Below are 72,089 nucleotides of genomic sequence, written 5' to 3'. Positions count from 1 at the left end.
AATTTATGAAGAAATCTACTTATTTGAAATATTTCATCTACAGAGGATAAATATGTAATTTTTTTTTGGTGACAAAGATTATTCATTGAACTTTCTATTACTGAACAGAGTCATAGGTATAAGTTATTAGAATCAAACAAAATGTGTTTAAAACAAGGAAGAAAAAAGTAAAAGGAATAAATGCATATATGGGGAAAGGAGGATGGGAAGGATTACTGAGATACTTAATGATTCTTGACTTGAGGTTCTAGGGAATAAAAAGGAAGAGAAATCAAATTCATCAACATACCTTAGTCCTTTTTTTAACTTACAGAATTTATCCTCATCCTCCTTTTAATTGTGTAGCTCAACTCTCCTCTACTCCTTCCATAAGTCTCATCCTTTAAATGTGTCCTTCCTTCTATGTTAGAAAATGAATATGAATGGGAAAATGTAGCCTGACATGTTCCATTGTTGAATTAAAGAAAGTAGACTTTCTGTTGTCACCTCGAATTCGGAAAAGGATTAAAATTATGCTGTCATAGAGGATATAAATGTCATACTGTAGGTAAGAGGAAAACAAGTGGCAAGAATTTAGATTCCACAGTTAAATTGCTTGAATTTTAAAAGATACAGTGCAAATCAGAAAAGAGAGAAAAGCTGCCACCTAGAAGTAGAAAATAAACTTGATATTTTTCCTTTTTTCTTCCATCATTTAGACATGAATTTTCTCTCCTTTCTCAAAGCAACAATGAAAACAGTTGGAGGTTATCATGGGTGTGCCATTTAAAAAATTATCCAAAACCTGGAAGGAAAGCAAAAATATTACACTTGTGCCTTCTTTATTTTTTTTATTTTCAGCGTAACAGTATTCATTGTTTTTTGCACCACACCCAGTGCTCCATGCAATCCGTGCCCTCTCCAATACCCACCACCTGGTTCCCACAACCTCCCACTCCCTGCCCCCTCAGAACCCTCAGATTTCAGAGTCCATAGTCTCTCATGGTTCACCTCCTCTTCCAATTTCCCTCAACTCCTTTCTCCTCTCCATCTCCCCTTGTCCTCCATGCTATTTGTTATGCTCCACAAATAAGTGAAACCATACGATACTTGACTCTCTCTGCTTGACTTATTTCACTCAGCATAATCTCTTCCAGCCCCGTCCATGTTGCTATAAAAGTTGGATATTCATCCTTTCTGATGGAGGCATAATACTCCATAGTGTATATGGACCACATCTTCCTTATCCATTCATCCGTTGAAGGGCATCTTTGTTCTTTCCACAGTTTGGTGACCATGGCCATTGCTGCTATAAACATTGGGGTACAGATGGCCCTTCTTTTCACTACATCTGTATCTTTATACTTGTGCCTTCTTGATGTCATACTGCATCACTGTCTAAAAAACCTACCAAGGATCATAGCACATTACAGAAAAAGGTAACTTTACATGATTTACTCTTTACTCTTTATCAAGGCCCACATACTATAGAATGTTAACTTTCAGAAGACTGATAAATTCTAGATAATTTTTATTTGATACAGATAAAAATGATTTTTGTCTAATATAAAGATAACCCCAAATTTTTAATTTGTTTTTCTGGAGGATATTGACAAGCCTTAGATTTAACATTCTCATATTGGAAATGTCTTCACCTTTCTTCACCAGAAGGACCACCTTCTTCTGGACACTTAAATGAAAAAAATTCAAAACCCTATCTTATTTCAGTCAGAATGTTTTGAATGTTTTCATTATGAAGAAATACAATCTACAACTTACAGATGATGGGCTCTGGCAAGATGACAGAATTATGAATATGTGCTGAGCTTTCAGACTCCACAATTTCTCAGTCAAATAACAAAGAGAGATAGAGCAATGCACAACTACAGCATGGGAAGGACTGAGAAACAAGCACTGAGAAGGACACAGAAGCAAGGAATCAAGGAAGCATTTCCCAAAGCAGTGACAATTGACTGGTCTGTTGAAGGAGTTAAGAATTAGCCAAGCCAGCAGAATTCCAGGGCTGTAAAGAAAGTGTGGAGACAAATATAGTACCAGAACTACTTGTTTGGAGAAATGAAGGTGGATCAGGACATCATGAAAATGTTTGGAGTACTTGTGGTCAGAAAGACAATCCAGGGCCAAGTTCTATAAGGTCCTAAATGTTATGGTGAAGAACTGGCATAATGAAGCTCATAAAGGCTATTACACCACCACAAGCTGAGAACAGATCTTTCTTTCAGAATGTTCACTCTGACAGGCCAGATATGAGGATGAAGTATTAGAGGGAAGCAAGAAAAGGGAGACTGAGGAGGAGACGACCACAGATATTCAAGAGAAGCAAAGAGCCTGATCTGGAAGACTGGGGACAGTTGCTTTAGAGATACTGAGGATTAAAGACATCAGTTCTCACTGATGAGTAGAGATTGAAAGGGACTAAGAGCTGACCCATGGACTTATGTGGATAGATGAACCCTATCAGATTAGAAAGAGTACAAGTTGGAGAATACTTGGTGTATTAGTTTTCTATGGCTGTGTCACAAATTGAACACAATTAAACACCTCACTCAACACAAATGCATTCTCTCACAGTTTCCATGGGTCAGGAGTCATCTATTTTAGCTGGGTGGTCTGCTCAGGATCTCACAAGGCTGAAATTCAAGTGCCTGCTAGCTGTATCCTCTTCTTGAGGTTTGTCTAGGAAAAAATCCACTTGCAAGCTCCCTCAGGTTATTGGCACAATTCGTTTTCTTGTGTCATCTGCCTGAGGTCCCCATGTTCTTGCTAGCTGTAAGTTAGAGGATGCTCTCAGCTTCTAGAGCAGTGTATGCCTTCCAAGCCAGCCGTAGGGTCTCTGCTGCTGCTTTGAATTTCTCACTTCTTTTAACATACGATTATGTCAGGCTCATCCAGAATAATCTCCTTTTGATTAACTCAACTGATTAGGGAACTTAATTATATCAGCAAAATCCCTTCTACCACACAAAGTAACATGATTACAGGATTGATATTTTATAATATTCACATGTGCTTCTGACCTTGAAGAGGAGAGGATCATAGACAGTGTGTACACCAGTAGGCAGGAATCTTGGAAGGCATCACACTGGGAAGGAGGATTATGAATGGGAATCAAAGCCTTATGAGAAGATGAAATCGCCCAGGAAGAATGGAAATAAGATGCATAGACAGGATTGAAAATAGGGATAGAAAAACTGAATAGTCAGAGAAACAATTTAATCAGTCTTAAGGTACTTAGAATTTTGAGCATTTATTATCTAAGATTTACACTCATAGGTAACTCCGAAAAATTTTAAATTTTATAAAAATATGCAAGTAGCAAGGAAGGTATCTAATAAAGACTATATAAAGATAATCAAGTGATTTTGCCACTTCAAATTGCACTGCCCCATGTTCTCTTCTCTTTTAAGAAGCTCTTTGCTAACACTCGTATCATTGTTTCTACATTCTGCTGGAGCTGTTCCAAACTTCCCACATTTAGCTTAAGTTGTGAGACCCTCAACTGTCATAACAGTACAATAAAAGCCTGATGGCTGCTAAGTGTAGAGAATTGTCTCACAGTTTTTACAGACGGTTCTCCTATTTATACAGCCTGGCATCTCAGCCTCATTTTAAACAGAACCAAACTGCATTTTTTAACCTGCCCCAACTGCTTTTCTAAACATTCTTTCACCGTTATTTTTATAATAATGTCTTTATTTCAATCAGCATTTCAAACACTTAAAACATTTACTGAAGCAATGGGTCTCTGAAGTTATACCTCATAGAGATCAATTCAGTAAGGGATCATCAGAATAAATAGATCTCAAAAAGGTCATATACATCATCCCCCTGTTTCTGAGAAACTCCAAAAAAGAAACTTTCTGCTTCAGAAATGTCTCCCCAAAAGGAAATCCTACTGTCATTCCCTCATCAACTTATACCTGTGTCTAATTACCCTTGGGGTTAGGGATGACTTCTAGTCTCTCTGGACACGTGTAACAGCTGGTAACCACAATCCTTACAATAACTATTAATAAATCCTCAAATTTTCCCTAAGTCATCTTCATTAACTCTCTTCCAGACCAACTGCATTCTGTGCTTAGTCAATTCACACCATGCACATCAAGTGTTTGGCTAGTTATCTGTCATTCTAGTAGCTCAAGTAGAAAAGGTCATCATATTCACAAACAATAAAAAAGAAAACAATAACTGTGTTACTTTACTGTTCTCATGTTCTCCTCATCTTGTCTGATAATTATATTCCTTCTTTTTTAGAATCATCCTCTCCTTCTGCAAAGGATCTGGTTTGCAGATAATATGGTCAGTGTGACAGTGGGACTTAATAATCCTCTGCTGCTCCTTTTAGTTCTCTGAATAAGTAATCAATAAGTTGAAATGCAGTGCTTTTGTTCCAATATTATCTCAAGTTGGTCTTGAAAATATATTTAAGAATCCCTATACTTTCATATCACTTCTCTATATAACCAATTTCCATCATTTTTTATGCTCTTTATTTCTGTCAATATTACAACTTTTTCCATACAATATCCATTATAGCTTATTTTACCTGCTCTTCATAGACACTGTTAAATAGATAGCCACATCTGAGTCTGACTTCTTAAATACTATTTTTTGGCTTGGTATCAACATTGTCCAATTGATTTTTTTTCTTTATGCTACTTCTGAACCAGACAATGAACTATAAGAATTCAGTCTTCTTCTTGTAATCAGGCAGTGACTATTCTCATCAATATTGAGAAAAAAAAACTTACTGAAAATAATATTGTGTTTTGGTACAACTGCTGGATTGGGCTCAGGATTGTAAGTTTCAAGTCCTCCTCCCAAAATAGATGTTACATATTTTGAAGAAATACATAAATATTAGAAAAATATTATTTTATTTGCCCTCTTCTTTTTTACATTAATTTGCATGTCCCTGAATATTAGTGTGTGTGAGCAGCGAGTATATTATACATATTCATCTAATTTTACTCTCCATTTAATTTTATTCCACTTTGAATTGTTTATTAAAACCTTAGTCAATGGCAAATTCATTCTTTGAGGCCAGCATTACCCAGATACCAAAAGTAGACAAAGACACTCCTAAAGCTAATATCCCTGAAGAACATGGATGCAAAACTTCTCAATAAAAACTAGCAAACTGAATTCAACAATACATTAAAAAAAAAGTTCATAGGACGCCTGGGTGCCTCAGTTGGCTGGGGCATCTGAGTCTTGGTTTCAGCTGGGGTGGGGACCTCAGGATGATGGTATTGAGCCCTGTGTAAGGCTCCATGTTCAGCAGGGAATCTGCTTCGGATTCTATCTCCCTCACCCTCCCCTCCAGCCCTCTTCTCTCTCTCTCTCTCTCTAATAAATAAATAAATAAAGTCTTTTAAAAATTAACAAAAAATAAAAATGAATCATTCATCATGATCAAAAGGGATTTATTTCTGTGTTGCAAGGGTGGTTCAATACTCACAAATCAATCAATGTCATATACAACATCAATAACAGAAAGGATAAGAATCATATGATCATTTCAATAGAGGCAAAAACACATTGGACAAAGTACAAGATCCATTCATGATAAATATCCTTACAAAAAAGGTTTAGATGGACTATACTTCAATATAATAAAGGCCATTCATGAAAAACCCACAGCTAACATCATACTCTATGGTGAAAAACTGACACATTTTCTCATAAGGTCAAGAAGAGACAAGGATGTCACTCTCACTTTGATACAACAAAGTACTATTAGTCCTCGCAACAGCAATCAGGTCACAAAAAGAAAGAAAAGGCACCCAAGTTGGTACGGAAGTAAAACTTTACTACTTGCAGAAGACATGATACCATACATAGAAAACCCTGAGGACTCCATTAAAACAAAACAAAACAAAAACCACTATTAACATGTATAAATGAATTCAGTGAAGTCACAGGTTAGAAAATCAATGTACAGGATTCTGTTACATTTATATTCACTCTTAACAAAGTAGCAGAAAGAGAAATTAAGACAAAAATCTTATTTACAACTGCACTGAAAATAATAAGATACCAATTACTATACCTAGCCAAAGAAGTGAAAGACCTGTACTTTGAAAACTATAAAACACTGGTGAGAGAAATTGAAGACAACACAAAAAAATAGAAAGACATACTGTGCTCATGGGTTGCAAGAACAAATATTGTTAAAGTATCTGTACTTCCCAAAGCAGTCTACACATTTAATGCAATTCCTATCAAAATACCAACAGCATTGTTTACAGAACTAGAACAAACAATCCTAAAATTTGTGTGGAACTACAAAGACCCAAAATAGGCACAGCAATATTGAAAAAGAAAAATAGAACTGGAAGTATCACAATTCCAGACTTCAAGTTATATTACAAAGCTGTAGTAATCAAAACAGTATGGTATTGGCATAAAATAGGTAGAAAATCAATGAAACAGAGTTGAAAGACCATAAATAAATCCACAATTATATCACCAATCTTTGATAAAGGAGGCACAAATATGCAATGAGAAAAAGACAGTTTTTTCAACAAATAGTGTTGAGAAATCTAGACAGTTACATGCAAAAAAATGAAACTGAACCACTTTCTTACACCATACACAAAAATAAACTAAAAATAGATTAAGGACCTAAATGTGAAATCTTAAACTAAAAAATCCTGCAAGAGAGCACAGGCAGTGATTTCTTTGACACTCTCTATAACATATTTCTAGATATGTCTCCTGAGGCAAATGAAACTAAAGCAAAAATAAATCATTGGGACCACATCAAAATAGAAGGCTTCTGCACAAAGAAAGAATCACCAAAACTAAAAATCAACCTACAGAATGGGAGAAGATATGTGTAAATGGCAATCCTATAAAGGGTTTTGACCCAAAATTTATAAAGAACTTATAAAACTCAACACCAAAAAGCCCATAAATATTCCTATTTAAAAATGGACAAAAGACATGAACAGACATTTCTCCAAAGAAGACAACCAGATGGCCAGCTGACACATGAAAAGATGCTCAAAATCATTCAACATCAATAAAATACAAATCAAAACTACAATGAGACATCACCTCAAATTTGTCAGAATGGCCAAAATAAAAAAGTGTTGGCAAAAATATAGAGAAAAAGTAATCTTCTGCCCTGTTGGTGGGAACAGAAACTGGAGCAGTCACTTTGGAATACAGCATGGAGGATCCTAAAGAAGTTAAAAATAAAACTACTCCATGAGCCAGTAGTCCCTACTTCTTAATATTTAGCCAAACAATAAAAAACATTAATTCAAAGGGTACACACACCTCCAAGTTTACCACAGCATTACTTACCATAGCCAAATTATGAAAGCAACCTACATGTACATTGATAATAGATATGGATAAAGAAGATGTGTGTGTGTGTGTATGAATATTATTTAGCCATAAAAAGAATAAAATCTTACCATTTGCAACAACATGGATGTATCTTCAGAGTACAATGCTAAGCAACCTAAGTGAATTACAGGGGTTCCTGAGTGGCTCAGCTGGCTAAGGGTCTGCCTTCAGCTTAGGTCCTGATCCCAGAGTCCTGGGATCAAGCCCTTTATCAGACTCCCTGCTCAGTGGACAACCTGCTTCTCCCTCTGCCTCTGCCCTTCCTAACCCTGGTGCTTGTGCTCTTGTGCTTGCCCATGCTCTCTGTCTCTCTCTCTCTCAATCTCTCAAATAAATAAATAAAAGCCTTAAAAAAAAAAAAGAAGTAAATCAGAGAAATGTAAATACCATATGATTTCACTCATATGTAGAATTTTAGAAACAGAAGAAAAGAACAAAGGAAAAAGAGAGAGAAAGCAAAAAACAGACTTCTAACAATAGAAAACAAACCGATGGTTACCAGTGGGGCAGTGAGTGGGAGGATGGCTGAAACAGGTGAAGGGGATTAAGAGTACACTTATTTTGAGCACTGAGGAATATATGAAATTGTTGAATCACTATATTTCACACCTGAATATATATTATGTTAATAATATACAGTGTATATTAGGTAATAATAATAATATAATAATAATATAATAATATACAGTGTGTATTAGGTACAGTGGAATTAACACAAAACAAAAAACTTTAGTCCATTTTCTTGTCATTGCTCATCTTAGGAATTTATTAGAGCTTTATGTGCCATCTATTATTATCAACCTGTTTTCTAAATTCTTTCAGTTTCCTACTGATTTTGTTAATGGTATCTTTGGCCATCTAAACTTTAAGTTTTATATTATCAAATATGAAAATTTTTATTACAGATTTTTGAATGTGTTATGTGATGAGGAAAAACATTGCCATCAATAAGTGGTACATGAAGTCTCTCAGATTTTCTTCTACCTTAGTCATTATGTATATGGTATACACATACTATATAAACCCTATATGCATATACTATGTATACAAAACGACTATGTTAGAAGAAAATATATCATCTACTTATAGTTTAGGTTTCTGCATGGAAAGCATGGGATGTAATATTATTATGTAATATTATTTTTACAATTGAAAATCATTTTCAAATGATCAATCATTTTCCTATTGAGTTATCTCAGTCAACTACTAAAAACTCAAATATATCAGATACATTTCTGGAATCTATTGTGTTGCATTATTACATATATGTTTTTTGTATTGCATCTATATATGTATATGTACATATATACACATATATATATATTTGTATTGCTGCTGTTGTTGCTTTGCCAATTCTCATAACAATATATTATTCATTTGACTATACTATACAGTTAAAATTTATAAAATTTTCCTGTATCAGGCAAAACAAATCCCCTCATATTCTCCTTTCTTTTTGTAATTTTCCTTATTGTTCTGAAACATTTGTTTTTTCCATAAAATTTAAAATCACTTTATCCATTTCAAAAATAATGCATCTCCCCCAGAAAATCTGCTATTTACTAATTGGCAGATTACTAAATTCATATATTAATTTTTGAAATAATCGGCTTTTAAATATTCCCATTCAAAAACATACAGCATTGTTTAAAACTATTTAACTTTTTTCCTGTGTCTTTCTTGTTTCATTTATTTTTAAAATTTTTAAAGTCTTTGGTACTATTGTGAATAGATGTTTTTACTATGTTCTTTTTTGTTTGTTGGTTTTACCTAATTGAAAAACCACTTTGATTTTTGAATATTTCTTGTGTGTCCAGTCACATTGGAAATGTCTTTATTAATTCAAAGAAATTTATACTAGAATCTTTTGGAATTCCTAGGTAAAAAATAATCAGTAAAAATAGATCACTTTTTACTTTGTTTCAGATTTTTCTTCTTTAAAATGCTTATATAGTATCCACTTTCTAAGGTCCCTATGAGTAATAAATGAATTAAAATGCATATTTTTTAAACTTAATTATTTACTTACTTATTTTTTTTCTAAACATGGAATGTATTTTTAACCACAGGGGTACAGGTCTGTGAATCGCCAGGTTTACACACTTTGCAGCACTCACCATACCACATACCCTCCCCCATGTCCATAACCCCACCACCCTCTCCCAACGCCCCTAAACCCAGCAACCCTCAGTTTGTTTTGTGAGATTAAGAGTCACTTACGGTTTGTCTTCCTCCTGATCCCATCTTGTTTCACTTATTCTTCTCCTAACCCCTAAACCCCCATGGTGCATCTCAACTTCCTCATATCAGGGAGATCATATGATAGTTGTCTTCCTTTGATTGGCTTATTTCGCTAAGAATGATACCCTCTAATTCCATCCACGTCGTCACAAATGGCAAGATTTCATTTCTTTTGATGGCTGCATAGTATTCCATTGTGTATATAGACCACCTCTTCTTGATCCATTCATCTGTTGATGGACATCTAGGTTCTTACCATAGTGTGCTACTGTAGACATTGCTGCTATAAACATTCAGGTGCATATGCCCCTTTGAATCACTACGTTTGTATCTTTAGGATAAATACCCAATAGTGCAATTGGCTGGGTCATAGGGTAGTTCTATTTTCAACATTTTGAGGAACCCCCATGATGTTTTCCAGAGTGGTTGCACCAGCTTGCATTCCCACCAAGAGCGTAGGAGGGTTCCCCTTTCTCTACATCCTTGCCAGCATCTGTCATTTCCTGACTTGTTAATTTTAGCCATTCTGACTGGTGTGAGGTGATATCTCATTGTGGTTTTGATTTGTATTTCCCTGATGCCGAGTGATGTGGAGCACTTTTTCATGTGTCTGTTGGCCATCTGGATGTCTTCTTTGCAGAAATGTCTCTTCATGTCTTCTGCCCCTTTCTTGATTGGATTATTCATTCCTTGGGTATTGAGTTTGCAAAGTTCTTTATAGATTTTGGACACTAGCCCTTTATCTGATATGTTGTCCCCAAATATCTTCTCCCATTCTGTGAGTTGTCTTTGGTTTTGTTAATTGTTTCCTTTGCTGTGCAAAGGAAAGCTTTTGATCTTGATGAAATCCCAATAGTTCATTTTTGCCCTAGCTTCCCTTGCCTTTGGCAATGTTCCTAGGAAGACATTGCTGCGGCTGGGGTCGAAGAGGTTGCTTCCTGTGTTCTCCTCAAGGATTGTGGTGGATTCCTTTCTCACATGGAGGTCCTTCATCCATTTTGAGTCTATTTTCATGTGTGGTGTAAGGAAATGGTCCAATTTCATTTTTCTGCATGTGGCCTTCCAATCTTCCCAACACCATTTATTGAAGAGGCTGTCTTTTTTCCATTGGACATTCTTTCCTGCTTTGTCGAATATTAGTTGACAATAGAGTTGAGGGTCTATTTCTGGGCTCTCTACTCTGTTCCATTGATTGATGTGTCTGTTTTTGTGCCAGGACCATACTGTCTTGATGATGACAGCTTTGTAATAGAGCTTGAAGTCCGGAATTGTGATGCCACCAACTTTGGCTTTCTTTTTCAATATTCCCTTGGCTATTCGAGGTCTTTTCTGGTTCCATATAAATTTTAGAATTATTTGTTCCATTTCTTTGAAAAAAGTGGGTGAGATTTTGACAGGGATTGCATTAAATGTGTAGATTGCTTTAGGTAGCATAGACATTTTCACAATATTTGTTCTTCCAATCCAGGAGCATGGAACATTTTTCCATTTCTTTGTGTCTTCCTCAATTTCTTTCATGAGTACTTTAGAGTTTTCTGAGTATAGATTCTTAGCCTCTTTGGTGAGGTTTATTCCTAGGTATCTTATAGTTTTTGGGTGCAATTGTAAATGGGATTGACTCCTTAATTTCTCTTTCTTCTATCTTGTTGTTGGTGTAGAGAAATGCAACTGATTTCTGTGCATTGATTTTATATCCCCACACTTTACTGAATTCCTGTACAAGATCTAGCAGTTTTGGAGTGGAGTCTTTTGGGTTTTTCGCATATAGTATCATATCATCTGTGAAGAGTGATAGTTTTCCTTCTTGCTGATTTGGATGCCTTTAATTTCTTTTTGTTGTCTGATTGCTGAGGCTATGACTTCCAGTACTATGTTGAATTGCAGTGGTGATAATGGACATCCCTCTCATGTTCCTGACCTTAGTGGAAAAGCTTTCAGTTTTTCTCCATTGAGAATATTTGCGATGAGTTTTTCATAGATGGCTTTGATAATATTGAGGTATGTGCCCTCTATCCCTACACTTTGAAGAGTTTTGATCAGAAAGGGGTGCTGTACTTTGTCAAATGCTTTTTCAGCATCTATTGAGAGTATCAAATGGTTCTTGTTCTTTCTTTTATTAATGTGTTGTATCACACTGATTTGCGGAAGTTGAACAAACCTTGCAGCCCTGGAATAAATCCCACTTGGTCATGGTGATTAATCCTTTTAATGTACTGTTGAATCCTATTGGCTAGTATTTTGGTGAGAATTTTTGCATATGTATTCATAAAGGATTTTGGTCTGTAATTCTCTTTTTTGATGGGATCCTTGTCTGGTTTGGGGAACAAGGTGATGCTGGCCTCATAAAATGAGTTTAGAAGTTTTCCTTCCATTTCTATTTTTTTGGAATAGTTTCAGGAGAATAAGAATTAGTTCTTCTTTAAATGTTTGGTAGAATTCCCCCGGGAAGCTGTCTGGCCCTGGGCTTTTGTTTGTTTGGAGATTTTTGATGACTATTTCAATCTCCTTACTGGTTATGGGTCTGTTCAGGTTTTCTATTTCTTCCTGGATGAGTTGTGGTAGTTTATATATTTCTAGAAATGTATCCATATCTTCCAGATTGTCAAATTTGTTGATGTAAAGTTGCTCATAGTATGTTCTTATAATTGTTTGTATTTCTTTGGTGTTAGTTGTGATCTCCCCTCTTTCATTCATGATTTTATTTATTTAGGTCCTTTCTCTTTTCTTTTTGATAAGTCTGGCCAGGGGTTTATCAATCTTATTAATTCTTTCAAAGAACCAACTCCTAGTTTCATTGATTTGCTCTATTGTTTTTTTGGTTTCTATTTCATTGATTTCTGCTCTGATCTTTATTATTTCTCATCTCCTGCTGGGTTTAGGCTTTATTTCTTGTTCTTTCTTCAACTCCTTTAGGTGTACAGTTAGGTTGTGTAACTGAGACCTTTCTTGTTTCTTGAGAAAGGCTTGTACCGCTATATATTTTCCTCTCAGGACTGCCTTTGCTGTATCCCACAGATTCTGAACCGTTGTGTTTTTATTATCATTTTTTTCCATGAATTTTTTCAATTTGTCTTTAATTTCCTTGTTGACCCATTCATTCTTTAGAAAGATGCTGTTTAGTCTCCATGTATTTGTGTTCTTTCCAAATTTCCTCTTGTGATTGAGTTCTAGCTTCAGAGCATTGTGGTCTGAAAATATGCAGGGAATGATCTCAATCTTTTGAGACTGATTGAGACCTGATTTAGGAGCAAGGATGTGGTCTGTTCTCGAGAATGTTCCATGTGCACTACAGAAGAATGTGTATTCTCTTCCCTTGGGATGGAATGTTCTGAATATATCTGTGATGTCCATCTGGTCCAGTGTGTCATTTAAGGCCTTTATTTCCTTGTTGATCTTTTGCTTGGATGATTTGTCCATTTCAGTGAGGGGAGTGTTAAAGTCCTTTAGTATTATTGTATTATTGTTGATATGTTTCTTTGATTTTGTTATTATTTGGTTTATATAGTTGGCTGCTCCCATGTTAGGAGCATAAATATTTAAAATTATTAGATCTTCTTGTTGGGAAGACCCTTTGAGTATGATATAATGTCCTTCTTCATCTCTTATTATAGTCTTTGGCTTAAAATCTAATTGATCTGATATGAGCATTGCCACCCCAGCTTTCTTCTGATGTCCATTAGGATGGTAAATTATTTTCCACCCCTCACTTTAAATCTGGAGTTGTCTTCAGGTCTAAAATGAGTTTCTTGCAGGCAACATATAGATGGGTTTTGTTTATCCATTCTGATGCCGTGTGTCTTTTGATTGGAGCATTTAGCCCATTAACATTGAGGGTAGCTATTGAGAGATATTTATTTAGTGCCATTGTATTGCCTGTAAGGTGACTGTTACTGTATATTGTCTCTGTTCCTTTCTGATCTACTACTTTTGGGCTCTCTCTTTGCTTAGAGGACTCCTTTCAATATTTCCCGTAGAGCTGTTTTGTTGTTTGCAAATTCTTTCAGTTTTTGTTTGTCCTGGAAGCTTTTAATCTCTCCTTCTATTTTCAATGATAACCTAGCCGGATATAGTATTCTTGGCTGCATGTTTTTCTCGTTTAGTGCTCTGAATATATCACGTCAATTCTTTCTGGCCTGCCAGGTCTCTGTGGATAAGTCTGCTGCAATCTAATATTTTTACAATTGTATGTTACAGACTTCTTTTTCTGGGCTGCTTTCAGGGTTTTCTCTTTGTCACTAAGACTTGTAAATTTTACTATTAGGTGACGGGGTGTGGACCTATTCTTGTTGATTTTGAGGGGGTTTCTCTGCACCTCCTGGATTTTGATGCTTATTCCCTTTGCCATATTAGGGAAATTCTCTCCAATAATTCTCTCCAATACGCCTTCTGCTCCCCTCTCTCTTTCTTGTTTTTCTGGAATCCCAATTATTCTAATGTTTTGTCTTATAGTGTCACTTATCTTTCGAATTCTCCCTTTGTGGTCCAGTAGCTGTTTGTCTCTCTTTTGCTCAGCTTCTTTATTCTGTCATTTGGTCTTCTATATCACTAATTCTTTCTTCTGCCTCATTTATCCTAGCAGTAAGCGCCTCCATTTTTTATTGCACCTTATTAATAGCTTTTTTGATCAATTTGGTTAGATTTTAGTTCCTTTATTTCTACAGAAAGAGCTTTTATATCTCCAGAGAGAGTTTTTCTCTAGCATCTTCCATGCCTTTTTTGAGCCCAGCTAGAACCTTGAGAATCGTCATTCTGAACTCTACATCTGACATATTACCAATGTTCGTATTGATTAGGTCCCTAGCCTTCAGTACTATCTCTTGTTCTTTTTTTTTTTTTTTGTAGTGAGTTTTTCCGTCTTGCCATTCTGTCTGGATAAGAGTATATGAAGGAGCAAACAATATACTAAAAGGGTAAAAGGGTGGTAAAGACCCCAGGAAAATGCACTTTAACCAAATCAGAAGAGACCCCAAATTATGGGGGGAGATATGGGATAAAAAGAAGTTCAGAAAAAAAAAATTAAAAAAATAAAATAAAGAAAAAATATAAAAAAGAAATATATATACCTATTATATGTATATAATAGATATATATATCTTAGATAAACTAGTTTAAAAACGTTAAAAAAGAAAAGGGTAAAAGTTAAAAAAAATTAGCAGAAGAAAAAAAATTAAAAATAAATTAAATTAACCACAAGACCTAAAAATCATGGGGAGAAAGCCATGAGTTCTGTGCTTTGCTTTCTCCTCCTCTGGAATTCCGCTGCTCTTCTTGGTAGGTGAACTTGGTCTTGGCTGGATTTCTTGTTGATCTTCTGGGAGTGGAGCCTGTTGAAATGATTCTCAAGTGTCTTTGCCGGAGGCGGAATTGTACTGCCCTTACCAGGGGCCTGCATAAGTATTCCGCTCGGGTTCCCTTTTGGGAGCTTTTGTTCTCTGAATTCTTTCCATAGAGTTCCAAGGATGGGAATGAAAATGGTGGCTGCCCAATCTCTATCCTAGAGGAGCTGAGAGCTCAGGGCCCCATTCCTCAGTTCTCTCTCAGAGAAAAGAACCCAATAACTCCTGTCTCCCTGCCCTCTGGCCACACTCCGAGTTCAACTAGCCTGCAACCAGTTCAAGGTAACCCCGAGCTGAGAGCTCACTCCTCAGCTCTGTCTCTGTAGCTGGCTTCCCCAGTCTAATACCTGCAGGCTCTGCGAAACTCAGACACCCCCAATCCTTCTGTGACTCTGTGGGACCTGGGGCCACGCTGACCCCACGTGGGCTTCACCCCGGTTTAGCCTCTGCAGCGATATCCCTCAGTGGAGCAGACTTTTAAAAGTCCTGATTTAGTGCTCCACTGCTCCGCCACTTGCCGGGAGCCAGCCCCTCCCCCCACGGTCTATCTTCCCACCGCTTTGGATTCACTTCTCTGCTGGTCCTACCTTTCAGAAAGTGGTCAATTTTCTGTTTCTGGAATTGCTGTTCTTTTCTTTGATCTCCTGTTGCATTTGTAGGTGTTTGCAATGGTTTGATAAACTATCTAGCTGATCTCCTGCTGCCTGAAGTAGTCTCAGCCTGCTACTTCTCCACCATCTTGACTCCTTCCCCCTACAAAATCATTTTAAAAAGGTATCTAACATACTATAGTGTCTCTAATAGATGTTAGCAATTAATAATAATAGGTATTCCTGTCTAGTTCTTCATTTTAGTTAAAATGACTTATATGAATTTCTATATACAAGAATATTTCTAATGCCAGTTGCTTTTCTCTTTGGTTAAATGCAGAAAGCCTGTACCCTTTGTTTTTAAGCTTGTTTCAAATGTCAATGACTTAAAAACAAACAAACAAACAAACAAAAAAAAAGAGGTCATCCAGAGTCAATAAGGTATAATTTCAAATCATAATTTAATATCAATAGAGTTTTGGGCATGTTATTCAAGCCCTAAACTTGAAGCTTTTCTTCCATATATACAAAATGGTGCTAATTACACCTCTTAATCCTGGATCTTGGGAGGATTAAATGAGATCATGATCACAAAGTGCTAAGTGCCATTCCTGGTAGAAAGTAGATGTTCAGTGCATGCCAATACTTCATTTCTTCAGCATTTCCACATTTTCACCATCTCAGGAAGGCCTTTAACACATGACCTTCAAATGACCAACAGAAACACTATATTGACTTTTCTTACCAGGACTTAACTATCACTATCAATCTGACTGATTAAAAGCAAACAAGACCTTATGTTTTATTACCTAAATATCCCTATTACCTAAATATCCCAATGCATAGTCCCTACAATAGACCATTGATCAAATACACTTGTAAGATCCTGTGCTTAACAAAAGGCAGTCCACAGAAATATAAACAGAGCTTTGGACAGATCATATAGAATAAGAAATATCCATTCAAAAATATATTAGAATCTAGCATTGATGGTAGAACCAATTTCTTAGTAATCAAATTATTCTAGCTTTTATAATTAAATTTTCCAAAATTCCATGTTTGTGCATATAGTATGAATGCTTACAAAATTCATTATTTTAAAATTATGTGTATATATGCAAAATTGCTCATTCATCACAAGCACAAAGGCAATTCAAAATCAGAGTGGCAGAGTTAGCATTTTTAAGTAAGCATCTCTATCCTATACATTGAAGGTAGGATTATAATCACTAAATCATCCTGTCCCTGGGAACACATATGAACTGCAAATTAATGAGGTAAGCAATTTTGGTTAATTAGAATCAATAGTATCATCCTTTAATTAAACAATATTGATTGCATTATACTTAGGGCAGCCTTTTGAAATAATATGCTCTTATGTAATAAGTCTTTGTCTTACAAAAAATATGTCCAGGGGCAAGTTTGCTTTGACATGGGCTATCCCCTTTGTACTCTTGCCAATATAATAGCATTTCACATTATAAAGTCAGAACTGGAGAGATATCCAAACACTAATTATATGACTTCTGGTACCACAATATGTGTGGTTGAAGCTCCTTTTGAACTGACACTGAAACCTCTTTCAGGAAAGAGATAGATAAAATTGGCTACTTTTGAAAAGCTTAATATTTTCTGGTTATAACTGTAAAAAATATAATAAGGATATAATCAATCATTACATAATTTAATATTTTTAAAATCGTTTTCTTTCAATTATCTCAAATTTTATGAAAATGTATTATTTCCATAAATGTCTCACTACCCTATAAGCTCTATGAAGGCAGAAATTGTGTCTACTTGGTCACAGTGGTTTACCTTTTGCTGAACACATGCTTGATAACAAAGTAAACAGGCAACAAGTACTAGTGAGTTCTCAAGTTATTTTCTCCAAAATCCTGTCTGATGTGTGTAGACAGCCATAGGAACTAAGAATCATGGGGCCAAGAGAAATGTTTAACAAAATGTTGCCCATGCCCTCCCCTTGCTTGACTACATGGAATTTATGAGAGTAACTCATGGGCGCCTGGGTGGCTCAGTCAGTTAAGCATCTTCCTTAAGATCATCATGGCTCAAGCCATGGTCCTGGGGTCCTGGGATCAAGCCCTGGGTCAGGCTCCCTTCTCCTTCCCCTACCCCGCTTGTGCGCAAGCGCATTCTCTGTTAAACAAATAAATAAAATCTTTTTTAAAAAGTGACTCATGTTGTGAAAGATCCACTGCACCATCACCCTAACCCTACCAACTTACCTTTTTAGCATTCTCACTTTCAGAAAATCTTTTCTTATATGTAATCTAAATGTCTCATGGTATAGTTTTAAATCTATTTCCTTTTGTTCTGTCAGTAATGGAAAGAGAAGATAGCTGGGCACTAAACATATCTATTTGAAGACTATTAACATAAAACCATCTTCTAAGTTATGACAAGATCCTAATGTTATATTTTTTGAAGCAAATGAGAAATTGTGGTTATATAAAAAGAACTGCATAAATATAAGCATATTTAAAGAGCATACATTCTTTTCAGTGAATGGAATTATTCCAGATCCTTTGTTATTTTTCCATAGGCTTTCTGTTGCAATTATTTGAAATCAGTCTTCAATAAATGAAATGTAATTGACTGTAATTGAATGCCAGCTTTGAATGGGTTCATGTACAGTGAGAAAATCCAAAGAAATAGAAGTACAGAGGATCATAAGGGAAGAGAGGGAAAAATGAATGGGAAGTCATCAAAGAGGACGAAAAACCATGAGAGACACTTAACTATAGGAAATAAACTAAGGGCTGCCAGAGGTAGGGGTGGATCAGTGGCTAGGGTAACCAGCTGATGGGTATTAAGGAGGGCATGTGATGTGATTAGTGCTGGGTGTTATATGCAACTGATAAATTGTTGAACACTACACCTGAGACTAATGATGTACTATATGTTGGTTAATTGAACTTCAATTAAAACAAAAACAAACAAACAAAAAAACAATAGTAGCAAAGTCTAGCAGTTATAGGCAGGGGTTTCAGAGTCAGAGACCAACACCAAAGTCCTAGCAAGTTTGCTACTTGCAAAGCATATGACTTGGGGCAAGATATTTGACTTTGCCAAGATTCAAGTATTTCATTTATAAAGTAAAGATAATGGCAGCATATACTTCATTGCTCTATTGTAAGGATTAATTGGGATATTGGATCAAACATGCTTAGCACAATGGCTAGTGTGTTGTAAATCTTAGCTAATTTTATTAACCATACTTCTCCTCGAGAAGCTTATTCAAGGGTAAAACCACCCATCTACTGCTCCTCAGATCACCAATGTTCCTATTATACCTCTCAGGGTGTTATGGAGCCACTCATTCCATCCCATTTCATAAACCTCTGTATCAACAATTCTTTTGGATGGCAGCTTATCACATTATTACCAGGGAAACATATGGGAATGTGATTTGTGCCACAATAAGATAAAGTGAGCATATTATTACCATAGTCAGTAACACGTAGCCGGGCATTTTGACTGGTCAGCACCTGGAGCTTTGGATTACAGGTAAGGGCCTGATGAATGAGCGCAGCATGAGCAAAACTCCCAGCCAGTGGATGCGGACCCTCATTTGGCTTCAGAAAGTAAGAGGCACAGGTGGCCATATAACATAAGATCTCCTTTACCCTCAAATTTTACAAATGAGGCACCACTGCTTAGAAACAGTTACTTGAACAGTGAAGTGATTCAGTAAGAAAACATGACAAGGCATGGAAAGTGAAGAAATGGTAGCTCCTTTCAATGTATAACAAAGCACCCTGCGAAGTAAGACCTTTGTTGGAGTGAGGCCTACAGGCCAAATTATTTCATTTGAGCTACTGAACCAAGTTCTCCCATTCTGAGAGATTCATTGTATCTGCTACTTAGAATAAAGGAGATTGTCTCTTGGTACTCTCTTGATAGAGGCTACCCAACATCAAGATTGGAGGAAAAAAAAAAAAATCTACGCTTAGTGTGTTTTTTTGTAAATGAGGTACATTGTCTTATCTGACTGAAACATCTGCAATGTCCTTGTGGATCAAGGAAATGATAAAATAATACATTTTATGATTAGATTATAAGTATTCCATTCAGAGACTAGGAAACGTATATATGCATCTATATGTGGAGCCACATGAAGCATTACTATGTAATTATAGCATTTTTTATCTTGGAATAAAACATGCCATTTGTTCACTAGCCATCTTCTCTAAGCTTTAATTCCTTTCTCTCTATAGCTCGTTAAAGGATTCCTGCAAACATGCTATTTATCTCTCTTGACTCCAAACCAACTTGTCTCACATTGCAAATTCATCTTAATAGGAGACTGACTGTCATTATCATTCACCATCTTTTGAGCATCAACGAACAGGCTTGTAGGCTAAGAACAATATACAGATATTCAGTTCCTTAACATTTTGGAAATTGCATTATAGTATTAAAAACACATGCAAAAGAAGCTGGAGGTTTAATGAAGATCTCTCACTCATTATATTTGTCATGATTATATGGTAATTTTCATGATGTCGTTATGTTCATATTCCAAACTACACTGTAAGGCTCTTCAAGGAAGGAAGTACTTCCATATTTATGTTCCAGGTCCAGCACGTGTAGAGTGTGCACACACAGCAGGTGCTCTAAAATGCCTCCCTAATAAGTGTCCAGAACCTTTGGAGGGTTTTGAAGTTCATTTTAGACCATAATAATTTAGATTTCAATCTAATTAAGATTAAAATAAATGCCTGAAGACAGATATATTAACACTGTACATTACGTGTGCATTTAATTATAAGTCAATTTTAAAGTCCAATATTCCTGGCACATAAGAACCACTAAGAACTCTTTCTATTAATTGCATGGGTACCCTTACTTTCATTAAGAGTGCATGTATTGGTTAAATCTGGGGGTGGCTAACAGCACATTAAAAGGTTTGGATTTCTGTAAGTTTATTTGTATTTCATTCAGCACAAACCCGACCATGTAGCTTAGCTTGCTTGCTTGCTTTTTTTTTTTTCTTCTTTCTTTTTCTTTTTCTTTTTCTTTTTTTTTTTGGTCTTGAACATATACCTGAAGCATAAGGCCCTTTACAATAAATGTATGATCACAATCATGCTTAAACTATTCATCATTCTTTCTTGAAACGAACAACTGGAATTCAGTATTCGTGTTCGTCTAGACTCTTCTAGATGTACAATCGTTGGAAGTTACGATGGGCACATCACTACCACCAGAGATGTGGGAGATTAAACACTGCATGACAGAGGCACAATCCCCAACTTCTGGGATTCTGACCATCGCATAAATTACAACACACACATGCACAGATGAATGAAGACATGTCGTTTGGTCAGGGGTAAAACTTAAGGTTTGACCATTGTTCTAAAAGTGAAGAAGAGGAGCTCATCAATTTATATCTGACATCCAGTTCATGACATTTTTGGTTGTCTCATAGATAAACTGTTTAAAATATGCTATTTACCGTAAAATTAAATCCATTACCCTCTTCCAGTTTTGTCCTCTTTTGCTCTTGCTCTCAATGTTACTCCCTTTTTTCCTCCAGATTTGACTGTCATTCACACAATAGCAAGACTAAGAAGACACTCACAGAGTATGAATATTAATAGAGAGAGGCAGTGCCACCAGTTAAGATGCCTCAGGGGAAAGTGATTGAAGAGGTGAATAAAACAATAGAGATGCGTGTGATATGGAAGTGTTTTGTCTAACTCTTCACTTTCTGTTACTTTCTTTGTTTCTGAGTAGTCTTTTACTGAGAGTGATTTTTTCTTTCTCATTGTGCTAACCTGAAGGAATTTTCTGAGCAAGTCAAGTAATGGTTTTACCGAAATGTATGCAACTTTCATTAAAATGTTTAGGTTACGGGCGCCTGGGTGGCTCAGTGGGTTAAAGCCTCTGCTTTCGGCTCAGGTCATGATCCCAGGGTCCTGGGATCGAGGCCCGCATCGGGCTCTCTGCTCTGCAGGGAGCCTGCTTCCTCCTCTCTCTCTGCCTGCCTCTCTGCTACTTGTGATCTCTGTCTGTCAAATAAATAAATAAAAATCTTTAAAAAAATTAAAAAAAATTAAAAAAAATGTTTAGGTTACTTCTTAATTTCAGAAAATGAGTCAATTTTACAGTTTTAAGAAAGAATTTGGTAAATGAATTAACATATATTCAGTTTCACAATTATGTCCATGAAAAAATTACTTATAAATTAGATGATTTTTCTTTGGCTTCATTTTGTGATTGGTCTCATGAAAACAAAGCCTTTTTTAGTGTTACTCTATACCATCACTGTACATGTCTCTGCCTCACTTTCCCCCATCTCTACCATAAAAAGAATTTTTAGCATTAGAGAAACTATGGATATCATCCAGTCTCAAAATTTATAGTTCTTTACACCAAGAACTCATTTCAATATTTTCATTTATGAATGTCACTTCTGTTTTTGTTTTGTTTGGTTTGGTTTTTTAATTTATTTATTTGTCAGAGAGAGTGAGAGAGAGCACAGGCAGACAGAATGGCAGGCAGAGGTAGAGGGAGAAGCAGGCTCCCTGCTGAACAAGGAGCCTAATGTGGGACTCGATCCTGGACGCTGGGCTCTTGACCTGAGCCCAAGGCAGCCGCTTAGCCAACTGAGCCACCCAGGCATCCCTGATTGTCACTTCTGAAAGAATTCTGCCTACCAAACAATGATTAATAATAATATTCAGATCTGTATTAAAGACATCTGGAATTAATTACAAATATAATTAGTCAAGAATAAATAAATTAAATCTTTTGGGGATAGCTTATATAGCATCAAAAGGATTGACCTATTAGGTTTCCAAAATACTGTTGGTATTTTGTATTCCTTCATTAATTCTTCCAAGTTGAAATCTTGGTTTATAAACATCTTAGCTGTGGAACTCCCAATCTAGCTAGCTAGCTCATCTGTCTATAAATTAGAATTTATATGTAATCTGGTAATTCAAATAAATGGCACACATTAGAGAATGCTCTTGAAACGCAAAGCATTGTTATATTTTAAAATTATTTTACACATATTTAGAAAATTACACAAAACGAAAAGATATAGTGAATTGAGACAGAATGAACATCTTTGTAACACTAATTATTGTCAAGAAAGAATATTTCTAGTATTCCAGTTGTCCCCCCTCTAATCACTCTTCTACCCAAGAGCAAAAGACATATATAATGTCAACTTCAGTAGTTAGGCTAAACTCTTTTCAAATGTATCACACCCACTGAAACTCCCACAAACAAAATATGACAGTTATCTTTGCATTATATTTCTCATGAATGGCATTGTGGGTCTTTCAATTTTAGTGCTGAGAGATCAGTGTGATTTAATTTTTATTTTCCTCATTACAAATAAAACTTGTAACTTCACACTTTCAGTGGATTTTTTTTGAAGTTCTACTACTAGGTATATACCCTGTAAAAATACATTTACCTATGCAAAAAAAGGACATACACAAGAACATTAATAGGCATATTATTAGCCAAATACTGGAAATTACACAAATATTCATCAGAATTAGAACAGATAAATTATGGAGAATTCATATAAGAGAACATTATGGAAAGATGAGATGAATGAACTTCATTTAGCAAAAGGAGACAGTCTGTTGCCCATTTTGTATTGGGTTAGCTCTTTTCCTTATTGACGTATGAGTATTCTTATGTATTCTGAATGTGACCCTTTGTCAATTTACATTTTGTAAATATTTTTTCCTATTGTGTGGCTTTCCATTGTATTTACTAATGACATCTTTTGATGGACATCAACTCCTAATCTTAACGCAGTCCGGTTGATAGATCTTTTTCTTTGCGGCTATGGCATTTTAGGTCTAATTTTAAAACTCTCCCTATTCCCAGATTTCCTATGCTGTCTCAGAATTTTATTATTTTGTCCCATTCTACCACCCTGTTATCCTTAGCTTCCTACAGCAAAGTTACTCACAGCTCCCACCTTCAAGGTCAAAGCTACCATTCTGCTACTCTAGTGCTGACAAATGCAAGAAATACATTAAGAGCCTTTGCCTTATCATTCAGATGATTTGGAATTGTCACCTGATAAACTAGAAACAGAGGCATCTGTTATAAGTCTTCTCATCACATTGTACCCTATTCCTTGGAAGCAGCACCGGACTGATGCCATTTTTCCTTATGCCTTTGCACATGCTATTTCCTCTACTTAGAATTCTTTGTTCTTTATTATCCAATTAAAAATACTAATAATTCTTAATGGCAGCTCCTTCCAAGTTGCAAGTCTAGTGGTCAGATCCCATCCTAAACAAACAGATTTCTGCTCAGTTGGCCATCAAATATTGTGCCAGCATATTCTACACTTTACAGACAAGGTGGTACTTTAAAATCATGTCCTCTGCTCAAAACCACTCAATAATTTCCTATCACCAATAAGGAAAACTCTAAAATACTTAATACAATTCGCAGTGCTCTTCACTGATCTCATCCATGACTACTTTGCCAGCTTAAAATTTTGCTATTCTTCCCTTTGTTATTTCTACTATGGCTACACTCAGCTTTCTTCTGTTCTCTAAACATGTCAAATGTACTCTCAAATCCTAAGTGTAGAACATACACTTTCTTCCATCTGGAATGTTTCCCCAATCCACCCTGACCCCATTTGCTTAACTACAAATCCTCTTGAAATCAATTCCTTCTGGGATCCTCCATGACTAAGTCAGCCTGTCTTCCAAAGACTACAATAGATCCCCCATTATGCCTTCTCACAATATCCTGTGCTTCCACTTCTATTATATTCTTTGTTTCTATTAAGAGTTATTAAATATCTATGGTCCCTGATTATCTGAACCTTACTGAATTGTGGTAGTCATTTCTTTTTAATAATATAATGTTATAATTATTTTATAATTAAACAAAGGTTATGAGAATATTCTCTTTGCTGGCTACAACAAATTCTCAGGAAAGGAATATCTTATGTCTTCATTTTATCCCTTTCAGTGCTTAACCTGGTTAATATTGAGTAAGATATTATTAATGGACTGAGTGATTTTTCAAATGGCAAATTTATAACAATTAGCTGTCTGGAAACTCTCAAAATGGAATAAACACCCTGTATTCTATTCTATACTATCCCCTGGAAGGAAAGATGGAAGGGAGTAAGAAAGGAAGGGGAGAGAGGGAAGGAAACACTGAGACCACCGACTGCTAGCATTTTTAGTCACTTGTTGCAGATTTCACTAGAGCCAGGCAAAAACAGAAAACAGCCTTCTGAATAAGCATGCATTCTATTTTCTAGTTCACCTTTATTAAAATAGATGACCTAATTTTAATATGCCTGTGCCTCCATTAACACTCAAGAAGTCCATGTATTTCAGTGGTAATTTAATATATGTATATATTCTGTGATCATAATTTTGGGTTTCAACTCTTTTATCCCTCACTGATTTGTCTTAATACTATTCAATTATTTCTCCAAAAGCATGAAAACTAGCTGTCCTAAATTCAATAGATACTACCAAAAGCTTAGAAAATAAGTTAAAGAAATAAGTATCTTTCAGGCAGTCATCAAAAAAAACAAAGATTGGTAATAATATAGATAATGCTCATTGAGTACCTGGTTATTTTTCTAAGTACCTGAAGTGTATTGCCTCCTGGAATCCTCTTAAACCTCCGATAGGTTAATATCACATGCCCCACTGTGTAGATGAGAAAACTTAGGCACTAAAATTTAGTAACTTCATCTAAGTCACAATGAACAAGTGATAGAACCAGAATACAAACCTCCTTCCCCTTCTTACCCTTTCCCTGAGTAAGCTTCTACACAACCCAAATGAGACTTCTATCTGACTCTAGATACACAACTGGCATGGAGTTCATGGCCATATGAAGGATTCTTTTTTAACAGCTTAGTAAGTTGTGATATTTCATTTTTTTTTCTTTAAAGATTTTATTTATTTATTTGATGGAGAGAGAGAGCACAAGCAGACAGAGCATCAGGCAGAGGGAGAAGCAGACTTTCAGCTGAGCGGGCAGCCTGATGTGGGGCTAGAACTCAGAACCTGGGATCAAGATCTGAGCCAAAGGCAGATGTTTAACTGACTGAGACACCCAGGTGTCCCAAGCTGTAACATTTCTAAAGCCTCCAAGACTATGCCTCACAGAGCTTCAGCATAAGGTCAGCCCTTTGTCACTTCAGTTTTATCAGACTTATTCATGGTTCTTTTTCTTCAAGGCTCACAAGTCTCCTAATGAAAAAGATAGGCAAGAAAATAAAATCGTGGGCTCCATACCAGAAGAAAAATTGTTTTGAAATAAGTAAGTTTAAAGAGGTACTTTTGGTTCACTTTAGCCCCTGCAAAAGCACATCAAGACCAATGATATCTATATCCTAAGGTTATGAGTATTCAGGCTCAGCCCTCAAAGTAAAGAAAGCCATGTAAACAACAGTCCTGTTGACAACAAGCAGCAGACAACAACACAGAGAAAAAGAACAAGCATGGATGAGATGATAAAACTGTTGGAAAACTCTTTGAACTTCTCATCAAGCTAAACATACATTTACCTAACCTATGACCTGCCAATTCAACTCCTTCATATTTATGAAAGAAATAAATAAAAATACTACTAAAAAAAAAAAAAACAAGCATTGGGCATTGAGTATATGGCACCAGTTAAATGCATCTCAATTTCTCATCATGAAAAATGGAGATAAAGTCTACCCAGTTGTTGTGAAAATCAAATTAATTAAAGTACTACATAAGTAGAGCATAGGTCAAAACTATAGGCAAAGGAAAAATGAGACCAGATTCATCTGAAACAATTATGGCCAAAATAAGATCACAATATATTCAGATTGTTGATGTAAACTAAGCCAACTGATCTCAGAGAAGTGTTTCATACAGCAGTGCTGAGTAGAGGATGAGATGCACCTTTGTACCTCGAAAACCACATCCCCACCAACAATTTCTTTATTTCCCTTGCACATACACCATTAGCGGTTACAGCTGAACAGCGTCAGAGATAGGGATGAGGAAAGCTGCCAAAATAAGGCAGAAATTAATACTCCAGAAGTAAAAATTAAATGGGTGGTGAAGAGAAATAAGATGCCTAAAATCTGAACATTTAATTCCAAGTGAATTCCATTTATATTACAGAATCAAAGTCTAGCTCTCTGATATCTACCTCTCCTCTGTTCTCCTGGCTTGAAGTCTCTCTGGAAAAACAAATTGCACCAAATGCAATGTTTAAGCTTCCTTATCTCCAGCAGGGATAAAGGATGGTGGTAGTGATGGCAGCAGCAGGAAAAAAAAAAACTCATTCATTCTGGATAAAGAAAGAAGTGCCATGCCCACATTTTAATTTCACCAATGTTTGTTGGCTGCCAATTTATTTCCTTGCCTAGGAGAAAATTAGCTAAACTAAGATCTTGAAATTGTTTTTACCATCCCAAAGATGCAAGTGCTACTAAATGTTTTCATGCCATCTTTAGGAACTCCCAGAGTTCCAAGAGTCACCCAAGATTTGTACCCTCTTTTTTAGAAACCAGGCTGGTGGGTCCCTAGGAAAACAAATCATTTTCACGAGATTAACTCTCCTTCTAGCCAATAAAATCCCTTTATAAAGGGGAAATATTTCTCTTAGCAATTGCCATTTCCCTTAGACTTGTAAAACTGGTTTACTTTGTGTCTTCTTCAGTATTTCTTGCTTTCATTGGCATTTCTAACCTTAGAAAGGCTAGGTATTGTTTATTTGGGAAGACAACACCCCTGCATGAAATTTGAGATGACCCAACCTCTGCAGCATGGAGCAATGGTATTAAACACTCCCCATTCAACACCAGATTGTGGGACCTACTGCGTTTCTCCCTCCACTTGTAACTAGAAGATTGTCAGTGCTCTCTACTGGGTAAGGATATCCAGAGGAATACAGAATTTAAGGACAAGACATCAAAGAACTCCGTGTACTGCTGAAGGAAAGCTCAGAAGAGAGTAAACCCAAAAGTGTGGGTGCAAAGAAAATTCTCATTTTAGAATTAGAACATCATTTCCTATTCTAACCATTCTGAAAGGCATATTGTGATACTTCATTGTGCTTATAATTTGCATTTTTTTAATGGCTGTTGATGTTTAGCACATTTTCATGTGTTTAGTTGTCATTGTATATCCTCTTTGACAAAATGTCATTTTATGCCTTGCCTATTTTCCAAATGGATACTCGGGGTTTTTTTACTTGTTCAGTTTTGAAAATACTTTATATATTCTAGGTATGAAATCTTTGTTAGATACGTAGTTTGAAAATATTTTCTGCCCCTCTTTAGCTTGTCTACTTTAATGTAATAATTTTTCCTTTTGTGACTCATACTTTTGGTGTCAAGTCTAAGTACTCCTTGCCTACTCCTAGATTCCCCAAATTTTCTTCTTTTTCTAAGGACTTATATTTTTATATTTTACATTTAAGTCCATAAGCCATTTTGAGTTAATTTTTGTAAAAGACATGAAAATTAGATCAAATTTGATTTTTCTCCCTTGGATGCCCAGTTGCTCTAGTATCACTTGTTGAAAAGATTATCTTTCCTTCATTGAGTTACTTTTGCATCTTTGTCAATAATCCATTGGCACATTTGTATGAATTCTCTATCCTGTTCTATTGATCTATGCGTGGATCCCCCCCACTAAGACCACAGACTTAATTTTGCAACTATATAATATATATTGGAATTAGGTAGATTGATTCTCTACGTTATTCTTCTTTTCCAAACTTGTTTTGATTCTAGTTCCTCTGCCTTTCTATATAAAACTTAGATTAATTTTATGTATATCTATAAAAATATTTCAGAGTTTAGATATGAATTGTGCTAAACTTGCATATGAATTTGGGGAGAATAAATATCTTTCTTACTTTTCCAATCCACACTCATAGAATTTCCATTTATATCTTATTTGATTTCTTTCATCAGAATTTGTCCTGTATACTCAAATCCTAAAAATACATTTTCAGATTTATACCTAAGTATCCTCTAGCAACTTTAAATGATACTGCATTTCTAAAATTGGTGTTCACATATTCATTGGAAGTATATGGATATACAATTGATTTTTGTGTGTTTATCTTGTATCCTCCAACCTTACTAATCCCACTTGGTAGTTTTAGAAGGGTTTTTCTTTTTCTGGTAGTTTCTTTGGGATTTTTCTACATAAACAATCATATGATCTGTAAGTAGGGAAATTTTTCTTTCTTCCTTTTCTGTCAACATTCCTTTTATTTTGTCTTTATTATTATACCACCTGGAATGTCCAGCGCTATGTTGAATAAGAATAATGAAAGTAAACATTCTTTCTTGCTCCCAGTCTTAGGCAAGAACATTCAGTGTTTAACAACCAAGCATAGTATTAGTTAGATACATATTTTTTTAAGATGTTATTGATAGGGTGCCTGGGTGGCTCAACGGATTAAGCCTCTGCCTTCAGCTCAGGTCATGATCTAGTGTCCTGGGATGGAGTGCCCCATTGGGCTTTCTGCTCAGCAGGGGGCCTGCTTCTCCCCTATCTTTCTCTGCCTGCCTCTCTGCCTACTTGTGATCTCTCTCTGTCTACTTGTGATCTCTCTGTCAAATAAATAAATAAAATCTCAAAAAAAAATTTAAAGATGTTATTGATAAAGTCAAGAAAGTTACCAATCTATTCCTATTTTTCTAAGAGTTATCATAAGTGAATGATAAACTTTATATGATTTGATGATTAACATAATCATATTTTTATTTTTCTTCATCCTATTAATACAGTGAATAACATTGACTGACTTTGAATACTAAACCAGATTTACATCAGTGGAATAAATTTCACTTGGACATTTTATATAATTCCTTTTATGTATTTCTAAATTCCATCTGCTAATATTTTGTTACGAATTTTATATCTATATTCACGAGTAATAGTTTACTATAGTCTATAGACTAGTTTTTTTTAATTTATTTTGTGCTGTCTTTGTCTGGTTGTTTTACCAAGTTAATACTAATTTCATAAAATCAACTGGGCACCATCTCTTCTATGTTCTGGAAGAAATTTTATAAAATTCCTGTTCATTCTTTGTTAAGTATATGACAGACTTCTTCAAAGAGGCCATCTACACCTGGAGATTTTTTTTTTGGAAATGTTATAGCTATGAATTCAATGCCTTTAATAGATATAAGCCAATTTAAATGATCTATTGGTTGATTTCTGATAGTTTCTGATTTTTTTTGAAGAATTAGGCCATTTTCTATAAATTGTCAAATTTATTTGTATAGTTTTTCATAGTATTACCTAACTATCCTTTTGATGTCTGCAGTAAATGTAGTGACTTCCATATTTTTTTTACTGATACTGTTAATTTGAGTCTTCTCTCTTTTATAGTTGGGCCATTTTTAAAAATCCACTCTTCAATTCTTTATCTTATAATTAGTCTTTTTAGAAAACTTACATTTAACATAATTATTCTTGTGTTTGGGCTTAAGTCTGTCATTTTAATGTTTTTTGCTTTCCAATCCTTCTCTCTGTTTTTTGTGCCTCTGTTTTCTTTTTCCTGCCTTCCTCTGGGATATCTGAATATATTTTACAATTTGATTTTGATTTGTCAATAGTATTTTGAGTGTAACACACTGTATAATGTCTCTAGCAGTTGCTCTGGGTATTACATTATACATTATATATAATATATGTATTACCAGTCTACTGGTGTCAGTATTTTGCCTGTTTCAACTGAAATATAGAAACTCTACATCCCTTTCCATTCCATTAGTCTCTCCCATTTATATTACAATTTTATTAGATATTTCTTCTACATAAATAGGCCCCATCATTCTGTGTGACAATTTTTGCTTCAACTGTCAAACAAAATTTGGAAAACTCGAGGAGAAGAAAAGCCTATATAATTCACCCATATTTTTGAGTATCATGCTCTATTCTTTTCTGATATTCTAAAGTTCATACTTCTTTTGTTTCCCTTTTGTTTAGAGAATGTCTTTTAGCCATTCTTTTATAGTAGGGCTTTCAGAAACAAATTCCTCATCTGCAAATGTCTTGGTTTCCCTTCATTCCTGAAAGATCTTTCCAGTGTGTATAAAAATTGGGTTGACAGTTCTTTTCTTTTAATACTTGAAAAATATTATTCCACTTCTTTCTGGCCTCCAGTTTTTGATGAGAAATCCAGTGTCACTTGAATGTTTTTCCTTATAAACAGGATGTATTTTTCTCTGGTTGGTCTCAAAGTTTTATTTCTGTTTTCAGTTTTTATAAGTTTAATTATGATATATCTTGGCATGGATATCTTTACATTTACACTATTTGGAATTCACTTGGTTCATATTTATTTTTTAATGTATACAACATAACTTAATATATATATAGGTTATGGAATTATTACCATAATCAAGCAAATTAACACATTCCTCACGTCACATAGCTATCACTTTCCGTGTGTGTGTGTGGGTGATGAGAATATTTAAGATGTACTCTCTTAGAAAATTTCAAATATATAATGTAGCATTATTAACTAGAATCAACATGCTATACATTAGAATTTATTCATCTTATAACTGACAGTTTGTACCTTTTTTTTTGCCTTGTCTTAGAGAAATTTTTTTCATTTTATTTTATTTATTTTCAGTGTTCCAGAATTCATTGTTTATTCACCACACCCAGTGTTCCATGTAATACATGCCCTCCATAAGGCCCATCATGAGGTACACCCAACCTTCCTAATCCCCTCCCCTCTAAAACCCTCAGTTTGTTTTCAGAGTCTACAGTCTCTCATGGTTTGTCTCCTCCTCCGATTCCCCCCAACTCACTTCTCTCCTTCTCCCAGTGTCCTCCGTGTCATTCCTTATGCTCCACAAGTAAGTGAAACCATATGATAATTGACTCTCTCTGCTTGACTTATTTCACTCAGCATAATCTCTTCCAGTCCCGTCCATGTTGATACAAAAGTTGGGTATTCATCCTTTCTGATGGAGGCATAATACTCCATTGTATATATGGACCACATCTTCTTTATCCACTCATCCATTGAAGGGCATCCTTGTTGATTCCACAGTTTGGCGACAGTGGCCATTGCTGCTATGAACATTGGGGTACCCTTTGACCAACAACTCTCCATTTCTGTCCCCTATCAAATCTCTGGCACCCACCATTCTACTCTCTGTTTCCATGACTTCCATAACATTCTTAGATTCTACATTTAAGCAAGAGGATACAGTATTTATGTTTCTCTGTCTGGCTTACTTTACTCAGCTTCTTGAATCTGTAGGTTTGCATGTCTTGCCAAATTTGGTTTTGTGATTCCTGGCCACCCTCTTTTTCAAACCTATCCTCCTTCTTTTCTCTTTCCAGGATTCTGATGACATGGATATTAGATTTTTTGTTCCAGCCTCACTGGTTCCTAAGGATTTGCTCATTTTTCCTCTTCTATTGTCTTTCTTGTTCAGACTATACTACCTTCTAATTCATTGATTCTTTCCTCTGTCTCTTCCATTATGTCGTGAACCCATCCACCGAGCTTTATATTTTGGTCATTATATTTTCTGGTTCTAAAATGTCCACTTTCTATTTCTTTCTATTTCTATTATTTCTATTTTTTTCCTATTTCTTTCCTAAGACTTTCCAGTCTTTCATTTGTTTTATTTTGTTCATAATTTTTCATTGACACTTTCTTGTCATGAATGCCTTAAGTTACTTGCCAGGTAATTCTAAATTTTCTACCCTTTTGGCATTGACATCTATTATCTTTTTTCATTCAGTTGGAGATCTTCCTGTTCTTGATATAAGTGGGTTTTAATTGAAATCTGAACACTTCCATATTATGTTAAGAAACTCTAGATCTTATTTAAACTCTGTGCTTTAATTGGCATTCTCTGATACTGTTCAATCAGGAGAAAGGTGAGTGCAGTCTTTTTACTGCCAGATGGAAGTAGAAATGCAGGCTCCCCAATCAGTTTCCATTGACACTGGTGTGTATGTGTGTGTATGCATGTGTGCGGTGAGGGGGACAGGTCAGTGGCTGGTCCTTGTTACTTCTCAGCTGGGTGGAAATTCTGGTTCCCCTTGTGATCTCCAATAACATTGCACTGGAAGTGGCCTCATTATTTCTAGGCAATGTTGAAAATTCTGACTCCTGCTGGACCTCCTCTGACACCACCCCAGCTGGGACGAGGATAGAGGCCTCATTACTGCAAGGTAGGGGTTAAAATCCACCACGTGAACTCCGCAAACACTGTGAGTGCTACTGGCTGGCAGGGATGAGAGTCCAGTGTCTTTCTTTGGTTTTCTCTCATGACATCTGGCAAGGTTGATTAGCATCTTCCAACCTCATGAGGGTGGATATCTAGGTTACTTATTGCCTTTGCTGACATAGGCAAACTGTGGGGCCACAGTTTTTCTGTGGTGTTTGGCTAGAATAGGGCAATTGTTACCTCCATGTTTTCTATCTTGCTAAATTGTTCCTTTCCTGATCATTTCACTAAAAAAGCGGAAGCTTTAGTTTGGGCTTTTTAAATTTGCACTTTTAGTATTTTTCAGGTTCCTGGCTTCTTCAGTTCTGAGCATGGGACACAGAACAGAAAAAGAAAACCAAGGAACACCACATGTCATTCTCTGGGCTCTGGACTGGGGAGTCTGCCTTCTTTTCTCCACTTTTCAGATACTTCTCATGTTTGTTTTATGAATAAATGTCCAAGGTTTTTAGTTGTACTTAATGGGAGGAATAGGAAAAAGTACATCTACTCCATCTTTCCAGAGGCAAAATTTCTCTTTTTTATTTAGAATGACATTTTATAAATACTTAAACTTATTAGTATTTGAATTTCTTTATTCATCTTTGTTTCAATTTGTACTTTAATAATATTATTTAATAATACAGCTTAATATAGTTAATATAGTTTAATATAATAATATTGCTTGATCTTCATTATATGTCCTTGTATTCCTCTATATGGATACCATCTCTTTCCAGAAAAAATAGTAATGAGAGTATTGTAATGGGAGTATTGGTTAATTCAAAAACAATAAGAAGGGGGAAATTATTTTTAGGAAAAATATTAGATATAAAACACCGTATGAGGGGCGCCTGGGTGGCTCGGTGGGTTGAGCCGCTGCCTTCGGCTCAGGTCATGATCTCGGAGTCCTGGGATCGAGTCCCGCATCGGGCTCTCTGCTCGGCGGGGAGCCTGCTTCTCTCTCTCTCTCTGCCTGCCTCTCTGTCTACTTGTGATTTCTCTCTGTCAGATAAATAAATAAAATCTTTAAAAAAAAAAAAAAAACACCGTATGAGGATATAGCAAAAATTATGAAATTTTATAACTATAACACAAAGTATATATTTTAAAAACACTGGACTCTTTGAAGGTCCCTTCTTCTCCCTGTATGTAACAGTGGTGTAGGCGGGGTGTCAGAAGATATATGTGTGACTTGAGCTTTTCTCCCCATCCTAGGTCTCAGCCTGTTAATTCTTTGCTCTGCCACTTCAGCCTTAACATGCAGAGACCTAACATGCCAGAATCTCTGTAGCGGCTAAATAGCCCAGGATCAATGGAAAGATGCTTTTCATTTCATTGTCAGACATGCTAGGACATGCTGTGTCCTCTGATAATATTTTGTGCACAGTTGTGCACAGTTTCTGATTTTCACTCTCTGAGAGTGTCTGTAGTTCTGAAACAATTAAGTGCAGCCTGGCACATAAACTGAAACATGCCTTGCAAACATGAAGCACATGTGGTGATCCCAGTAAAACTACACATTGATTTCTGACCTAAGGCTCTCCAAGGAGTGTCCCTAATCTCCCAAGGGGAAAGTTCTGCAAGGGAGTTGTTGATTAAACTGTAAGATTAAAGAAAATTTAAGTGGCTGGACAGCTCCCTATTCACTGCATGTTTGAGATGTCTTGAGAACATATGTTATTCTTTTCAAAGTTGGTTGTAAATCAAACTTTCTAAATTGCTTCCAGATCGGTCCTTTCAGGCAAAACATTAAAATGATGGTTCTATCACCCAAAACGCTAATTTTTGCTCAGATCTCACATACTATTATAAATCCCCTTTACCTAATATAGAAGAAGGAGATGCCAATCCAACCAGTCATCTTTTCGCTAGGTCAGCAGATGTGCTGTCTGGATTAGAAGCTGCTGTCAGCAATTTGGTCACAAAATTTAGCTCAGGTTTTTTTAAGAGATTAGTTGTATGTCTCTGAAAATTTTTGGCATAAATTCTGAAAATATTCTTCAGAACAATGAATATGATATCAAATGAGAGTAGGATATTTAAGTTACACAAAAGTAGCCTTTCTGACAAGAAGATGTTTTATAGTTCTTCAGTTTCTGAAAAATAAAGTGTTTGATTATCCTATTTCAAATATACACAATACTCACTCTTGAGTCTTTTCCTTCAGCTTTTTCTAGTCAAAATTTCTTTTAACTGGACTTTAATGACTGACTACTTAAAAGTAATGAGTGCATTGATCATGGCAGAAATTCTTAACCTATTTCTACAAATGAACTCTAATTCATCTGTGAAGCCCCTACATTATGTGCCTTTTTTTTCCTCCTCTGAATAAGGGGTATATAGCTTACATTAGATTTTCAAAGATGCATATTAATTCAAAATGTACCACAAAATATTTTCTTTCATTAAAATAGCTAAAGAAAGACTAACATAAAATGTGGACCACCATTTAATAAATATGTACATACATCCTCAAATTTAAAAAGAGAAAAAAAAAAACTTACAACTTGCAACTAAAAGTGTAAATATACTAATATTACTAAGCCAAACAAATATTTGTTTACTAAGCCAAACTAGTATTTGTTTAATTTTGGAGCACTGATTATTTTTTCTATTTAGGAGCCACTTAAGATAATACAAAATGAATTTTATAACTCCCAAAATATCAACAATTAACTTTCAGCTTGCTAAGGTCAGGCCCTATTCAATGTCCTTTGAAACAATTTTTTACTCACAGGTGGCACCATTTATTCTACATAAATGTGTCTGTCATGAAATGTTCTCCATAAGTCCCCAAAGGGAAAATACAGACCTGGTAAATGATAACAAATATTTTTAAATATCATATGAGTTTCCAATCTTGGATAAAATGGGGTAAGCACACTTGACTCTGTCTTTGTCACTGACTGTAGCTATAAAACCTGGATATAATGCATGGAACAGATCTTTGAGGATTCTAGAAAACAAGTAATAGCAGGCAGCTAGAATCCAAAGTACCACCAAACCAGAGTCAACATTACCATATTTATTTAAGATTGTATTTATTTATTTGGGAGAAAGAGAGAGAGACAGAGAGAACACAAGCAGGGGCAGAGGCAGAGGGGGATGGAGGAGCAGACTCCCCACTGAGCTGGAAGCCCGACATGAGACTTGATCCCAGGACCCTGGGATCATGACTGGAGCAGAAGGCAGATGCTCAACTATCTGAGTCACCCAGGTGCCCAACATTACCATTTTTTAACCAAAATATCCTTCATGTACACAAGACTTAGGTGCAGTGCAGCCTGAAACCTGGAAGTGGACAGAGAGTGCAGCCAGCAAGAGCTTTAGGAGACCCATTTGAGGAGCAGGAGAAAGAACACGTAATGTTCAGATACATGGCAGAAACTTCCTTCCTGTATTTTTCCCCTCCACTCTCCTGTACTTCAGCCCCCAAACAGACTTCAGAGAGGGCCACAGGAGACAAAACTCTGAAAGTGGTGAACCTTCCTTCAGCCTCATCAATGGAGCTGTGTTCCCAAGAAGGTGGGTGATCCTTTGTTGCTTTTTTTCCCACTCAGTCCTATATCTGCTTTGTCCTAGATGCTGAAGTATCTTTGAACGGGCACAGGAGAAAGACTAATAACTAAAGCTTCAGTTTTCTGTTCATGTGACTCAAAAGGGGAGCCCCTGGGAAACAAACTTCAGAGAGGCAAAGAGTGAGGAGCTTGGGAAAGCAGGGTCATAGAATAATTTATGAACTTCTGAACTCACTCTTGAGTTGTATATGTGTGGATCTGATAGTAATAAAAATATCAGACAGTTTGAGAACTGAACTACCAGACAGATCACCCCCACCAACCCACGGTGGGAGACAGATCCTAATAGTACTACAAAGGCTTTGAAAACTGAAACAACAATGGAATGAATCACAGCTGATAGAAGATGGGCTAGAACTTGCAGTCTGAACATGACTAAGTAGAATGATAACTAAAACAAAAGTAAATTCTCCATAGGATTTAAACTTACACACTCATAATACAATTCAGAGTTATTCAGCATAAAAAGAAACTCAACTCATGGGAAAAACAATCAACAGACATCACAACCAAAGTGATACAGATTTTGGAATTATCTGAGAAAGATTTTAGGGTAGTTACCATAAAATTCCTCTAACGAGCATTCATGAACATCACAGAAATGAGTAGAAAAACAAGTAGTTGAAGGAGAGAAAAAGAAGAAATAATAATAATAATAATAATAATAATAATAGAGAAAAAAACAAACAGAAATTTTAGAACTAAAAGTAAATTAGTTTCAAATTTTAAAGCATTTAGTGGAGACAACAAGGAGACAATGAACTTGAAGATATAGCAATAGAAATTAATGAGTCTGAAAAACACAGATGAAAAAATTGAAATAAATGAATAAAGCCTCAGAAACCGGTGGGACATCAACAAAAGGTCTAATATTTTTGAAAACAGTCTTACAATGAGAAGAAAATGAATATGGTATTAAAAAAATATTTGAAGGAACAGTGCCTAAAACTATGGCAAAAGACATAATCCTATAGTAGATTCAAGAAGTTTAGTAAACATCAAACAAAATAAACCACCAAAAATCCATGCCCTGACACATCAAACTGCTAGAAATTAAAGGCAATAAAAATAATTTGAAAGCAGCTGGAAGGGAAAAAAATGCATTTTTAAAAATATTTTGTTCATTTATTTGAGAAGAAAGAGAGGCCATAGCAAGAGGAAGAGAGAATCTGAAGCAGACTCCGCACTGAGTGCAGAGCCCCATGTGGGACTCAATCCCAAAATGGCAAGATCATGACCTGAGCTGAAACCAAGAGTTGGACACTTAAACGACCGAGCCACCCACGCACCAACCCCCCACCACCACAAAAATGCATTTTCTCTGTAGGAAAAGCAACCTGAATTTTCAGATTTATCATCAAAAACAATGGAGGCCAGAGATGACATAATTTTTAAATGCTGAAATAAAAAGTTGTCAACTCAGTAGTCTGTGTCTGGCGTAAATATCTTAAGGGAATGAAGATAAAATAATGAATTTATACATGATACTAAAAGCACAATCCATAAAAGGAAAACAAATTGACAAACTGAACTTCATTAAAATTAAATGCAAAAATAAAGCCACAACGCAATACCACCGCTTACCCTATTAGAACAGCTGAAGTTTAAAAAACAAAAAACTGAGTGCTAGCAGAGGCTGAAGCAACTGAACACTCACACATTGCTGTGGGAGTTCAAAATGGCACAGCATCTCTAGAAAGCCATCTGTCAATGTTTTTAAATGTTTAACATATACTTACCATGTGATTCATTAATCTCTTTTTAAACTACTACCTTAGAGGAGGCACCTGGGTGGCTCAGTAGGTTAAGCAGCTGCCTTTGGCTCAGGTCATGATCCCAGGGTCCTGAGATCGAGCCTCATACTGGGGCTCCCTGCTCAGTGAGGGGCCTGCGTCTGCCCCCTCCCCTGCTCATGCACTCTCTCCTTCTCTCTCTCTGTGTGTCTTAAATAAAATCTTCAAATAAAAGTTCTTACAGCTTTAGAATAAATAAACTACTACTATCTTAGAAATATAAAACTTATGTTCACCCAGAAACTGTACACCAATATTTATATCAGTTCTACTCATCATGTCCCCAAACTGAAAACAGTCTGAGAGCCTTTCAACAGGTGAGTAGATATGGAAACTAGTACATACGTACTACTCACCATTAAAAAGGGAACAGACTATTGATACACACAAGCACTTGACTGAATCTCAAATGCGTTTGACTGAAAGAGCCGGTGTCAAAAGTTTGCGTACTCAGTGATTCCATTTAGATGACATTTTCAAAAACGAAAAACTATGGTGATGGAGGATAGATCAGCGGTTGCCAGGGTCTACAAAGCAGGCGGAATGTAAGTGGAGCACGAGGATGTTTTTTGAGGGTGATGGAATGGTTCTGTACAGTCACCATGCTGGTGGCCACACTACACACATTAAAATTTGTTAAACTACACAACAAAAAGATCTATATTGTAGGGCGATAAAAAAGTAATATTTTAAAAAAAACTGTGCATGATAACTTGACAAAGGAGAAAATGAATACATTTAAAGTGTGTTTAATTAAAAATTACTGTTGCCTAGTACCACACATGTGGTGCTTCCAGCATAGTTTGTTTTATCTGTGATTTAATAAGATTCATTTTCATGCCATACAGTTTATGCCATGTCTATCTGGTGATCTGCTAAGTTGTAAGGACTCAGAGAACACATCGGTTCCCCTCCTGAAGCTTCTTATGAATGTCCTCTCTCAGGTAAATTGGTCCAGCTCTTCCTTTCGGTGGCCTCTTTGCCCTCTACATATTTTTATCATTGCATCTCTAGCAATATTTTTCTATTAACCTATAAATCCTCTGAAGGAAGGCACAATTCACTTTTCAGCATCATTTCCTAGCAAAGAGGTTGGCATACACCAAACACATAATAAATGTTGAATAAATGAAATATCTAAAGCTGCAGAGTATTTAAGTTGCAACAACCAGGCAGTATTTCATCTCTTCTATTTTGAATTTGCAATCCGTAAGTATTCTTTTTATTCAGGCCAAAAAAAAAAGAAAGAAAATCACCTTGATGAAGATCAGATCATTAGTCCTGTATATTGGATGATGGTATAAATCAGCCCCTCTATATTTTGTTATACATTTGTGAAATTCATTTATGTCCTGGACTCCAATACTGCAGTAGTGCAAAATCCTTTCTTTAAATTTCTTAATACTAATTAGCATTCAAGAGAAACTTCAGTCAGGTCAGTATGGTATGGGAACCACCATCTCATTATTCTGACAAGGAGACTGTGGAAACATTGACTTTGTGGGCTGGTGGAATATGTTATGTTTACTACAGTGGAATCATTGAATGTGAAGTTTGAAATATTCCGACTATGTCTCATGTAAGAGGAAAGAGCAATCTGGGCATGGATGGACATCGAGGCAATCAAATGGTTCTAAGAATATATAGGGATCCGTAGCTTACATCAATTGGTACTAATTGTCTTTTCTCCTAATGAGAACACAAAGTGATGTTAAGCTTTGGATTCAATAATCTGTGTTTAATAATAGTAATCTACACTAGAATAAAAGTTCATCAGCCATCCAGAGAAGCCCATCAACTATATGGGTGGGGTGGGGTGGGGTGTATATAAACATCCCAGCTGAGACCCCTCTCGTACTGAACATCACCAAATCCATACACATGGAAATTCATGTCTGTGGTATGATTTCCTGGGCCTACCATGGTCCCACAGAAGGGCCTTACCCCTCCCAGAATCAGGGCAAATACTGCCTATTTCCTAAACAATAGAAACACTTAAATTCTCATCTGTGAAAGACAAAATGATGGATAAGGAGAGAAAGAAACATGCAATTGAAAAAAGAGTTGAAGCAGAACCAAAGAGCAAGAGTCCCTGATACTTTTTCTTTTTTTTTTTAAAGATTTTATTTACTTATTTGACAGAAAGAGAGATCACAAGTAGGCAGAGGCAGGCAGAGAGAGGAGGAAGCAGACTCACTGCTAAACAGAGAGCCCAATGCGGGACTCAATCCCAGGACCCTGAGATCATGACCAGATCTGAAGGCAGAGGCTTAACCCACTGAGCCACCCAGGCACCCCAAGTCCCTGATACTTTTAAGAAGACTTTATTGAAAGAAGGCCCTAGGGACGGAAACTGAACTGCAGCAAGTAAATTAACAACAAGCAAGGGGATAGTGCATTACAACAGAACAGAAATAACCTGGGTTGCTCCTGGCATTAAGATAATATGCAGAGCAGGGATCCCTGGGCTGTGAGCCTGGAAGCTTAGTACTCCTCTACCCCTACTCACTATGTGGGTATATAGACAACAAGATATGAAAACACTTCTTGACAGCTCTGTTCTGCTCAATGAGAATGTGGCAAACAGAACTGGATGATTTCCAAGATGTTAACCAGGCCATTTCTAATGATGTCCCCATAGAGATATTTCAGAGCCCCAAACACAGTTTCTAGTTCTGTGTCCACCCTTAGAAGGGCCATGGATTACTAAACAAAACCCTGTTACTACAAAGATTAACGTGACTCCGGTGATCAAGCTTGGGAATTTTTTCTTTCCCTCTATTTCCACTAACCTCCATTACGTGAATTCTCTCACTGGTATCCAGTTTATTTGTATACCACTCTGCTACAGAGTTCTTTATAGTCTTCTTAAAGGTATAAGAGGACAATGCCTTGTACATAATAAGTGCTCAAATATTGGAATGAATGAATGGATTTGGTCTTAATAGCCTGTGCCACGGAAGATAAACCAAGTGCAGCCAAGTCAGAGAGAACACACAGAACGACAAAGTACTAATGAAGGCCATGTCCTTGGGGGGTTGTTTATATTAACGTCCTCAGATGTGGAATAAAAGCTCAGATAGAATTGGTTTTCAGTTCAGCAGCCAGAACTACTGAATGATAAAAACGAAGGCTTGAATGTCCACTCTTATTCCTTCCAAACCTACAATTACACCCTTACCCTTTGAAGACCTCGTACAATGTTTCACAGCTTTGCTGCTTTTCTAGCAGGAGAGAACTCCAACAATTCAAACTAAAGGTATTTCCTGTGCTAGTCAGCACATGGCCAGAAGATGACTGCCTAAAATGAAAGGAATTTTGTTCTCTAGAGAGGAGTTAGTAGAAGCTATCCTAAGCATAGACTTTCTAAGGAATGAAAAAGCAGACAGAAAAAAGAAAGGCAAGATTTCCTCCAGTTGCCTTTCTGTTCTGAATGATCCCTCAAATACTTCTCAGAAATATCTCATGGTGGGAAAACAGTTGCTAACATTGAAATTCCACCACAATTTCTGGTAAATATGTGCATCTTCACCTTAAGCTCACCTTCCCTATGTTGTCTATGCATTTCATCATTCCAGCAGCTCAAGCCCTGGGCTCTGCCCAAACTTTATCCTCCCTTACAACTTTTGAAGCCACTTATCATAATATCTTGACGAATCCTAAAAGTTCAATGACAGTAGCCTAATTTTTCTTCCAGCTGGAAAAACTAGAGCCAGAAAACATTTTTGCTTTGCTTAAGCTTATCTCACAAATTATCATTTCAGTAAGAAGTGACACCCTTGGCAGGTGTCCCCTTCGTTGATGTGTTAGAAACTTCATTATGGGCTGAAAAAACACATTGGAGAAATAAAAACCTGCAGCTAAAAGGCAATTTCAAATTGAAAAGCAATATGATTTGTGACCATGTCTGATGAGGTCAACCCAATAGTAAGTGAGGGGAATGAGACAACTTGACTACAGTGACAACTGTGTACCTTGGAAGATAATAAATGAAACAGAGGGGGATAGGAAGCACAGCATAATAAGCAAATAAAATATCTTGGAAGGAGCAGAAGGCAACTGTGATACAGAGAATGCTACTTCATACTCCAGGGAACTTTAAGGGTAAAAACAGTTTATATGTGATAAAGCGTAGCTCAGGTATGACTTCAAGCTGAAATCCCATTCCAACAACTCCATTAGAGTTTCCATCTGTTATCATGAAAAAGACAAATGTGGTCAGTAAATACTGAACCTAAGAGGTCTGCATCACTTAAAATATTCTCAAACCAAGGCACTGTCAACCTCTTATAATAAGAGGTGAAAGGGAAAAAAGAGGAATGGATTCATTTTATTGATGAATATATCAATCCATCAGCAGCAATTAATTGAGCACCTACTAAATACACAAGATCCTTATCTACTGGTACCTGAAAATTGAGTGCTTTATAGAAATGTCAGTAGAAGTCATTATGGATTGGTGAAACATGATTCATAAGTTGTTTTTCCAGTAGACTATAATTCAGTGTGTATCCACAGTTAATATTCCAGCAGCACAGATTAGCTACTCTTAGCAAGGATTGAGTAGCATTTAGTTGACAGGCTAAGTGATGGAGCTGGGAAGCTCCAAGTAATATGATTTCCTCCTCAAGAATTCTTGAAAAATCATAAAAATTCTTTATAGTTTGGAAGAAAAATTACAGGAAATAGTAACCTTATCATGTAATAAGACTTTAATTTGAGTGCCTGCTATGTGTTAGAACACATTTATTCATTTGATGTTATAAAAGTATATGAACGCATTCAGAAACAATTTGCATGTCCTTTCTGGTTTGCCCCAGTCCCCACTTTTTCCTATTGCTTTATAGCTAGTCTGTTGTCTTCATTTATGTTACCAACCATTCCCTGGATAATCATTTCAATCTTTTAGCAACTAGTGACCTCTGGCTTAGATAAATTAATGAATGACATAGTTATAATGGATAAAGCCATCAACCAGAAGAAATCTATGACCACAACTCTCCCAGACCTCCCTTTGTGACTCTCCATGTTTATCTGCTTTAATTCTGTTTGTACTCCCACCACCCCCACACACCCAATATATATCCTTTTCTCCAGTTGCAGTCATGATGTCACTCATCACTACATCAACACTACACCAACCACCCCAGAGCTTTTATTTCTATGTTCTCCTGAGAAAGCAGTGAAAGAAAAAATCTTTTTCCCTTATACCAGCTAGAAATAAGTAGTCACTTTTCAATAAAATTTACTATGAAATTAAGTCATAAAATAAAGATACAAAACAGTAAAAATGGTGGTAAGAAAGAGCAAATTCTCTACCCTAAAATATTATCTTACTAAATAATTTGGTCATTTTTTATCTTTTGTTAAACAATAACTCTTAGTCAACACTATTTGTTATCCTGGGCGATTTTAGAAGAGTTGAGGAAGAAGATATGTAAGTATTCTTGCTATAATGGCATGTGCAAGAGGAGATCACTTATAGTCTAGAGATAGCTCTTGACTGCCCAACTCAGCTCCTATACTATTTCTACCTTAGCCTCAACTCTCAAGAATCCACTCCAAAGCCCTTTTACCTCCCACTCCCTACTTCCTGGAGAGGCTGAGTCTGTCACAATTAGGTTCCTCTGTAAAGTGAACTTTGGTAGTGGATGGGAAAAGAGAACAAGCACTCTACTTCTTAAGAGCTTAGGAGCAAAGGAATAAAAATGCAGACGTTATCCGATTTCCCACCACATCAAGTCACTCTGAGGACAAAGTGTTTTCTTTCATGGTAGTTTCTAGGATAAGTTGTGGGAAACCAAAATGCACTCTAAATTTCTGAAAGTTTATATTCTTTCATTTATTTGGTAACATTCTACCTACTATATGCCCAGTACATTTTCCAGGTGCTGGAGAGTCAACATAAAAGACAATTCCCAGTTCTTCAGATTCTTACAATTCATATACCAAACCAACAAGCTGACAAGTATTATTATAAAGGTAATCATTTAGTTTCTATAAGAACTCAAAGGAGGGGTGCCGGACCCACACTGGAGGAAAATAAATGGGTCATTAGAAGAGTCACATCTGATCTCAGTCTTAAAGGATGATCCAGAATAACAAGGTGCAGACATAAGTGTGTTCTAGAACAGACCACCCATGGTACCAATATCAGAAACACAGTAAGGCTAATGGTCAGGGTTACAGGGTGGCATCTCTAACACCTGAGGCTGCCAAGTTAAGCAATCAGTGTTAAAAGCAGTTTAATATAGCATTAAATCTCTGTATATCAAAAAATCAGCCCCCACATGTCAACCCTCTTGAGAGAAATGGCACCTCTGAAACCTAAACCTTGGCAGATTTTAGCTACGAATCGGAGCTGCATCTAATTAAACAAACAAACAAACAAACAAACCCAACCTTTTAACCTCATTTTGGGATTGGAGCACCACTACTGACACACCTACTGCCCAGAGACACTGCTATCACTGTTAGCAAAAACTATACAAAATACCTGTTTAAATGTACACGAATCTCCCTTACACAAGACTGTTTATAATGAGAGAGATTTTAAGGAGTTATATCTAAAGCTTAAAAATATTGATGTGATACTGCCCATGGCCAGGATGGCTTGACTGCAGGAAAAGCATTTCCTTTGATTTCTGTGTATGATTTCACCTAAGAATCATGGAGGAAGAAACAAAACCCAAAACTGTATCTGATAGAATTCATGTAACCAGACAACTGGTTCTGCCAGTGATGCTGGTAGCATATGATTTGATTACAATGCAAAGCATCAACCTAATAAAAATATTCCTGTGGCCAAAATGAAGAAAACATTAATAACAATAAGAATAAACAGTGAGGTTGATTCTCATAAAATTTCCAGGGGAGATCTTCAGTGAGATGGCTAAGTCTGCCCATCATTTAGCACATGGTTTTGAATGCCTGTCATTTTCTGTGTACTTTTGTGGAAAAAAGATGTAGCAGTCATATTAGTCCCATATTGTAGGCTAATATGGGAGACATGATAGATATATGTTATATACATATAATTAAAATTTATAGTAGATGGCAGTAGGTGCTACAGGGCAGTACATATATACATATTATTATGAGGAATAAAATATTATTGCCAGCTGACAAATCTAGAAAGATTCTTTCATGGAAGTGCTTCTGCTGTGTTCTCAACTTGTACATCCAAATAGTTTCTGATCATTTCTATTTACCAGCCCCACTACACTCAAAATAAAATCTAACATCTTTTCCCCAAAATGCGTTCTTCCTTTTCAACTCTACAGCTTTCTGAATGACACCATCCATCCAATCAACCAAGCTAGCGCTTAGGGATCATAGTGGATCTCCCCTCTCTCACATGTCTCTACCACATTTTGTCACAGGGTCCTGTATAGACCATCTGCTTCACTGATGCAAGAGAGGGGCTAAAGTTCCCTACTGTTATTGTATGATTCTTGATTTGTTCCTTTTGGAGTTAACCCTCTTTAGTCACATTCCCATTATTGTAGTTCTAGTGTAATAATTGCTTATATAGATACGTTCAATGGTCTCCTAATTTGTTTTGTAATTTAATTATGTCATTGTTCTGCTTAAAATCCTGCAATAACTATATGTAGCTTCCAAGATAAAGTTCCAACTCTTCAGCTCCTTCATAGTCTAAGATTTCATAGAATGCTTGTTATGCAGTAGGTACTCAATTAAGTATTTTTTGAATTAATGATAGGATCCATGGATTGTGGATAGATTCATCACATTTGAACTATATCTAGAAATAAGAGGACATTTTGGACATGCTGATAGAGAATTCTAACCAGAAGGAATGTGCTCAGAAGCTCTGACCTTTGGAACTAGTTGGAAGAATTTGGGACTCTAAGTCCATGGAGGCTTCCTGTCTTCAATAACCTATTTCTTATACAAGCAGGAGAATAGCTTCAGAAATATCACTGTACACTCTCTAAAGAGTGACAAATTGAAGATTGAGATGTCAAGACACTTGTAGCCATGCAGAAAAATAATGGTAGAGGCACTTGCTTAATTCATAGTTCCACTTGCTTAAGAAGAAATAAAGAGAAAGAGGGAGAAAGGAAAGAAAGAAAACATTATTTTTTTAAATTTATTTATTTATTTTAGAGAGAGAAGGAGAGTGGAGAGAGAAAGGGGCAAAAAGAGATAATCCTCAGACTGACTCTCTGCTGAGCGTGAAGCCCAAAGAGGCTGGATTCCAGGACCCTTAGATCATGACCTGAGCAGAAATCAAGAGCTGGATGCTTAAGCTGAGCCATTCAGATGCCCATATTATTTTTCACTAGCTTTTTTTCTGCTTTTCAAATTCCTGACACATTCCAAAAATATAATCCGAAACTTTGTTACACCCAATGCTAAAATTTAATTGAAATTCTATTTGATATTTCATGAAAAACAATCACAGATAAAATTTAAAACATCTTATCTATACAAAGTTACAATTAAAAATGACCTTTAAAATAATCTAAAAATATCTTGGATTCATATGCTTGCACGTGTAATATGATGAATTTTAAAAAACAGACTAATGTTTTTATTTGGGGACTCTGGTTTGTTTTTTGGTGTGGCTTGTTTTTCAGGTAAGTAAGATATCATGCTGTATTTTTTATATAGACTTGTGTCTTCAAAGTTTTTTTTTTTTTAATTATCAAGTGGAAATTTTATTTTGAAATGTAACACATTCAAAATTGTACAAAATACAGATGAACAGATCACTCAAATATTAAAAAACAAACACTGCTGTGAAAATTACCAAAGACACCAAAGCAACTCAAGGCACAACATCTCCCTCCTCTGTGAAGGTCAACACTATCCTGACCTCTATGATAATTACTTTCCTTCTTTTCTTTACAGTTTTAACAAAAACATCCCTAAATACTACCCGTGTAGTTGAACAGTTAGGAGTAATTCTTTAAACCAGTCAGTTTTACACTTCATTTTTTAAGTCAGGCAGTGGTGCAATGGGAAATAAGCCAAGGGGAATGGCAGGCCCATCTGCTACCATGCTTGGACCCTGGCCTAGAGGAGCTGAAGTCTTGATCACTTTGCATATTGAGACTGTGCAAAATACTTCTGCTCTAGAAAAATTTCACTGCACAAAAGTATTTGAAAAATCGTGGCTAAACAAATCAATTTCCCCCAGTTCTTCCTCTTTTCCCAAGAGTTCAAAGCAGGGGACGGGATATCTCCAATAGGAACAAACACACAATACTAAAACATTTTGGAAGTAATGATAAACTATCTCTCCTTGTTAGTTGTACATTTGAGTCCTTTCACTTCCATCACTTCTATAGTAGAGAAGATTCTGGAAACTGTTGACCATCCTATAGACACTCTGAGGGTCTTTCAAGTAACTTTACTCATGGTAATCAGAAAATAGAGCTTTCCCCAAGAGATCAGTTGTCTTCTAATAAATATGTACATTAGAATTACAAAGATGTCTTTTCTACCCGGGACATTTAACTATTTACTTATTTAATGCAATGTGTCAGCAGACACTAAAAAAAGTTGACATATTTTGTGGTTAAGTTTGGAGTACACTAATGTGGTGGTTGTAATTGATGTTACTGCCTGCCTTTTTAACCATTACCCCTTTTATTCTAGTCAAAATAGTATAGTTTCACATTTACACAATCATGTCCTGAGAGGTTCATAATGAGAAACAGCAGCCCTCTGATATGGCCCCTGGTTCCCTTCAGGAAGTATCCAGCTCACTGACACAGATTGCTTAGGCTCTTCTGGTAGTTACCTTCCCTTTTCTATGTATTCATTTCTTGATTGTTATTAATTTCAGAAATCACTGGTAACCCCCTTATAAAATATAATTCTTTTCCTTGCCATGTATAGTCAGATGACTACTTTTAGAGTGATCAACAGCTAATGTTTATATCAAGATTATTATAAAGTATTACTCATAGGAATGCCAACAGATAACAAATGTCTACATAAATAACTTTAATTTTGTACTATGGGCTATCAGATACCATTAACCTGTGTCTTGACATCTTTTTGTAACCAAGTGTTCTATTAGATCAAGCTATTTTTTTGTGTTCCCTTTTTCCTCTGAAGTTTTTCCCAGAACTTTCTATCCACCTGCTCCCTAGGCCTGCTGGGAGTTGCCATCCAGAGAATGCTCTTTACCTCTCTCCTGAGATGCTGCCACTGTTTCTCAGATATCATACTTCCTTTCTGCAGCCTTTAGCTCACCTGCTCGTTTTTGTGAAGTGGTTTTTTTTTTTAATTTTTTACTTTTTATAAACATATATTTTTATCCCCAGGGTACAGGTCTGTGAATCGACAGGTTTACACACTTCACAGCACTCACCAAAGCACATACCCCCCACAATGTCCATAACCCCACCACCCTTCTCCCAACCCCCCTCCCCCCAGCAACCCTCAGTTTGTTTTGTGAGATTAAGAGTCACTTATGGTTTGTCTCCCTCCAAATCCCATCTTGTTTCATTTATTCTTCTCCTACCCACTTAAGCCCCCATGTTACATCACCACTTCCTCATATCAGGGAGATCATATGATAGTTGTCTTTCTCCACTTGACTTATTTTGCTAAGCATGATACGCTCTAGTTCCATCCATGTTGTCGCAAATGGCAAGATTTCATTTCTTTTGATGGCTGCATAGTATTCCATTGTGTATATATACCACTTCTTCTTGATCCATTCATCTGTTGATGGATATCTAGGTTCTTTCCATAGTTTGGCTATTGTGGACATTGCTGCTATAAACATTCGGGTGCACGTGCCCCTTTGGATCACTACGTTTGTATCTTTAGGGTAAATACCCAGTAGTGCAATTGCTGGGTCATAGGGTAGTTCTATTTTCAACATTTTGAGGAACCTCCATGCTGTTGTCCAGAGTGGTTGCACCAGCTTGCATTCCCACCAACAGTGTAGGAGGGTTCCCCTTTCTCCGCATATCTCATTGTGGTTTTGATTTGTATTTCCCTGATGCCCAGTGATATGGAGCACTTTTTCATGTGTCTGTTGGACATCTGGATGTCTTTGTAGAAATGTCTGTTCATGTCCTCTGCCCATTTCTTGATTGGATTATTTGTTTTTTGGGTGTTGAGTTTGCTAAGTTCTTTATAGATTTTGGACACTAGTCCTTTATCTGATATGTCGTTTGCAAATATCTTCTCCCATTCTTTCAGTTGTCTTTTGATTTTGTTAACTGTTTCCTTTGCTGTGCAAAAGCTTTTGATCTTGATGAAATCCCAATAGTTCATTTTTGCCCTTGCTTCCCTTGCCTTTGGCAATGTTCCTAGGAAGATGTTGCTGCGGTTGAGGTCGAAGAGGTTGCTACCTGTGTTCTCCTCAAGGATTTTGATGGATTCCTTTCTCACATTGAGGTCCTTCATCCATTTTGAGTCTATTTTTGTGTGTGGTGTAAGGAAATGGTCCAATTTCATTTTTCTACATGTGGCTGTCCAATTTTCCCAACACCATTTATTGAAGAGGCTGTCTTTTTTCCATTGGACATTCTTTCCTGCTTTGTCGAAGATTAGTTGACCATAGAGTTGAGGGTCTACTTCTGGGCTCTCTATTCTGTTCCATTGATCTATGTGTCTGTTTTTGTGCCAGTACCATGCTGTCTTGATGCTGACAGCTTTGTAATAGAGCTTGAAGTCCGGAATTGTGATGCCACCAACTTTGGCTTTCTTTTTCAATTTCCCTTTGGCTATTCGAGGTCTTTTCTGGTTCCATATAAATTTTAGAATTATTTGTTCCATTTCTTTGAAAAAGATGGATGGTACTTTGATAGGAATTGCATTAAATATGTAGATTGCTTTAGGTAGCATAAACATTTTCACAATATTTATTCTTCCAATCCAGGAACATTTTTCCATTTCTTTGTGTCTTCCTCAATTTCTTTCATGAGTACTTTAGAGTTTTCTGAGTATAGATTCTGTGCCTCTTTGGTTAGGCTTATTCCTAGGTATCATGGTTTTGGGTGCAATTGTAAATGGGATTGACTCCTTAATTTCTCTTTCTTCTGTCTTGTTATTGGTGTAGAGAAATGCAACTGATTTCTGTGCATTGATTTTATATCCTGACACTTTACAGAATTCCTGTACAAGTTCTAGCAGTTTTGGTGTGGAGTCTTTTGGGCTTTCCACATATAGTATCATATCATCTGCAAAGAGTGATAATTTGACTTCTTCTTTGCCGATTTGGATGCCTTTAATTTCCTTTTGTTGTCTGATTGCTGAGGCTAGGACTTCTCGTACTATGTTGAATAGCAGTGGTGATAATGGACATCCCTGCCATTTTCCTGACCTTAGTGGAAAAGCTTTCAGTTTTTCTCCATTGAAAATGATATTTGCGGTGGGTTTTTCATAGATGGCTTTGATGATATTGAGGTATGTGCCCTCTATCCCTACACTTTGAAGAGTTTTGATCAGGAAGGGATGTTGTACTTTGTCAAATGCTTTTTCAGCATCTATTGAGAGTATCATATGGTTCTTGTTGTTTCTTTTATTGATGTGTTGTATCACATTGACTGATTTGCTGATGTTGAACCAACCTTGCAGCCCTGAAATAAATCCCACCTGGTCGTGGTGAATAATCCTTTTAGTGTACTGTTGAATCCTACTGGCTAGTATTTTGGTGAGAATTTTTGCATCTGTGTTCATCAAGGATATTGGTCTATAGCTCTCTTTTTTGATGGGATCCTTGTCTGGTTTTGGGATCAAGGTGATGTTGGCCTCATAAAATGAGTTTGGAAGTTTTCCTTCCATTTCTATTTTTTGGAACAGTTTCAGGAGAATAGGAATTAGTTCTTCTTTAAATGTTTGATAGAATTCCCCCGGGAAGCCGTCTGGCCCTGGGCTTTTGTTTGTTTGGAGATTTTTGATGACTGTTTCAATCTCCTTACTGTTTATGGGTCTGTTCAGGCTTTCTATTTCTTCCTGGTTCAGTTGTGGTAGTTTATATGTTTCTAGGAATGCATCCATTTCTTCCAGATTGTCTAATTTGTTGGCGTAGAGTTGCTCATAGTATGTTCTTATAATAGTTTGTATTTCTTTGGTGTTAGTTGTGATCTCTCCTCTTTCATTCATGATTTTATTTATTTGGATCCTTTCTCTTTTCTTTTTGATAAGTCTGGCCCGGGGTTTATCAATTTTATTAATTCTTTCAAAGAACCGGCTCCTAGTTTCATTGATTTGTTCTATTGTTTTTTTGGTTTCTATATTATTGATTTCTGCTCTGATCTTTATGATTTCTCTTCTCCTGCTGGGCTTAGGGTTTCTTTCTTGTTCTTTCTCCAGCTCCTTTAGGTGTAGGGTTAGGTTGTGTACCTGAGACCTTTCTTGTTTCTTGAGAAAGGCTTGTACCGCTATATATTTTCCTTTCAGGACTGCCTTTGTTGTGTCCCACAGATTTTGAACTGTTGTATATTCATTATCATTTGTTTCCATGATTTTTTTCAATTCTTCTTTAATTTCCCGGTTGACCCATTCATTCTTTAGAAGGATGCTGTTTAGTCTCCACGTATTTGGGTTCTTTCCAAATTTCCTCTTGTGATTGAGTTCTCGCTTCAGAGCATTGTGGTCTGAAAATATGCAGGGAATGATCCCAATCTTTTGATAATGGTTGAGTCCTGATTTAGGACCGAGGATGTGATCTATTCTGGAGAATGTTCCATGTGCACTACAGAAGAATGTGTATTCTGTTGCTTTGGGATGAAATGTTCTGAATATATCTGTGATGTCCATCTGGTCCAGTGTGTCATTTAAGGCCCTTATTTCCGTGTTGATCTTTTGCTTGGATGATCTGTCCATTTCAGTGAGGGGAGTGTTAAAGTCCCCTACTATTATTGTATTATTGTTGATGTGTTTCTTTGATTTTGTTATGAATTGGTTTGTATAGTTGTCTGCTCCCACTTTGGGGCATAGATATTTAAAATTGTTAGATCTTCTTGTTGGACAGACCCTTTGAGTATGATATAGTGTCCTTCCTCATCTCTTATTATAGTCTTTGGCTTAAAATCTAATTGATCTGATATAAGGATTGCCACTCCTGCTTTCTTCTGATGTCCATTAGCATGGTAAATTCTTTTCCACCCCCTCACTTTAAATCTGGAGGTGTCTTCGGGCTTAAAATGAGTTTCTTGGAGGCAACATATAGATGGTTTTTTTTTTTTTTTATCCATTCTGATACCCTGTGTCTTTTGATTGGGGCACTTAGCCCATTAACATTCAGAATAACTATTGAGAGATATTAATTTAGTGCCATTGTATTGCCTGTAAGGTGACTGTTACTGTATATGGTCTCTGCTCCTTTCTGATCTACCACTTGTAGGCTCTCTCTTTGCTTAGAGGACCCCTTTCAATATTTCCTGTAAAGCTGGTTTGGTGTTTGCAAATTCTTTCAGTTTTTGTTTGTCCTGGAAGCTTTTAATCTCTTCTTCTATTTTCAATGATAGCCTAACTGGATATAGTATTCTTGGCTGCATGTTTTTCTCATTTAGTGCTCTGAAAATATCATGCCAGCTCTTTCTGGCCTGCCAGGTCTCTGTGGATAAGTCAGCTGCCAATCTAATATTTTTACCATTGTATGTTACAGACTTCTTTTCCTGGGCTGCTTTCAGGATTTTCTATTTGTCACTAAGACTTGTAAATTTTACTATTAGGTGACGGGGTGTGGGCATATTCATATTGATTTTGAGGGGCATTCTCTGAACCTCCTGAATTTTGATGCTCGTTTCCTTTGCCATATTGGGGAAATTCTCTCCAATAATTCTCTCCAGTATATCTTCTGCTCCCCTCTCTCTTTCTTCTTCTTCTGGAATCCCAATTATTCTAATGTTGTTTCGTCTTATGGTGTCACTTATCTCTCAAATTCTCCCCTCGTGGTCCAGTAGCTGTTTGTCCCTCTTTTGCTCAGCTTTTTTCTTCTCTGTCATTTGGTCTTCTATATCGCTAATTCTTTCTTCTGCGTCATTCATCCTAGCAGTGAGAGCCTCCATTTTTTATTGCACCTCATTAATAGCTTTTTTGATTTCAACTTGGTTAGATTTTAGTTCTTTTCTTTCTCCAGAAAGGGCTTTTATATCTCCTGAGAGGGTTTCTCTAATATCTTCCATGCCTTTTTCGAGCCTGGCTAGAACCTTGAGAACTGTCATTCTGAACTCTAGATCTGACATATTACCAATGTCTGTATTGATTAGGTCCCTAGCCTTCGGTAGTGCCTCTTGTTCTTTTTTTTGTGGTGAATTTTTCTGCCTTGTCATTTTGTCCAGATAAGAGTATATGAAGGAGCAAGTAAAATGCCAAAACGGTGGCAACAAACCCAGGAAAATATCCTTTAACCAAATCAGAAGAGATTTCAAATCGTGAGGGGGGAGAAAGGAGATAAAAAGAGGTTCAAAAAGAAATAAAAGAAAAGAAAAGATTAAAAAAAGAAAACGAATAAAGAAAAGTATAAAAAAGAAAAAATATATATATTAGATAAACTAGTTAACGTTAAAAAAGAAAAGGGTAAAAGTTAAAAAAAATTTAGCAGAAGAAGAGAAAAAAAATGAAAAAGAAAAAAAACAAATTAACTGCAAGACTAAAAAATCACAAGGAGAAAGCCATGAGTTCCGTGCTTTGCTTTCTCCTCCTCTGGAATTCTGCTGCTCTCCTTGGTATTGAAACTGCCCTCCTTGGTAGGTGAACTTGGTCTTGGCTGGATTTCTTGTTGATCTTCTGGAGGAGGGGCCTGGTGTAGTGATTCTCAAGTGTCTTTGCCCCAGGTGGAATTGAACCGCCCTTACCAGGGGCCGGGCTGAGTAATCTGCTTGGGTTTGCTTTCAGGAGCTTTTGTTCCCTGAGCGCTTTCCGTAGAGTTCCAGAGGATGGGGAATACAAATGGCGGCCTCCTGGTCTCCGGCCCGGAGGAGCCGAGAGCCCGGGGCCCCACTCCTCAGTGCGCCCTCAGAGAACAGCGCCCAGTAACTCCCGTCTGCCTGACCTCTGGCTGTGCTCCGAGCTCACCGAGCCTGCGACGGGTTCAAGGTAACCCCGAGCTGTGATCTTACTGTCAGCTCTGTCTCTGTATCTGGCTTTCCCATTCTTATTCCCGCAAGCTCTGCAACACTCAGACACCCCCAATCCTTCTGTGACCCTGCGGGACCTGAGGCCACGCTGCCCCCGCGTGGGCTTCGCCCCGGTTTAGCCTCTGGAGCGATGTCCCTCAGAGGAACAGACTTTTAAATGTCCTGATTTTGTGCTCCATTGCTCCGCTGCTTGCCAGGAGCCGGCCCTCCCCCCGGGGTCTATCTTCCCTTCACTTTGGATTCACTTCTCTGCCAGTCCTACCTTTCAGAAAGTGGTTGTTTTTCTGTTTCTAGAATTGCTGTTCTTCTTCTCTTCGATCTGCCGATGGATTTGCAGGTGTTTGCAATCTTTAGATAAGCTATCTAGCTGATCTCCTGCTAACTGAAGTATTCTCAGCCTGCTACTTCTCCGCCATCTTAACTCCTACCCCCTAGGACTATTACTTTTGTCTTATCTTTTCTCCAGCACTGTTCCTTGGATTTAGACTCTCAGTGATTTCTTCATTTTCATCTTGCAATATTTCCATATTTTCCATTTTTTTATTATGTTATGTTAGTCACCATACAGTACCTCATTAGTTTTTGATATATGTTCCATGATTCATTGTTTGCATATAACACCTAGTATTCCATGCAATCCATGCCCTCCTTAAAGTCCATCTCCAAGCTAATCCATCCCCCCACACCCCTTCCTTCTAGAACTCTTAAGCTTATTTCCCAGAGTCCATGTTTCTCCTAGTTCATCTCCCTCTCTGATTCCCCCCCTTCATTTTCGTTTCCTTCTCCTAGTGTCCTCCATGCTATTTCTTACGTTCCACGAATAAGTGAAACCATACGATAATTGACTTTTTCTGCTTGACTTATTTCATTCAGCATAATCTCCTTCAGTCCCATCCATGTTGATGCAAAAGTTGGATATTCATCCTTTCTGATGACTGAGTAATATACCATTGTGTATCCCACTGATTTTTTTTAACAATTGTATTTTTAATTTCCAATTGTAAATGTAATTTCCTGTATCTTCTTTTCTTTTTCCTTTGCATGTGCTTTTCTGTATGGTTCTTTGTTTTCTGTTTTAATACATGCAAAAGTTTCTTTCGTTTCTCTTGGGATACCCATTATAGTAGGAATTTTAAATTGTGAGTTTGAGGGTATCCTAAAGAGGAGTAGGACATTTTCTTTAAAAAAACTTAAATAGCTGTATGTGGAGATATTTTCCCTAGCACTCTTCAGTCTCTCCAGAAAAGCAGACACCTTTCTTGTCTGAGAATTGAGTGCCTAGCTGCCTGTGTTTTACACAAAGACTGGGGAAAGCAGACTTTCCAACTAAGATCCTTGTCCAGCTCCCAAGCTCTTACCTAGTGGAGGTGGGTGACACCTGACTGCTGGTGACATGGGCACAACATTGTTCAATATTATAACTTTATCCCAGTGCCATGTTTGTTTTCATCTTGTGCTTCATCCTTTCCCTTCACCATGTGTCTGCATGTCTACATATTTTGATATGTGTACTTCATCACAATGCTTTCAGTCTTCCTTCTGTTTTGTATCTTCCAAAAACTTATGGATATTTTTGTTTACCCTATTTCCTATCTTTCTATGTTCTTATGAGGAAATATAGACATAGTTATAGATGATACAGATACAGATATAGTTATAATAATTTTAGGTTCCCCTTAGAAAGAAGAAGAGATCAGTGGGTATGGTCTCCCTATCACCTAAAGTTCCTTGACTGTGTTTCAAGCTTAAGAAAAATATTTTCTGAGTCTTAATAGACTACTATATCTCTTCTAACTCAATTTTATAACTGTTCTAAATCAATAAAACACCTGGAGAAAATTTTCTGACATATTTACCTTTTTCTTTTACTGAGAACAAAATTTATTTTCATTGCCTATTTTTAGTGTTATTGAACTCTATTTCATTTTAATATTAAAAATTAAAAATTCCCCTTTTAATATATATGGCAAATACATCATCTTAAATGGGGAAAAGGATCTAGCAATTTACAGCAATCAACCAGATATCTTCTGTCTTGGTAGGTGTTTCTGAAACAATCCCAACTGGGGGCTTGCTGACCCCACTTTATATGAGACTTTCCTTGGACCCCAGAATGTTCCCTAAATTAGTATAGTTTATAATCTGTTTGGTACAATTAAGTCAGAAAGCAGAAATCTGACTTCAGAACCTATTGTTCTGTTTGAAGTATACAAATGTGATAGGCTTTAAGTATTATTTAAGCTGTAATAGCCTAAATCTTACATTTTTATACCCAGCTTGCTCTGTTATTGGAGAGCACCTGCTAGACATCTTTTTGGGAATGTCTGAGGCAATAGGGCACAAACACAGTCCATGCTGTTTATATTATCCCTGCCCGCTGGGAAGTGTTGGTCCTTCCTGACTGCAGGAGGAAGTAGCACCTTTTTTGGGAACCAGCAAGCTACCTGAACAAATCCACCTCCCTCTTTTCTGTTTTCAGAATGCACCTCACCCTGCCTGCCACATTGAGAAGCAACAGGACTTTTCTCTTTGGCTAGGGGTCATTCTCTTTTTTCCCCAATTGTGTTTCTTAAGTATAGTGTGTAGCATTAAAACTTATTTAATTTTTACTCATTGCATCAGTGAGTGTTCAGTTAGGAAAGCAGGAACCAAATCAGTCATTTTAATAACAACAAAATCATAATATAGGGAATTGTTTAAATAAGTATTAAAGGACTAAAAGGGGACATTGAGGTAACATGGAAATTGTAACTAGTGGAAGCTGCTAGAGCTAGGGGGAAAAAAAAATAACAGATAGAGATTACTAGGAATTAGAAACCTGAAGGAGAAGTCCCATTGAGCTGGGGCATACCCCTCCCCCAAGCCAGGACTTGATCTTCTGAGGAGGGCATGCTGCCTGGCTGCTGGTATCTGTGAGATGACTTGTTAAGATGGTTTGACAGTGGTGGGAGGGGGGGAACCCTGAAAACTGGAACCAGCTGCTACTCCTGGAGTCAACAGCTACAAACCAGTGTGGAAAATGATGGAGCAATGCAGACAGGAATAGAAATCAACAAAAAGAAGTCCATTTTCCTTCCTCTTGTCTTCTAGTCTTCCTTTGGTATTCTCATCAGTGCAGTTCAATAGGGAGCAAGCTGGCCTGAGAGAAATGTGATTTACAGAGTCCCAGTACCATAAAGCAAGTATAGAAAGGTAAGCTTCCAACAAAGAGGCAAGAGTTAATAACCATTACATCCAAATCTTAGGTAAAAACTTACCACTTCAGTGGAAAGAGAACTGACTTCTAGTGCAACACTAAAACTGGACAATTAGTACTTAATCAGGTTACCATATAATTCTACTCTTACACAGAATGTTAGTGTGTGATAATAGAAATATATTTATTTGTCTCTGCAGTTCCTGGCACAAAGTTCCTAAAATCCTTATAATTTCCTAAATGATAAGAGCACCAGCAGCATCTTTCGTTCTAATATTTGGTCTTTGACCCTGGTTTCTGACACTGAGATCTTAAATCTGCTGCAATTTCCGGGGTAATGGAAACATCATTAGTCCAAATGAAGAGACTCTGGGTGGGTTCCTGGATGGCATCAGGATGGGGGTTGGTCACCAGAAAGATCAAGGTGTGATTGGACACTTGAAATTTTCAGTTCTATCCCCTCCCCATTCCCACAGAAGGGGGAAGTGCTAAAAGTGTAATTAATGATTGCTCATACCTACATAATGAAGCCTTCATAAAATCCTACAGTATGGGGTTTAGCGAGCTTCCATACTGGCGAACACATTCATGTACCTGGAGGGTCACACATCCCAACTCCAAAGGGATAGAAACTCCTGTGTTCCAGACCCTCCCAGACCTCACTCACTGTATTTCTTCATCTGTGTTCTTTATCATATCTTTTAATCAACTGAAAAATGTGTTTCCCTAAATTCTGTGAGAAGCTCTAGAAAATTAATATAACCTGAGGAGGGGGTCATGGAGACCTCAGGTTGGTCAGTTGGTCAGAAGCACAAATGACAACCCAGACTTGTTTTACTGGCTCCTGAAATCTCAGGGTACAGGAGGTAGGGAGGCGGTCTTGTGGGACCCAAGCCTTTTCCCTGTGGGATCTGATGCCATCTACAGGTAGATAGTGTCAGAATTGACCTAAATTTTAGGACCCCCAGATGGTGTCACAGAGAATTGTCTGGTGGGGGGAAAGTTCCCACATATTTGGTGACCAGAAGTGTCAGAAGTTAAAATAGAGGAGACACAGAGCAGGAAAGACAGTGTTTTTAAATTCGGTTACAAACACTGCACTCATGCCCACTCCTTCCCACCTCCAATTTAGGAAACACATTCTCTTTTACCCGCTAGTGAACATCCAAGATAATGCTATAAATGATTTCAATGGCTACATTATCAGACTTAGAAGTGAACAATGATTATGGCCTCCTCCACTTCTTTTTAGGTTCCCAGAGCCAGGGTTCAGTTCATTGAGCGCCACTCAGTTGCTACAGATTTGTTGCTATAGGGAAGGAAAATCATTTTCCCTTTACCTTTCTAGGTTCTTGGCTGAGACACTGTCTGTAATAAGAGACAGATTAATGAGAAAAACAGAAGTTTAACTTTAAGATGCTTCCTATATAAACGAAAGAGACCCAGGGAAACCAAGTAGCTCTCCAAAATGGCCCAAGCCATCATTTTAAATACTATCTCCAGTTAAAGACCAAAGACAGTGGGAGGGACAGGAAGGGCAGTTATGGGAAATTACCAGGAAAGGCACAATAAACAAGGGAAAGATTGTTATTCAGATTTAAGTTACTCTCTTCTCCACTGATGAGATTTCTAGAGATTCGGTTATTTTCTTCTGCCTGGTGAAGAGTGGAGACACCCTTACAAATGCAGATTTCCTTTATACATGTAAATATCTCTTACAAAAGGTTAACTTCTACTCAGTTTTCAAAGCTTCTCCTCTTTTTGCTGTTTCTTACAAAAATTCAGTCTAAAATAATCCTTATGCCAAAGTAGCATATTTCAGGGCAGCAAATTCTTCTCCCATTCATGAACTTCCTTCCCGCTGGACCAAGTTTCCTCCAGCACAGGTATTCTCAAAGCATTACCTGAGATCTTCAAAGAGAGAAAATGTTAGTTTCTTTCACAGAACTCAAAGTGAAACCGCTCTCTTTTATGCTTCATTTGGCTCAAGTCTTTCTTACTTTTGAAGAACTCTTCATCTGCCCACCCATATCCACTTTCTCCTTCTGCCTTACTAACAGAACCCCAATTTTGTTCAAGGCCGTGATGTGTTTAGAAAAAAATTTTTTTTTCTTAGCCTTTTTTTTTTTTGCAACTAGTGATGGGTGGGTGTTGAAGGGTAGCAGAATACCACTCCCAAAATAGGCTCCTTTGGCATAAGGATTATTTTAAGCTGATTCTTTTTAAGAGACAGCAGACATAGGAAAAGCCCTCAAAACTGAATAGAAATCACTCTTTTCTAAGAGACATTGACATTTAAAAAGGAAATCTCCATTTGTAAGGGTGCCCCCTCTGTGTACTAGCTAGAGAAGATGACTCTAAGTTTCTAGAAACTGCTATCAATGGAGAAGGCAATGAGTTAAATCTGCAAAACAATCTTACCCTTGTTTACTGTGTTTTTCCTGATAATTCCATAACTGGCCTCCATTCCACCCTTTCTAACATCTTTTGTCTTTAGCTGGAGTTGTTGTGTAAGGTGGTGGTTAGGGACATTTAGGGGAGTTACTCAGTTTTCCTGGGTATCTTCTGTGTATAAAGGAGGTATACATGTCATTAAACCTCCATTTGTTTTTCTCTTGATCATCCTTTGGGTTTGTTGTTGTTGTTGTTGTTTGTTTTGTTTTGTTTAATTATGGGAGCTGGGATCTTCTCCAAGAACCTAGAAAGGTAGAGGGAAACTTACTTTTCCTTCCCCACAGAGTCACAATTCCAGCCAATGAAATAAAAGCAGAAATCTGCTTTCCCATGTTTTTCTAAGAGGGTTTTCTTAACTGGAGGTAGAACGCAATGATTGCAAGAAAAAAAAATAGCATAGGAAGAATGAAGTAGGAATAAAGAAGGCATTTCTGCCCTGGCTTGCATATCCTAGATGTCTTGTGGAAGAAGAATTGTCTTTGATACTTCTTTCATAGGCAACTTGCATTTTTATAATTGATATACCCTTAAACAATTACTGCAATATCATTTTTTAATTGAACCATTTTCAATGGGACTAGTATATGCAAAGCACTATCCTGAGCAGTACAAATGATACAAGATAGAGAATAAAAGAGAATATGCTGACCTTAAGTACCATATAATATGGTGGAAGAGACAGACATATAAAAACCTGGTTAAGATTAAAGGTCTTTCAGTGGCATTTATTACCAAAATAGCCACATTTTCACAGGCTATACTAGTCCCAGATTCCCAGGAGGTTTTAATGATGCCATGATGCCTACCAAGCCTGGAAAGGTACACAAACTTCTCTTGTGACCAACACTATTGCAGAAACATTCAAAAAAGGAAATACTTGAAATGTCATTCCAACTTATCTGAGTTGACAGAGCACAAAATCATCACACCCACTTAATATATAATAGATCTGGGATTCAGACCCAAGAAGTCTGTCACTAAATCTGTACTTCTAACTACACCACTATATTGCTTCTCACACAACCACCCTAAGGAGGGACTCCTGCCTTGACTTGGAGGTTAATGTGACATCTCATTTTTTTTTTTAAGATTTTTTATCTTATTTATTTGACAAAGAGACATCACAAGTAGGCAGAGAGGCAGGCAGAGAGAGAGAGAAGAGGAAGCAGGCTCCCTGCTGAGCAGAGAGTCCGATGCGGGACTCGATCCCAGGACCCTGAGATCATGACCTGAGCCGAAGGCAGTGGCTTAACCCACTGAGCCACCCAGGCACCCGTGACATCTCATTTTTCACGTGAACTCTCGGTACTCTGAGTCCATCTGCTCATGAACATGGCAGAGTTTACATATGGAAAAAACATTTATTCTGTTTCTACTCCTAGGATATGATGTAGGAAACAAAGGCAGAAGAAAAATTACTAAATTTGCTTACTATCTACAGTCCATTGACAAGTTCTTGAAAGAGGCAGAGTGACATTCTTCTAGGGACTCAACTGCCTCAATGTTAATAGTTTGCTAAGGACAAAAGGCAATCTTAGCCCAACCCCAGCATCCTACAAGTCTACTTTAACATAGAAGAATCCTTTTGGAAACTTCCTTTATTTCTGCTCCCCAAGATACATCTTGGCAATCATTCCCCAAGCATACAACCCACCAATATACATCTGAAGGGTCTCGTGACTCAGGTTTTCTTAGAAAGTAATAAATGCCCCTTTCCCAAGGATAGCTAGCCCCCTCAAGGTCTGGAAACCTTATCTCCCAATTCCTTAGAGATTTACCCTATCCCGAACCCCTCCCAACTTGGAAGTATTTAATGGGCCACTCCCCATGACCCTGGTGCAAGATATAATAGGTTCTCTCTCATGTCCAACATGAGCAGATCAAACAAATGACAAATTTACAAAAACCCCAACTTACGGGGGGTGGGGGGGTGAGGGGAGATAAAGGTAACATGTTTTAAGATAAAAGGGAGCACAGATTACCACCCTGATAAATATATAATGAAATGCAGGATTATAGAGAGCTGATGCAAGGTCTAATGCTAGAGACTAAAATATTAAACAAACCCTGGTTGACTTCAAACACTTGCTAGTTCATCATAATTTCCAGAATAGTTCCCCAAACTCTGATTGAAGACTCCCTCAACACCAAATGGAAATTAAATGCTTGCTATAATCAAGATATAAGCTGTGGGGCATGGAAGAGAGAGTAATTTATCCCAAATGGGAGGTCAGCTTCAAGGAGAAAAAGGCATTTGAGTCCAGCCTTTGACATGTAACTGGAAAGGTTTAAATAGATAGGATATATGCAGCAAAGTCCAAAAGACACAATGACCCTGAGACATTCTGTAAATTATGTAGATTGTCCATGTGCCATGCACTGTGCTAGGAATGAAATTAGTATTGCAGAAAAATCAAGACAGTTTCAAAAAACAGATGATACTTCGATGTATCTATAATGAAGGGTGGGAAGTATGAAATAGAAGCAGATGAGTTTGGAAAGGTAGAATGAGAACAGATTGCAGTTAATGGAATTTCTATTCAAAGTAAACATTTTCCCTTTTGTGGTTGGAATTCAAAAGACACAATGTGTAAAGATTTTTGAAAGTTCACAATAAGCAAAGTAACACTGTATAACAGAAGAAAATTGCCACAGCCCAGCTCTTTCTCTCTTTAGAAATGTATTTGAATGCAGGAATGCGTTTATAATATAAACCATTTCTATTCCCTTCAAGATGATGAGGGAAGAGCCACCTTTTATGAAACGTATGGAGTTTAAAATTCAATAAGCACAATGTTTACAATGTTACACATTCTTTCTTAACCAAAAAGCAAGGCTATTCAAAGTGTTCCCTGCAAGATTGACTTAATATTTTATTTATTGGAAAACACATTGACTTCTTTTCCCAAACTTCAATGACGCTTGAGTACTATTCAACTCATTGTTTAATTTTTCTGGGGCCTTTTTTTTTTTTTTTTTTGTTCCCCTAAACATCTCATTTACTTATGGAATTTAATTTTCACCAAATTAGAGTAAAGATTTCTAGTTGACTGCCTTCTGGGGCTACATTTCAGGGGTCTATATGTCATGTACCATATATATTGTTGTTGCTCTAAGAACCCAGTACTAATTGTGTTCTGTAAGCCCTGAACGGAGGTATATGGCTCACAGAAGGAAATAACCAACAGTGTGTGACCAAAGGCATTTAGGAGAAACACTTAGTAATTTCAATTGCTGGCTTGACTTGCTGTCTTTCTGATACCGAGAGAGCAGCAGGGTTTCAGAAAGAAGTACTGGTTAACTTGCCTATTTTACTTCAACCCTTTTGGCCCAAAATTTTAGAGGACAAAGACAAGGAAAGCATGCAGTTGTAGAGAAGGGGAATGCATCAGAAAATTTACATGCTTCTCATGCATGACATAACAAATATGGGTCTATAAATTAGCAAAGATGTCATGTCGATGGGAAATTTTATCTTTAGAGTTATTCTTTTGAACAAAAACAATATGCATAATAGGTAAATATGTTATAGAATAGGGTAATACTTATACTTGCTTTGTGAGAGCACAATCCTTTATTTAGTGAAAGAGTGGGAACTTGAGAAGACAAATATCAGAGAAGTTTTGATTGGGACATGGGAGATGGTAGAGGGATATGTTTGTTCAGAAGATGGGGTCTAAATGAAAAGCAGACAAAGTTGAGATCCTGGATAAACAGGATCTGTGGGAATTTCTGGAACCTCAGTAAAGTCAGAGAAATAAATGTAGAGGTTATTTTTCCCTATTTTTTTCTATAGCCTGATGGCGTAACGGCAAATGACATTTGTGTGACAGATCTTATGATGCCTACTTCCTGATATCCATATCTTGTGTAAATCCCCTCCCTTTAAGTATAGGAGGAAACTGTGGCTTGCTTCTTAATCAATATAATATAATAAAGGTAACAGAACATCAACTCTGTGATACTATATTGCATGATTGTAACCCATCTTACTGGGAAAATACATCGTCCTTCCTAGTTTTGAGGAGGCAAGTGGTCATGTTCAGAAGGCCCATTTGGCAAAGAGCTGAGGGTGGCCCCTGGCTGATAGTCAGCAAGACACTGAGTTTCTCAGTCCAGCTACCCACAAGGAAATGAATGCTCACATTACACAGCACTCTAGTCAACACCTTGATTCCAAATTGGTGAGACTCTGAGGCAGAGGCTCCACTAAGTCATGCCCTAATTTGACCCATAGAGATTATACGATAATAAAAGTGTGTGGTTTTCATATATATATTTCATATATATATATATATGTTATTTTATTTATATATATAATAATTATGTCATCTAAATAATAAACTATATTTAATATATTTAAATAATAAAAATGTTAATTAAATATTTAAATAAATATATATAAATATAGTACATAGTTTATATACTATATATATGGTGTTGGTACTAAGCAGAATATATATATAGTATATATAATATATAAATATATATATATTATATTATATATAAATAAATATATATAAATACAGTATATATAATATATATAATGTGTGTGTATGTATATACATACAGAGCAACACCTCTATATACACAGAGAGCAATACCTCATGGTGTTGGTGCTAAGCAGAATATATATATATATATATATATATATATTTATTTATTTATTCTCTTTTGTATATTGTCCCTCATTATAGGTTAACTGCATAATGTCAAAATTCTGCTTAGCACCAACACTATGAGGTGTTGCTCTCTGATATAGCTCTCTGGAAGTTTCATAAAGAAAAATGTATTGCATTCATGGCATCTTTTCTCCAAGCATTCCTTAGAATACTGACTTTCCTGGAAATTAAGAAGCATGGCATGGAAAATGTGTCTAGCAAAAAATAAATCTGAGAAAAGACAGTAAATTAAAGTTAATCAGACTGCTTTACTTTAGCTTTTCAGATGCTCTCATGTACATCATGAATCTCTGAAAAGGGATGAAGGCTAAGAAGCTTGACTAAAAGTGATTTGAGGATGTACCCAAGGAAAATATGAGAACTTCCTAGAAAAACCATCTGGAATCTGTTTCAAAAGAAAGATAAAGGATTGACCTAAATGCCTGAGGCCTATAACAAGTCTGCAGAAATTTCAGCCAGGAAAGTTTGCCCCAAAATATCCATTTCAGTAATTAAAACAAATTAATAAATTGCCAGACAACATATTTTAAGGTGCCAGAAACATACAGACATTTTCTCCCACAACTTGGGGAACTGGGGTAGAAAAGCTTAAAAAAGTGTAACTCCAGCATTCTTTCAGCTAACACCTTGGTTGAGTTTGGCTATCATGTGTTGTCTAACTCAGCAAGGAGCTGAGAGGCAAGGACAGAAGGTTGGGGTGTGGCAGTGGACCAGAGGGACACAAAAGCAGCTGGGAAGAAGGCCAACAGGATTCCTATAATTCACAATCTAACCAGCTTGCAAATAGGCAGCAAATCAGATCCCAGGTAGCTTCCACTGTGTCTAGCAGAATGCTAAAGGCCTGAAAGCTGTTTCCTGAAAATGGTAAACCTTAAAGGAATGGCTGCTTTTAAAAAAAGCATGCAGGGGTGCCTGAGTGCCTCAGTGGGTTAAGACTCTGACTCTTGACTTCTGCCCAGGTCATAATCTCAGGGTCCCAGGATGGAGCTCCACATTGATGGAGGACCTGCTCAGCAGGGATTCTGTTCTCCTTCTCCTTCTGCCCCTCACCCTGCACATGGTCTCTCTCTCTCCCTCTCTGAAATAAATAAATACATCTTTAAAGAGAAAAAAGGGAAAGAAAGTCTACAAAGGAGAACTCTGGCTTCTAAGCACAACAGATCACTTTCTAGTGAGAAACTCTAGCTGCCAGAGAGATACTGCCCACCCCCAGAAAAGTAGAATGCCTGCTTAAAGAGACACCCCCCCCAAAAAAAAAACCTTTTCATTTTCAAAACAGACATATTCTGGACAATGAAATCCTCTTTTTATTTATTCTTACTTTTTGGCTTCAAACACACAACAAGTAAAGAAACTCTGAGCAATTATCCCAGCCTACCAAAATCACCTTTACCAGAAGACCTTAGATAATTGGAAACAAAAATATGTTTTCTGGTTTTGTTTTACTTTAGTTATCAGGACAACCACTTTTACTTCAAGCTTTATTAGAGGAAATAGAATCACTGACTTTAAAATTTCTCTGTGGATCTGACAATATATATTCAAGGAAATTCTTTGTAGAAAGACTATTAAGATTTCCTGTATTTCTTTCCAAGATTTATTTATTTACTTATTTATTTGAAGTAAGGGGGCAGTGGCAGAGAGAGAGAGAATCTCAAGCAGACTCCACACTGAGCAGGAAGCTCATTCCACCACCCAAGAGATTATGACCTGAGCTGAAACCAAGAGTCTGATGCTTACCCGACTGCACCACCCTGGTGCCTCTGTATTTGGTTTTTAAAAGGAAGTTAATGATGATGATTTCACAATCATGATACAGAAAACACCAGTTCTCCTTGACACATCATTAGCCCTTTAGTGGAAAATTGATTTGTGTCTAATTAATAGTTGCAAAGTTTAGTATGTGTCTCTGTCGACTCCTCGAGTATATAGGCTATTAAAGATAGGGCACAGGTCTTCTGAACCAATAGAGTACTAAATGGATACTAACAGAATGCCAAAGTGACCAAAATATTTTTTTTAATTAATCTATTTTTTTCCTAAAAAGAGATCCTAAGTTTTTATACTATTTCTCAAAAATTTTCTATTTAACCAAGTTAATGTGATATTTAAGTTTTATACATACATATATATGTATATTCATGGAATATTGATACATAGAAATACATGGAATGTGTAAATTTATATGAATATTCATAAAGACTTGCTCAGTAAAATTCATATGTGATTAATACCACCTTATAAATGTATTGGTCCATTTTTAATCTGTAGGATAAGGAGGACAAGCAGCTTGACTAAAGTTCCATATAATCAAGGTAGAGAAATGGCATTCAAAATCAGAATTGTCCTACTCCCTAGCTTATACTTTTAAATACTATCTTATAAACAGTTATAAAGAAGGGTACAACCATCAGACACCTTTCTTCTTTTCCCTATCCTTTCCTTTGAAACCTCCTCAAAGACTATTCTTGTCTTCCCCCTGCATGAAATCTCACACTAATTCTGTATTCCTTCCACTCATAAATATTAAACATTTCTCAGGATTCTTCTAGTCCCAAGAATTGTTTTATGTCATTAATTTTCATTGTCTAATGTAGGGTAATAATCAAATGCTGGTTACTGGCCAGCTCCTTCCCTTGTCACCCACCCTGATCTGTGAGACACAGGAACATGGGCCAGGTCCTCACACAAAGTATAGCTGGCTGGTTCCTGGGATGCCATCTCTCTTCCCTTCACTGCCAGAGAGATCCCACCATAGCCTACAGCCTCTGAGTTTCACAGATATGGGTCAAACACTAGTCCCTTATTTTCCTCCAAACTTCATGGGATAAATATGAAGCTCATTAATTACCTCACTTACCCATTCAATATGTATTTACTGCATATCTGCCATTTGGAAACCATTGTTTCCAAACCATGAGCAAGACAGACAAAAGTACTTGTTTTTATAAATAGATTAATCAAATTAAGACATTTTTGAGAATGAAAGTAAAAATGGCAGTGAAAGAGAAAGTTGTTCATAATGACATTGTGGTATCAGGCATAAATTCATTCCCTCTCAGGTAGACCAGGACACATGGTCACCCTGCACAGAATGAATTGCACAGTGTGTGATTCGTGATATGAGAAAAAAATAGCACAGGTAAGGGGGATTAAAAAGAGCCAGGATGAGTCTAGAGCTTATAATTTTAAACATGATGTGGAGGGAAAGTTCACTGTTTAAGCAAACACTAAGGAGGGGAGGGAGGGAGGGCCTTTAGGTAGGCAGAGGAAGCAGTGAATGGCAAGCCCAGTGGAAGGGCATGTCTTGCAAGGTGGGAGAGCCAGAGTGGAAGAACTAAAGTGAGTAAGGGAGGAGCCAGGGAGAGGGTCACTGAGGCGAGAGGGGAGAGATCATTTAGGACTCCATAGGTCTTTGTGGAGATCCTTAGCTTCTGCTCTGAGATGGCAACCATGAGCATTTTGAGCAGAACAGTGACATAGCCTGATGTGTTTTAACAGGACTGAACTGGCTTTTGTATTGTTATAAACCATAAGGCCAAGTGTGGAGTCCAAGAATGCAGAGACTTGCAATTTGCAGGTGAGAAATGATGATGACATGTCTTAGGGAGGCAGTGGGGATGGGGAGACATGATCAGATACTGGATACATTTTGAATATATGGATGTCAGCACTTCCTGATGGACTGCACAGGGACATACAAGGGAAAGTGAAGTCAAATTTAATCTCAAGGTCATTTGGCTTGACCACTTGGAAGGACATTGTTGACTGGTTTTCTCAAAGTTCCTCTCAGTTGCCTTGCCCCACCTCATCCTCACAAAGTTCCAGAGGATTTCAAGGAGGAACAGGAAATGCTGCCATACTCTAGCAATTTCTTCAAATAAATTTCCTGGTGGTTTCTTTAATCTCAACCATTTTTAATGCTGAAGGTATTGGGGTGAGAATCATAATAGTGACTTTTTCAAAGTTCTGTATGGATAGAATAGAACGTTACTTTGAAATACAGAGATATTTATCTTATACAATTTGATTATTGCCTTTTGGATGACTGAGCTAAATAGACAGGAATAATCCCATTTTAAGATCTTTTTTTTTTTTTTTAAGTAAGCTTTATTCCCAACATGAGGCGCAAACTCATGACCCTGAGATCAAGAGTCACATGCTTTACTCACTGTGCCAGTCATTTTAAGATCTTGTTTAAATAGACAAATAGATGTGCACTCACACAGACACACACACACACACACACCAAAGTCAAGGTCATATCATGACTCTACAAATTTTAATCTTTTCATTTATGCCTTCATTACTAAATATGTTTTGAAAGCTATGAACTTTTTCAGTTATGCATATTGCAACATGAGTGCAATATGTAAAAGTTTGCTCGTAATTCCTTTTTTTTTTTAATTTGTAATTGTCCATGGAGGCATAACAATAAAAGCCTATGGCATTTGGCATGTTAATGTGGCTAAAATATATATTGCATAGAACTATTATGTACATAAACCTTTCAATACTATAGAAGTAGCAATGCAAAAAGATAGGTACCATGTATAAATCATTTTTAATGTCTTTTCCAGGCTTAAAATTCCATGCCCCATGATCTATTAAGGAAAAAGAATAAACTGTTTATATGTGGTAAACACCTATGCAACATTAATTCTTGACAAAGCCCAAGATTTAAATGTAGCCAGGCCCAGACTGTTCATTTTAAAGAAAGATGAACTCTCCATGAAGAAAGGTGATTCCTGAGCAGAACTTAATGGATTTAGTTTTATTTATCTTCCTCAGAGGAAAACAGCACTTCAAATATTGGCAGAAATCAGATGAAGTGAGGAAACAGCCATATGCATCCACAAAGGACCAGTTAAATGTAGCTGAAGGATTTGGGATTTTAGCCATCCAGGTTAGAAAAATAAGGACATTGGAAAAAGCAGATACTTTCTTAGAGAATTCATTTTAAAAATGCCCATAGTATATTATTATTATTACTATTATCATTAGTCCTCAAAATCTCACCAATTCTCATCCTTTCTAGTCTTCAGAGACTTCATCAAATGGATAGCTACTGTAAATGGTCATTCACTGCAAGTATTTCCATCCGATGATTAGAGGAATCTTATCTCTTCTGGCTTCCATTGGACTCCTTCACAACTATCCACATGCATCCACAGTTGCGCCAAAGCCTACATTTTCCCTCTTTTTCAAAGCTTAGTTAATAAATGCTTGGTTTTGAAAAGCTCTGTTTATTTATTTTTTTTTTTTTTAAGATTATTTATTTATTTATTTGAGAGAGAGAGACAGTGAGAGAGAGCATGAGCGAGGAGAAGGTCAGAGAGCGAAGCAGACTCCCCATGGAGCTGGGAGCCCGACGCGGGACTCGATCCAGGGACTCCAGGATCACGCCCTGAGCCGAAGGCAGTCGTCCAACCAACTGAGCCACCCAGGCGTCCCTGAAAAGCTCTGTTTAATGAGAAATTATTATGTGATAGATATATGTGAAAGGTAATGACATGCATGACCAGAAGTGTTCATGGGAGTCATTATTCCCCTTTTATACACAGGTTGTCTGGGACTTGGTGTATATGTATGAGTTCTAAGAAATTGGTAGGTAGGATGAGGTCATACCACAGACGTTAAATTATGTGTCTTTGGTCACCTGGCTTGGAGAGTCATACAGCCGATGGTCTGCCTGATGGTCCTGCTCTTAGTATTTATCTTTGCAAGCACACAAAGGCTCTCAGAAGCAGTGAAGTCTGATCCTTCTTTATTCTCCATGCCTAATACGACCAGCATGCCCTAAGCACACAACCCATGCCTACTGCAGGGCTGACGGTTTAACCACACAACATAAATAACTTCCCACTAAACTATCTGTTCTTTAAGTTCTAGTAATTATGTGATTTTAAATTCAGCATTTCCAATCAGGAAACTTAAAAATGATTTCAGGGTAAAAAGCAACTTGTAGGAAGAAATCTGTGTCTACTTTGCCAAAATCAAAAAGCTGTTTTGGAGTGGTAGTGGAGGTGCACCTGAAGGTTTTTTATATTTTTTAATATATTTTTAAATAAAGTATATTTTATAGATTTATATATATATTTACTGTCAGGTTTTATATTTGCTTATTTTTGTGTTTTGAATTTGGACAAGATGCCTGGTTATCCAGAAATGATGTAAATTCAAGAGTCATTAAATCAAACACTTCATTCATTCACAACTCTACCCAGAATATTTATTAAACAATCTGTAAATGTGATTATATGTAAGACAATGTGCCAGGTGCTGTGGAAATTACAAAGAAAATAAATATAAACCCTGATCTCACGGAATCTGAAATACACTGGTGGAGATAAAACCTACAGAAAATTATAAGATATAAAAATTATAAGATATAAAAACAAAACATGTGTAAGTAAAAATTGATAGTTAAGAAGAGGTATGGTTTCTGCTAAAAAGGTGGGGGTGGGAGTGCAGGTGTGGGAGGCATAGCCATTGAATTGAGAAGGGAGGGAAAAAAAATCACAACTGTTCTTGACTCTCTGAAACACACCAGGAATGGTGCTCACATTTTGAAAAATACGTGATCCTCTAGAAAAATTCTTCCAAGTGTGTAATACAAGCCTCATTATCCAGAGGGAGACAGGAGGGGCCAGAACACTTTGAAGGGAAGGCTTTGATGCCATGTAGATGCTGTCCGTGCTTAGTTCAGGAGCTAGAATTTCTGTCTACCCTGATAAATTCCAGTTGCCAGTATATATCTCTCTCTTCCTCAGTCTCTAAAACTACTGAGGGCAACTCTGTCCTCCAGTGACAGGTTGGAAATACAGAGACACCAGCACCTCTGGGAAACAGCCCTCAACCAACAGCCAATGGGAGTTGGTATATATACACCTCCGCAAGCTCACCCTTCCAAAGTAAAAGATATATTTCTCATTCAATATCAATGCAAATTTTATTTTTAGAAGACACTTTCTAGTAATATTTTCTTCCTATCAGAGCACTTAAAATATTGGATAAAATATGATACATTTCCTTTTAAATGAATCATTGTTTTAGATGAAAAGGTGCCCTTGGAGATGAAAAATGGATCAGGGTCTTGTATATAGGTGGTCAGAAGGGAGTAAAACTAGTGGCCAGGAGTTCAGAGATTTGGAATATAATAGCCAAAGCAAAATTCAAAAGGAAAGGACTTTGATCCATACAAGACAGGAAACTATAATAAAAAACCACACACAAAGCTTGGATCTATGAAAGATTATAACTTCACTGAGAGAGTGACTAGAAAAAAGTTCTCCCCCACCTCTCCCATTTACCCAATAAATTAGATGACAAAGAAACTAGATCTGGTTTTGAGGTAAGAGAAAAAGTAAGCTTTCAAATCTATAGACTGGCATTCAAGGACATTTTAAGTTCAAAATTATACCAGCTGAGAAGTTTGGAGAACCATAGTCATAGAGAATAAGTTAATTTAAAATACTCCAGGTCTCGAGGCACCTGGATGGCTCAGTCAGTTGAGCGTCTGACTCTTGACTTCAGCTTAAGTCA

This window comes from Neovison vison, chromosome 7, assembly GCF_020171115.1.
Source record: "Neovison vison isolate M4711 chromosome 7, ASM_NN_V1, whole genome shotgun sequence".
NCBI classification, from domain to species: Eukaryota; Metazoa; Chordata; class Mammalia; order Carnivora; family Mustelidae; genus Neogale; species Neogale vison.
This window is presented reverse-complemented; position numbering follows the sequence as displayed.